This window comes from Hesperophylax consimilis, chromosome 14, assembly GCF_061612785.1.
Source record: "Hesperophylax consimilis isolate HC1 chromosome 14, BYU_Hcon_1.0, whole genome shotgun sequence".
In the NCBI taxonomy this organism is placed as follows: Eukaryota; Metazoa; Arthropoda; class Insecta; order Trichoptera; family Limnephilidae; genus Hesperophylax; species Hesperophylax consimilis.
Genome location: NC_142849.1, coordinates 14,819,531 through 14,891,619, shown reverse-complemented (window position 1 = coordinate 14,891,619; position 72,089 = coordinate 14,819,531). Strand labels below are relative to the sequence as shown.

The window sequence follows — 72,089 nt, the reverse complement described above, 5'->3', positions numbered from 1 at the left end:
TAGACCGGCCAACTAAAACAACGCCAAAAATATCACCAAATGATGTTGCCTACGAACTATTCAGTAGTTCAAAAACGACAATAAGGTGTAACATTAGCCACTAGGTCAAAAAATCTCTAAAGGCGCCGCGTCTAAAATGGCCTGTAAACCTAACACAGTGGTGGCGGTCACAGCTGATGATGTAGACATCGCCCTCACTTCAACAAAAGCTAAGAAAGCAGCTGGATGTAATGGTGTTCTCCCAAACTTTCTGAAACATGCTGGTCCACGAACAAAACTATTGCTCTAATTCTGGACAGGCAGCGTGGTCCCACAAGAACAAGTTGGCTTCAGACCAGGCCGTTACTACTGCAACCAGGTGTTGGCACTGACAACACAAATTGAATTTGGTTTCCAGAAAAGGTTAAGACTTCGACAGCGCTCATTAATCTATCTACGACCATAACACGGTGTGACATAAAGGCCTCCTTATTAAACTCTACGACACGATAGAGGATGGCAACACAGTATGACTTATTGAGCAACTGCTAACTGGTCGCACTTTCAGGGTTTTTCTAAAGGAAAAAAATCAAAAAAAACCTCTCGATATTGGCCGCTTTGCCCAAGGCTCTGCACTTGTCCCTCTTTTTAAAATTTACATCCGACACCTTCCTCACACTTAAGGCAGAAAATTTGCCTACGCAGATGCCATTGCCGTCACAGACCAAACCAAAACACTTAGGACGGGTTGTTTCGGAGAACTTGAACAATTCTTCAAATTTCACAGTTAATTTTCAAGTTCTGTGAAAGATATTTTTAAGTTCTGTTTTTATTTCAGTTCTGTTAAGCAACTAGCCTATAATGATATAATAACAGAATTTGAATAGGACTTTCACAGAACCCGTAAATGAACGTTGAAATTTGATGAATTGTTCATATTCTCCGAAACAACCCGTCCTTAATGTAGCAGAAGAGACCCTTAATTCTGATCTAAAGGCTATTCCAGAATATTTTCTCAATTGGCGACTAAAGTCAAATGGATAGAAAACAGTCGCCACAGTTTTCTATATTAGCAATTACATACAGGCGTATATCAAACTCTGTATTCAGTTTGATGGAAAAAAATCATTTACCATGACTCCCACCCCCGGTCTCTGGGAGTTACTTTGGACAAGAGCGTTAACTACCGGCAACACATGCAAACAGTAAGTAAAAACATTTAACCTAGACAGTGTCTCGGATAAACATTACAAATTTTTATTTATAAATAGGTCCCAATGGTCGAGTGGTTTAAAATGCCTGTCCCCCCGATAAGACAAGAGATCCTGGATTCAATTCCTAGTTGTGACCGTTATCTTTTTATTTTTCTATGTCTTGTTCTGTTTTATGTTTCGTTAAGATTTATTAGTATTATATTTGTCTTCAATGATATATTACATTGATGAGTATAACCTTAAAAATAAGTTCAAAAGAAAAAGTTTTTCAAGAAAAAAAATATATAACGTATACAATCTTATTAATCTCTAATCTCTAAGTAGTTACCTAATGACGTCTAACGCAATAAAGAAATGCTTTAATTGGTTTTTAAAGTTTTGTGTAAACGAGCATAAATCGTTTTTGTTTTATGATAGTTTGGGGTATCGAAACGCGTCCGAGTGAGAAAAAGAGATTGCGGAAAAATTTCAGGGTTCTTGAAAAAAGTTGACGTATTTTTGCAATATTGAGCTAATTTTCTCCGCCCAGCTGCTAAGCTTCAAAAGTTAAGCTCAGCCAGGCGTTAGATGAGTTGAAGAAAATAGTGTTAAGGGGTGGAAGAAGGGGTAGAATTTGTGACGAAAACATCGATGTATTAATCTGACATCGACTCACACGCTAGTTGCAGGTAATATCTCATTTTTCTGATTATTGAAGGTCGAACGATAATTCTGGCAAAGTGACTAATGCCTGAATTACACCTGCCGAGTGTTCGGCTGACGTGATCAATACAGTCAATACTTGGCCTGGTATCAGGCGAGTGATTCAGGCGAGACATAGGATAGAAGCAAGGCCCAAGTCCTCCTCCACCTGCATACTCAACTCGGCGCTTCACTCGCTCTCCATTCGGCCAGTCTGATCAGCCGAGTCAGTCAGTGAAAGAAAAATAAAAATTTATTAAATTTTATTGAGTGTGTGACGTTTGCTGTTGTTGCTCTCTTTATTTTTTATCGTTTTCCTCGTTGAATATAGTTTTGATGGATGCAACATTTTTGCCTGTTTGCCATAAGTTATAAGTTAATGTAATTACACTTCTGGCGGTAAGGGTAGTTCTACTTTTTACCTCGGCCCTATTTGATTTGATAATTTCTTGTAATTAAATTAATTCCCAATGAACTGACCCTCCCACCGTCTCTTTTACATGTGAACACCTCTACTCTCCAACAAGTTCGATTTAAATCGCTGACTATCGATATAAATGTTACGGATGTTCGATTAGGCGTAAAAATAATATATACTTCTTTAATTGCAAGATTAATGAAAGTATAATAGTATACATAATGAAAGTATAATTGTGTATATAATGAAAGTGTAAAAGTGTACATAGTTAAAGTATAATAGTGCACATAATTAAGGTATTATAGTGTACATAATGGAAGTATAATAGCATAGGTACATAATGAAAGTATAATAGAAGCATTGCTGTATATTTGAGGATGGTAAATACGTTGTGATCTATATACTCTTGCTTTGGGGAAAGGTGGAAACAGTTTGAGGAAACCTTAATTACTCAATTGACAGAAAACAGCAAAACTTGAAAGATATAAGAACTCATCACTTGACAATAAACATGAATATGGAACAGTATGTAGTATACAGTATAGTATAATATAATTGAATATATAAAAGATAAACTTGAAATTAAAATGGAGTTCTAGAAATTAAACTTGATAACAATAAATAAATCGAAGTCAAAATTATAATATCGTTGTTTTGCCCACACCGTGGCACCCCTACCCATCCAGAAAGCGGGGGTGACTTTGTTCTAGACGGGTGCGGGTGTGGGTTTGATATAAGGAAGCGGCAATATAATCAGTAGCTAGTGGGGTCAGGAAAAGGCATCGCTTCACCATAAATCCGGCAGCACTACGTGTAGTACGACTGTGTATGGTGTATATACTGTATAGTGTATGGGGTGTGTGGGATATGGGAGGGGGGGTTTAACAGGAATTCTGCCGGATAAAGTTGCAGCGAGGTGAGACATTGCGCACGGGAGATTGCTACAAGTTTCATTGTCCTTAAATCCTGTTTAGAGGGGTGTGCTTTCAAGGGTAGATTCAAATCAAATTAAAACATTAAATTATTCTGATCAGTGCGTCTGTGTATTAAAAATTATCGATGTACATATAAAATATGACTTTGCACTGAGTAGGTAAATTTTAGTTCAAATTGAATTATTATTCTTAATATCTAATGTGCTAAAATACACTGATAATAACAGTTATATATTTTTTAATTTTCATCGTTTTTTGTTATGTATAATATCGAGGTTCCTGACTGGCATAATTTTACCATTGTTTGCTTCCGAATATAAGAGGAAATTGGAACATGAACATAATACTAGGTTCACAAAAAATGAAGGAATGGTTGTACCAAAATATAACAATAAATACGGAATAGAGCGTGCCCAAAATATACATGTTACCAAGCAATTTAAAATTCAGATATATGCTGAAAACATGGCTACTAAGCAGAGATACTTCTTATTAGTAATACTATTGATTATGGCAGTGGTTAATGATAAATATTATTTATAAGTTGTATTGTAATTAGTAATGATATTATGTATATATATTATATTGTAATTGAATTGAATTTAATCCTGTTGACAAACTGCTTAATTGCAGTTTAATGGCATTGTACTTTGAAGAACAAATAAAAAAATAAAACTGTTTTTAAAATACATTATAACCTTTGTGGTCGAGGGGTAAGGATCCCGACAAGCAAATCGGAGGTCGCGGGATCAAATGCCAAATAAAATTTATTCGTGTAATTTCACAATTTAATCATTTAAAATAATATAACGTATATTGGCGACACCTTCCAAAGTGGAAGATACTTTCAGTATCGCTCTGGTGTAAGACCACCATTCAGATTTGAAACATTGCTTTAAATGGCTTTAGCCGTTATTGGTGACCAGATCTGAATACCCAGGTTCTCCTATACCTTCCTCGCCCCCACCTTCTACTCCACTACCTTTAAACGTTAACTAGTCTATAAAAGAATTCGCTTTAAAATATTTAATTTTTTTTTTTTTTTTTTAAAGAAAGACAAACATTCCCGGGTTACGAATAACCCAACAATGTTTGAAAATCTCCTACTACCACTTGGGGACTTAGCCAGCCGAGGAATCGAACACGCGACGCTCGGGTGAGACCCAAGCGCTATGCCCACTCAACCACTGACCGGTCAATTGTTATACTATTTTACATATTTTTCAACTATTTTATTGGTTGGTGTATTGTTTTTTCCTGCTTCTTGGGTCTACGCAATATTTCAAACAGCCTCGCAACGTCCATCGCACATCTGTCCTAATTAAGAACAAACCAATTGTTGTGTTAAGCTAGTTTACTTTGTCAAATTTTCATTCGTATTGGCTTAGTGAGAAAAAATAAGAAGCAAATAACTTACATAAATCTTGGTAGGAAGTTCAAAGAATTGTATCTAACCTTGCAGACACACTCTAAACAACACAGATACGAATAAATACTTCTTTCAGAACAACAGTGCCACTTTGAAAAACACTGTCTGGCGTGCTTCTATTCCTTGTACGACTTCCTATTATATTCTCCCCGAGCAGACGATACCATCAGCTTTCATAAAGTGAGCCCAATGGCATTAATTTACATCCTTCAGAGACAAGAGGGAGTGTTCCTGCAAACAGGTTAAATAATAACACCTTTGCTTCTCTTTGTTACAAGCCCCAAAGAGATGGGTAACTGATAACTTTTTATGTGTCCTCAGGGTTGGTTATGTTGGCGGAGATTGTCCGCGAAATGGCGGGTACTGTAAATAAGTGGTTGGGGAAATAAGCGAAGAATAGTTTTGTAAGAATAATATTTTTTAAATTGTCAGGAAAAAGTGTTCTCCGACACAAAACAACACAGTTATCAATAATTAAGTTACCACATGTTTTTTATTCTTAAATATATTAGTATTACAAAGGTATAGTATATTGTCCTCTACGCTAGGAGTTCATCTGTATTGTGGAAGACTTTTTCAATTGTAAAGTTATATAATAGTAAACAATAGAGTGGAGATTAGTTACACAGAGAAACAATAAAAATTGATTTTTTAACAAAATAAAATACAAATGTGAAATATAACATAATTAAATATTAAAAGGATTGTAGCCAGTTCCATATGAGTTTTTTTGTATTCTGTAAGATTAGATTTTTTATATTGTGTTGGAAATGAATTGTATAGTTTTATAGCCTGGAATCTGTAGTGTTTTTGTCCAAAGGATGTGTTGGTTTTTGGTATTAGTAGTTGGTGTGGATGTCTGGTTCTAGTATTGCGAGAAATTTGCGAAGTTTTAAATGTGTTTAGGTTCTTGAAAAGGAAAGTTAGTGTTTATTTTGAATATAATTTTTAAATCTTCAACACTGGGAATTTTTTGAAATGGTTGAAGTGGGTGTTAGTATTGGTACTTTACGTATTACCTTTATTAAGGTTTTCTGAGCTTATGTTTCGATAACAGCGAGAGAAGACTAGAAAGATATTCTGGAACTACGAGAGAGGTGTTAGCCCTATCTGGGGTAAGTTTCAATGATTTTTGTATGTCAATAAACAAGTGAAGAATTATTATCACTTATAGCGAGGTCTTGACTTGGCACTTCTATGTTTTTATGTTACCATCCTTTACGCTTATAATTTTTCTTTTATTATTTCAAAATTCCTGTTACTAATTTTGTAAATTGGACGAGACTCGTGAAAAATCACGGGTTAGTCTGAATTCTTGACACATCAGATCCAATTTTGAAAAAGACAATGACAATAACTTTTGTTAAAATATTATATTTTCGGTAAGTACTTTATCACTTATCTGAATTCTTCACACAATCAGTTCCAATTTTGAAATTGACATTTACATTCAAAGCAAATACGAGTTCATTGAACCAGGGTTACAATCACAGACACCTAACTGAAATTACCAAAATGGGTTACATGATTTTTTTTAAATTAGCATTCCACCAATATTATTAAAATGTCTTCTAAATTCGTACAAATAATATAAATTTTCACATCTCCTAAAACACTTATTTATGGATTAAAATGATATTAATCATCGTGATGCTCACTCCTCTTCTAGAATCATCCTTTTTTGGACGCGAGACCTACTGTTCACATAACTACAAGTCCCTATACAAATCTTCCTGCAATTTATTCAACTGATGTGGATCCAGTTTAAATTAATTATTTCAACTGATATCAACTGACAACCCTATCCAAACCTTTTGGTCAAAATAATAATTTTTCACAGTTTGAGCCCCATTCATATAAGGGTGAAATATTAAGCGCTGAAACTTTTGGCGTGGCGAATGACGCTTGGTCATTCATACCAATTGCAAGGTGTTTTGTTTGGAAGCTTGGTGACGGTTGACGCCTGCGTGCTTTAATAAATTGTCAATGGAATGTTGGGTTTTTTAAATGAAAAATCTATTAATACGATAATACCATATATTACATTATAATTAAAATTTGTATTTGTTTTCTTTTAGAGTAATCACACGTTTTTCATAGTTGAATGCTGAGAGTTGTTGAAACTGAATCTGGCTACATAAAAAACACAGGTTAATTAAAAACACAGTTTCTTCTTTTAGGGTTTCAAGGAACACACCATGTTTTTAGTTACCATGGCAGAGTACTTACTCTATTTTTAGAGCAGCCCCCTTGGCAAAATTCTCTCTGTAAAAGATGTATTAACTGCAGATGTTAATTAATTATTATTTGTGTTACTAACCATAAAATAATTTCACCATTTTTAATATAAATTGTTTTAATTAATTACTGTAAATCTTTAACATGTTTCCCAATAAACATATGAAGACATTTATTAACAATTTAAAGGGCAAACTCTGGTGTAAGGTTTCTTAGATTATCCGAAAGGGGACGATTTAAAAGACCTCGTATGTGAATGAGGCTTGCCAGCAGACGCAATGTGTCGAGTTGTCGTTGCGTGTGTCACGCGAATTCTTCATCTCTCTATCTCACAGGCACATCAAGTCAAGCTGCTAATCTTATCGGAGAGTTATTTATTAGAAGTCCAGCATTAGCGGAAACGCCTTTTTTGTTTTAATTTTGACATTTACGACAGCAAGCAGAATCTAGTGGAATTTCCGTGGAATTAAAAACAAGCAGATAAGAGATACTTGGATATCAACACCATCTGTGAACGAAACTAGTTTCTACTGAACCAAAATTTTCCTACATGAATGCCTGAACCGACAACCATGATGGCCGCTCTAAATGTAATGGACGCCCGAACAGACAACCATGATGGCCGCTCTGAATGTAATGGACGCCCGAACAGACAACCATGATGGCCGCTCTGAATGTAATGGACGCCCGAACAGACAACCATGATGGCCGCTCTGAATGTAATGGACGCCCGAACAGACAACCATGATGGCCGCTCTGAATGTAATGGACGCCCGAACAGACAACCATGATGGCCGCTCTGAATGTAATGGACGCCCGAACAGACAACCATGATGGCCGCTCTGAATGTAATGGACGCCCGAACAGACAACCATGATGGCCGCTCTGAATGTAATGGACGCCGGAACAGACAACCATGATGGCCGCTCTGAATGTAATGGACGCCCGTGATAAACATTTAGATAATCGTACATTCATGAAAATTTCACCACATGGGCATGATTTCATGGACAAAATTTCACCATGCACATGATCTACCAGATGCTACAAGGTTTGTGCAGACGCATCATTATGGATTCGTGTAAAATTATTAGAGTGAAATACTCATACAAACTGAAAAAAAATTTCGAATAAAAATAAATGCCGCTGACGGGAATCGAACCCGCAGCCTTCTGATTGCCAGTCAGCTGCGTTAACGACTACACTACGGCGGCATATTTTAAACCCGCCAAATAATACAATATGTAACAATTATTGCTTATTACATTTTTTAATTATTGCTTATCCTTTGTGCTATAAATGTGTAATTTGTGCTTAACATTGTAAATATTAGTTCATCAATAAATAAATAATAATACTCGCATATGACTAAACTTCAAGCCCGTATGATAAAAGCAGACAAGATAAACTTTGCAGACTGTCAAGGGAGGAACTAACGAACGAAACGAATAAACTTTTTTTAAATTCATAGATTGTCATTATCCACAAAATCTTCACTATCAACCCCACCGACTGCAAAGTTAGCCGTGTTAAGCTGTAATCAAAACTATTCCAAATCGAAATGTAATTCATCAATGTACTTACTGTAATCTTACTGTAATCTTACTGTAATACTTACTGAAATTACTTAAATTTCGTTTACTTTGCTACCGGTTTCGACACAACCGTCTCATTAACTGCTAATTGTTTAAGGCTGGCCGCATACATACGTTTTCCGTATTCGATTTACGAATTCGTTTTCCGTATTCGGAATTCCGTGAGACTAGCGCAAACGTTCGTTTTTCTTCATTCGGAATGTATAAACGTCAGAACCAGTGTTGCCAACAAGGGCGATATATCGCCATTTAGGCTACTCAGAGCGAGAATCGGCGTCGAAAAAATCTAAAAGGCGACTGGTCGCCAATTAAGCTACTTCAAAAACATCAATTTTAAACATGTCCCGAAATTCTCTAGCCACCCCCCCCCCCATGAAATTTATTTTTCTGGGGACAAATTTTATATTTTCTTGAAATTCTCTAGCCACCCTCCCCATGAATTTTTTTTATTTTCTGGGGACAAATTTTATTTTTTGAAATTCTCTAGCCACCCCCCCCACGAAATTTTTTTATTTTCACGTAAAAACATCAATTTTAAACATCTCCCACCTAACAGCAAATTTGGCTACTTTACGCTACCTTATGTATGAGAAACGGCGATATTAGGTCAAGATCCGTTGGCAACACTGAATTACGAATGGAAATTTCCGTACGTTTGCGTCGGCACAAACAAACTGTATGCAATAGCTGCGTTCCACATGACGTCATTAGGTTTTTTCCATTCGTTTTCTCCGAACGCGCCGGCTGGCATTCGGAACGTGCGTAAGGAATTTGTTCCGTTCGGAACTAAAACGAACGTGTGCGGCAGTTAATGTATTTTCTACTGATTCCGTGCATTCGGATGTCCGAATACGGAAAACGAATTCGGAAATCGAATACGAAAAACGTATGTATGCGGCCAGCCTTAAGATTGCTAGTTAATGACACGGTTGTGTAGAAACCGGTAGCAAAGTAAACGAAATTCGAGTAATAAATGTACATTGGAAAATAAAACTCAATAAAATACAAACGTCTAGAAATTTTTACATAGTTAATGCCCAAGAAATACAAGATATTCATCAAAATATTTGTCAAGTAGGTAATAGTAATAGTAGATACTTGAATACTTGAAATGCGGTCGGAAGCTTCCCATCGCGTTTGTAGAATTACGTTACGCACGCTACGATAAATTTTTACTGCCACAAATACACAGATAGATAATATTATCGAACTTTGCCACCGCTGTTTTCCATCTAGTTGGAAATATCCTTGTAATTCGGTGCTCTTTCAACTTTCCGTTGGTAAGACGCCAGCTTTGGGGAAATTGTTAAACGCCTCACGTACTTTATATATTCCGTAAGAAGTGAAAGAAAAATCCGATTTTCTAGTAAAAATTGAAGCTTTGTAAAAATGTGCAAATTTTTTCAAAGTCTTATAATCTTCATCGAACAACGAATTGATTTCTTTTTCTGTGTTTCGTTTTCTGGATATTTTTTTAAAGGAATGGATCTAGAGTGATTTTGATAGTGAGCAAGGAAAGCAAATCAAGAAGTTGAATAAAAGTCAACCGTCGTAATGATTTTTTTCTTTTTTTAACATCGGTTGATGTTATTTTTGTTTTGTTTTGTTGACTTTTGGGAGGTTTGAGTGCCGTGATTATGGGTTATTAAGTTCGACATATTGCATAAATATGGTATATCGTCACTCATATTATAACAACGCGTATCGCAAAAAATACTAAATTACTTTTTTGCGCCATGGTTGAACCGACAAAAGAAAAATGAGTGAGGTTAAAAATTCTAACGTAAAAAAAAGATACAACGTAAAGTAACAATAAATAAATAAATGTTTTGACCAATCACAGCTCCTTTGGTACAAATTTTGGTAACAATGCGTATCACAGAATTAAAAATTAAAAGTATAAAAAAAATAAAAGAAAGCTGAAAAAAGGTAATTTCGAATTTTTTGAGACACGCGGTGTTATAATATGAGATACCATATAAGGTATGAATTATAAATTATAAAATTGATTGATACAACTTTATGTGAGCCATGTTTATATCTTAAAAGAAAAGTACTTTCCCTACTTCGATTCCTTCTGTCTCATGTGCATATCTCCCCATGATAGGAATGTCATAGTCTCACTCAAGACAGTTGGACCTCTTGTTTATTATTAACAAATTTGTAATATTATTTTTAAATCAGTACCTGCGTAGCCTAAACGAATGTTTTTCAAGTACAAAATAAATTCTAATGTGAAACGTCTTTTGGCAAGGCGGGACGGCGCTCTTGCACGGAAACGGGACGGCGCTCTTGCATGGAAATGGGACGGAGCTCTTGCATGGAAACGGGACGGCGCTCTTGCATGGAAATGGGACGGAGCTCTTGCATGGAAACGGGACGGCGCTCTTGCACTGAAACGGGACGGCGCGGCGCTCTTGTAAGGACTGATGCTTCATTCGGACAGCCTCGTGACTCTTTTTTTTCACTTCCTTTTAAAAAAAATATTGCGTTTGCCAGGCGTCTTTATTTTAAAAATATTTTGTATAAAATCTGTGCTTTCTCCTTTGTTTGTAGGTAGATAATCTAAGAAACTAAAAAAAAACACAAATAAATATGATGTAACCACGGAATAGATTCTGGAAAGCGTGAATCTTTAATGTTGTAATATAAAATGGCATAATATTATTTCCTCTTCAAAAATCACGCTCAAGCCAAAGGAACTCGAACTACACGAACCCTTTTCCTGGAGTCTAATTTATTTTTATACCCCGTAAAATCGAATATTCTGGAAATATTTTCATACGTGTTGGGTGTGGGTTCTTCATCGTATCTACATATCGAGGGTGAAGAAATGTTACCTCACATGTGACAAAGTTAAAGGTTCCCCGGGGAATGATAATACTCGCATGTTACTTTGTGAAATCGTGGGATGTATTACATACAAGAGATTATTACAAAAATTATTTCATAAAAGAGAAAAAAACCTTTTTTATGAGATGAATAACGCACAAGATTCCTAACTGCTTCTAACCATCTGCAGCCAGTGAGACTATGTCATCTCCAATCGGGTTATGGCTATGTTATGGGGATGAAAGTGTTAGGGAGGGGGATGAAGATGGGGAAGAGGAAAGTGAAAAAGTGCCTGGCTATTTGGATCTGGTCACCAAACACGGCTAAAACTATATCAAGCAACGTTTTATTCTAAAAGGTAAATTACTGAAAGAATTACCTACTACATATTATCTTTAATTAATAAATTCAATAAAACACAAAAAATTAAATAATATTGACCACAGAGGTGGTCAAAATGTTAGACAAAATGATCTTATTTATAAAAAAAATACGTAAACACGGTTCACGCAATATATATGGAATTGGTAGGTATGCATTTTTAAAGACTTGGTGGATAGGAAATCTCAAATCTTCTGCAATTGTCCAACCTTGGTCCAACCTCTCCAAGGAACCCATCCCAAAATGTCACCGTGACCGGTTTAATTATTGCAAGATGTCAATATAGTGACATTATGCTCATTTGGATCTCTTCAGAGCTCAGTGTAAAATAATACCTCCAAGAGGGAGGATTGACGTGCAACATAATCACAACCACGGAATAAAAATTCTGAATTATATTTTAATAAATCATATTTCGAGTGCATCCAGAATTTGGCAGACTGTTGCCCCAACTGCAACGGGTGAGTTCCTATCATCCTATACTCCAATCTGGGCTTGTTTTATGTTCCAGAAGCCGTTTAAACATTGAGGAATACTGTCTATCAAGTTTAGCAGATGCATTAAAAGTTAATTGTCCCATATCACATTGCAATGAACATAGTTCTGGGTCTGAGTCCCAATGCTTTTAATACATCATGTATAAATCAAATAAAGTATATAATTTGAGATTTTCACGGTCAAATATCGAGATTTCTTTCTGGGTTATGTCGTGATGCGCTTCCTCCTACTGTCCATCATCAGGGCAGATCATGATCGACAGTGCCCTGCATCTGTCCTAATGATAGAAACTGTAACGCTGTTCAAAATATTGGTAAAAATTATTCACGATAATCGGTTGAGTCAGGTTAAATTGGGTTGGGTAAAGTTAAGTTAGATCAGGTTAGGTTGACTTGGGTTATGTTAGATTACAAGTTTGTGTGAACCATAGAATAAAGAATAAAACAAGAATTGACTTGTGGGCGTGTTTCGTGATCCAAATATTTTCCTAATCGAGACATAAATCCAATACAAAACTGTGTTTACCAAATTCAAATGGGATGAAGATCTACGATGTCAGGTTAGTGTAAGTGAGACAGAGCGCTAGTTTATTGGACTAAAAATAACATTTGTTTCCATTCAAATTTGTATGGAGGATACATCTACTTTTCTTCTTTACTCTACGGTGTGAACCTAAGCTACCCTTTTTTTATTAGTTAAAATCTTGTTAAATTATTAGTTTTCCTGTTAAAAACGGGACTATAGTCTTTTAACAAAAGCATCAATTAAAAGCGAGGACTTTATTACGACGGCGGAACACGTACTTCTACAAATACTGTTATTGATATACTGATACTGTCGCATTCTTTCAAGATATCTATTAGGAAAAGAACACGTGTTCTCGATATATTCTGACTGACCAATATTTTATCAGGAAATTGACATTTAACAGGACAATTTTTTATCCGCGTACAAGGCGAGGGGTCGAAAGTCCTGCTGGAGAGGTAAAAAGATCTCCCTTAATCAGTCTCTCTAAATACAACCTGCTACACAGTAGGTGGCCAGACAAAACTCACTTCATGAACCCGGGCACCCCTGCTAAGTAACCAAACGTAGCAAATCACTTGGGGTGACCAAGCAAAGGCAGAAGTGTTGGTTTTCCAACGTATGGTTCCCGGGGCGGTGGTACCCATACCCGCCTCCCAAATTGAGACCGAACGCAGGATTCAAAGAAAAAAAATCATAAATATTTCAAGACTGTAAGACTTTTAACTCACCGTGTACTCTCAGTAAATCCGGCCTCAGCGGTTAGGTGTTTCGGGAGCAATTTGTATGCAATGGCGCGAGCTGCAGCCGGAGACAGATGCACAGCATTTTTATGACTAAGAGTGGCAAAAGGAGAAACTGGGAATCTGAAAGGTCGCGGGTGCAAATCCGTGCAGCCTCGGAGGTCAAAAGATCATGAATTCGTAATGACGTACCATTCAATTGAAAATGCTTTTGGTGGTGTTAACCTTCAGGGCAAGTTAGGTTTTGGGTATATAGCTTTTATGTATACGTGCCTAATACATTCCGATATATTGTTAGTTTTAGGTTCCTATGTCAAACCTGAATACATTATCTAAAACAAATAAACCTACCATACCATGGTAATATATAAACTGATATACATTAATTAATTAATTAACTAATTTGATCTTGTAGTAATTAACAGCAGACCCCGATCCCGAAAAAGTGTTTTTCTAATTTTCTCTTATTTAATAAAACAAAACCAATTTTTTTTGAGTGGGCACTTAAATAAGCCTAAATACCTACCTACTTAATTATAAACCACATATTTTACCTAAAAATATAATTTCAAATAAAGAATTATACAATTTGTCCAAAGCAGAATAATAATAAAAAATACCGTAATAATTATTTGTAAATGCAAATATGAAATTCCAATCAAACACGACTTCATATTTGAAAAATCTTTACTGATCCATTAAAACGGCCACCGTATAACGTACAAACAAATTTACAGACAGACAAAATGCAAAACAGTTTAGATAATACAGGACTTCGCTTCGCTCAGTCAAAAATAAATTAAATACAAATAAATATGTTTTCATCAAAAAAGTTTTCAGCTGTTCTTTGGAAATTATTTCTTAGGACGGGTTGTTTCACAGAATTTGAACAATTCATCAAATTTCAAAGTTAATATTCAAGTTCTGTGAACGTTACATTCAAAATATGTTATTATATAATTATTGGTCAGTTGTTTGACAAAACTTGAATAGAACCTACACAGAACATAAAAATGAACTTCTAATTCTGTGGAACAACCCGTTCTTAGTGTTAATAAACCTACCTACATATCTAGCATTTATAACTAAGTGCATAATAGGTATCTATATATACTATATATTATTTCCTTATTACTGTACCTGTACATCATTAGTTGAAGATGGGGTATTTTTACAATCTATGAATACCGATAAAAATGTGTGGATGATTAAAAGATTTTTTTCTGATCATGAATATCGTATCAAAAATAATTTAAATATTTTCATTTATAATTATTGATTTCAAAAAGGATCTAAAACTACACATTCCAAAACGGTTTCCTCTGGCTACAACGTCATTGTGACATAGAAAACGTCAATGTCTGGAAAGACGGCTGTCACCAACGTCGCATGGGGTGACGTCAACCCCGCCGGAATTCACGAATAAAAACGAATATGTCGTTTTGACAGCAAATCGAAAAGGGTATATTTTATAGAAAATTTATTCTTTGACATAAAAAAAAAATATATATATATATTAATATATACATATTTTAATTATTTAATAAATGTTTACATGAAAATTTTTTTCATTTTTTTTAACTACCATACTAGGCTAATGCCCGTGTTGTGGTAGTTATAATGTTGAAAATACCTTCACTATCCTATTTTTTCGAAAACAAATAAAAACAGTTAAAATGTCATACATTTTTTTTTGTTTTTTGCATATATATTATGTAGTTTAGGGTCTATTTCATAATAAAATGCAAATTTAATATTATAAGTACATATAGCGCGGTGCGCCCTAAAGTTTAAACCCCCACACACCCAATTTCTTCTGATTTATAACAAGTTTCTACTTAACTTTTTAAGTTATTAAGTTCCAAAAAAAAAAATATTTTTGAAGATAATATATGCTGAAACGTTATTGTATGAAATTCCCTCGATATAAATAAATCACAAAGTAAGTTCTGAATATTTTTAAAAATACATTTTGTTCTTTTATTTAATATGTTATAGGCGTGAACAAAATTAACAGTGTATGTTCAATAGAAACTAAAGTATTCGTCGAGATATTTTTGCTCTATTTCAAACGATTCGATTTTTATTAAATATTTTCACCATTTTTGCTTAATAATTATCGTTTTTTACTATTAGTGCGCTCCCTCTAACATTCGTATTTTCATATCTCCCTTTCAAACCATCTTTCAACGCTTACTACGGGGCCTTAAGTATAGGTTTACGGAATTCAGTAGTTCGTTTGTGTGAAAGCATTATGTAACAACACATTAGAAAAACATATTCTAGATTTAGTATTTAGTAAACTATCATTGGTTTTCAGGTGGCAGGTTACACACCACTGTCCGGGGATGAAGATCATAAACAGGTGATTCCACGAGATTGTACAAGTAAAAATGCTAGCGGCATTTTTCGAAATTTCAATGTTTTGAGGTAGATTTCCGGTACAAAAGTTGAATTGTTTGCACGGAGAACATAATATTATTCTATTCTAAAATATTTTTGTATGGGATTTAAAAAAATATGTTAAGGCGAAGCCATACGTAGTAATGCAAAATCATGTGTTTTTGGTTTGAAAATTTGGTCGCCTAGAAATTTTTCAGATGCTTTAATTAAATACTGCGAGTAGAATACATCTTGACCTTTGAAAAACTGCTTTAAAGTTCAAAATCTCCTACTTACGAACCCATTTTCGGTTATAATTTTATTGTATAATGTGGCAAATTAAGTTATTTATAAAATGATCGGAAAAAAAAATATTTATGCCTGAACATCACACAAAATAAAAGAAAAGGCACTTTTTGGCCATGTTTTTTTCTTGCATAAATCAAAACAGGCGGATGGTGTTAAGCGGGAATTTAAATCTAATCGCCATCTACGTAAGGGTTGTAATTGATAGCGGCTCAATTTAAAATATTAAACGACGTAGTGCATCGCCTTGACATTCTTTTGTACTTTTACTATTATGTAAAATCACCTCCCAAAATTTGTGCTTTCTATGGGGTCACCCTGTATATAAATATTTCCAAGAAAAACAAAAAAAAAAAATATATTATTTTGAAATTAATAAAAGGTGTAACACGAATTAATTAGTAATTGACGACGTGAGTCATTCAGCATTCATCGGTACTTACCTACTATACTTACTGTAAAGGTATACAGTAAAGGAATCCAGTAGTTATCCGTAAAATAATACTTCAACGGTGAAAAACATCCCCAGACAGTTTATTGCAGTTTCGAGTGCACTGCGGCGGAGGTTTATCAAAAATATTAACCCCTTTTATGGGCTGTAGAGACAATAGCTATTTCGTTTCTACAATAAACATACTTTACTACGGGATACCGCAATGAAATTCGTTCAAGTTATAAATTGCACTGTATTACAAAAAAAAATTAATGAAGGTGCCTAGCCTACGTATTTTAAACGAAATTAAAAGAAAACTATTACCAAATGACTCTCTCTTATAAGCATTGGAAGTATTTGAAAGTAACACTATTTGTATGCTCTTTATCAGAACTGATTTATATTATATCAAAATATAAATAAAATGTATAAAATCCACAGACGTAGGAATTAATAGACGAGAAGATAATGGCGAGGGGTAAAATCAACTGTTGAAGAACGAAGGGCGTAAGGCTGACTGTGATTCGTCAATAAATCAATCTGACAGTAAATAGGCATCTCGCATTATAATATCACCATTTACTTCTTAAAAGTAAAATCTGCTTTTGAATGAATAGACATTTTTACATGGGAGCGCAAATTACTCGCCACGTTATGAACAAATTTGCGAAGTCCAAATTCGGCAAAAAAATTCGGTTCTATTTTCAGAGTCGAATATTTCGATTAAGTATTTAGTTAAGACACTTTTATAAATGTTCATAATTTACTTCCCAGCAACCAACCAGCTTTGTGTTTCGCGTCCAGACGTTTCTCGATATGATAGTATATGTTTCTAAAACTGATCTATATTATACGATGTGAATATGCTTAAAATAAAGTAAAATAATGCTTATATATGGAATGTAATACGACAATTGGGTTTATTCTCTTTTTCACATCTATTTTTACAAGTTTTCATAGTACAAGTCAACATTTTGCCGTGTTATTTCGTAAAATGAACCGATGATGCCTCGACCATAGTTCGCACAAGAATGATGACGTCACGTTTTCAAATTTCACTTGAAGCCATACGCGAGCACAGCCGGTTCCAATGGAACCGGTATGGGGAGTGGGGATAATACGCTTTTAATCACTTAGGGCAGGTCTACTAATATTCATATGTCTATGATAAAATCATATTTTGAGTTGATTTTCTTGTGTAACTTTTTGATTTGAGCTTTCTTTTTCGAGTAAAACGAGTCCGAAGTTTGAATTTTGAAAAAAATCGGTCGATACGGGGTTAATATCAGCTGTTTAATGTCTTTTAACATGCGGTAACCCGGCTCTCAAAATTGTTTTTTTAACCCTTTAATTGCTAAATATTGTATTGCTTAGATATAAAATAAATCTTTTCTATGTATTGTACAGTTTTCCGCTTGTACTACGCATTTACGGACACCGTGCATATGGTGCAAACATTAAATTCAATTAATAACTTCAAATATTAACATTTCATCAATCACACTTCTTAATTTTTCGTGATTTTGGATTATTCCCGAATTATCTAATCAGAGATTCTGACATTAAAATAAAACATTTGCAGTTGTAGTGGGTAACGTTTGGATTTTGAATTTGATTAACACGCAATTAATCATATTTGCAATTCATCAGAGTAAACAATTCGCGCATTGAACATGATATAATTTAAATTTGGACTGCTTTTGCCTAATTAACAAGCTGCTTGCATGTCCGCAGCAATTAACATGACAACATAAACAAAAAGCTGGAAAATGTTTATTTAATTAACATATTTATTTTGTTATCAATTACCTTTACAATAGATTAATCCAATTCGTTTACGGTAAAACTAAATTGTTTGTTGTAAACTATAAAATTAGTGCAAAATTCAATAACACAAATAGTAAATAAGGGTTCCAAAGTTACGAACTTTTCAATTTTAGGTCAACGATTATTACCGTGGAACAGTTCATCACTAATTTATTTATAATAAATAAAACCTAATGGTTTTAAAAATATCATCACTGTAGAACTGTAGATCATCTCCATATTCGGGCGGTAAAGGTTTTTTTTCCAGATAAAAGTGCCCCGGCAAGGTAAGGGTCCTGGGTTCGAGTCCTAGATGTGACCGTATCTACTTAGGAATCGCTAATATTGTCTTCAGTTATCAAATATTACAATTTGAGGGTTTACTCTCTAAGTTATTACAAAAAATTAATATTCATCGTAGACTTGCAGAAAAGTCAAGATGTCACACATTAAAATCAAAATAAGATATGTTTATCTAAAGACGCTGTCTAGATTGCATTTAATTCGGGTCGAATCTTGCGATCATACATAAAGATAGTTGCCAATAAAAATGTGCGGTGAGAAAAATGAAGACAATGTTGGTAGTTCTTATGCGAAGTATGATACAGTTAAATATGACTGAAGAAGATAGGGTCTCATTAGCTGAATTGGTAAAGCGTGCCCCGGCAAGGCAAGTGTCCTGGGTTCGAGTCCTAGATGTGACCTGATCTTTTCTGATTTTTCTGTTTCAGACTTTCGTGTAGGAATCGCTAATATTGCCTTCAATAATTAAATATTACAATTTAAGGTTTTACTCTCTAAGTTATTCCAGAAAATTAAAAATAAAATTACGTTTTCACTTATTTAACTAGAAATAACTAAAATAAATACATTTTAATTATTTTACACATAACTACATAACATAACAATAATATTCACTTTCAGTGTTTTGCTGATTGAACATAAAAATAAACAATTTTTTTTAAATGTACCTACACTTTTTTTTCATTTTTAATGTTGTCTGGAAGGCAATTATACATGTTGCCTCCTCGTAACCAATGGATTGCTTACCATAGTGAGTATTTATGGTGTTTAAATTTATGTTATCGTGTTTCCGTGTAAAGTGTGTGTACTTGTGACGTTTTAATGAATTCTGTGTTTGTACGTATGAGTTTATTATTTATTTTGTACATAAGGAGACATCCATTATATTTATATCGTTTTCTTAATGTTAACAGTTTTGTTTCAATATCTATATTTTTTGTGGATGTTCTGGGTTTGAAGTGAAATAGCTTTTTTATTACTTTGTTTTGTGTTACCTGTAATTCATTTATGTACGTTTCATATGCGTTTCTCAAATTTTAATCACTGTAGAACTTTTTAATTTTATTTGGTAACAGATATTACAACCGGCTAAATACGCTAATTAAAGGGGTGATTTTTTCTTATCTTGAATATGCTGTTAAAAGTGTTTATCAAGATATTTCTCCTGTATTAGGATTTACAGGTTGTTATGTTCAATTTTTAAGGATACACGAGGAGGAATGATTTTACGAGTTGAACTTAAAATCAAGTATCCTGTTTTTTTTTACATTCATAGCTAGGATATTTAATTGGAACCAACTGTTAATTTTTTCTACGTCTCTTTGTGCATTTTCTAGTAAGATGTCTAAATCTTTACTCCAGTAGAAAATTGTAGTATCATCTGCATATAAAAAAATCACCCTTTAAATCTAATTAGGAGATATCATTTTCAGTTCGAAGGTTCGGTCTTGCTAGAGATAAATAAATTAATGAATATGTGCTGATTCACATTTAAGGATGTACTTTGTAATTCATAACCTGCTCTTTCATAAATGGCGCAAATTCAATTATTTTATGAAAACACACTTTTTGCAAGTTATGCTATAATAGTAAGATCAATTATTAGTTAGCGCCCATAATAGTACGTACGTAATAAAAAATAGTTAAGATAAGTAAAACAAAACCTCGATTATAAATAGGTACTGACGACGAAATGATTTTTTCTATTATCCAAATTTCTACAAATAATCTCATTAGATTCCAAATCTTACAAATTGGAAAAAAATTTAGAAGAATCTTATAAAATTTTTTTTAAAAAAACGGAAACATTGAATTTTTGACTGTTTGAAGGAATCCAACTTGGTTCCTAGAGAAATAAAAAATATACATAGATTAAGCGAATTTAAAGAAAATGATGTTTATAACGAGAATTATAAGTGTAAATTTAAATGTAAAAGCTTATATTGGACCACATGAGTGGATCTATTTTAAGTGTAATAAATAAATAAAAGCAAGATTTGAGTGGTAGTGCTATAAGATGAAATATTGGATTGCCCGAATGCCCACCAAATTATTCCCAAATAAGTGGTTCGATAAGTCGATAACTGCTTCCCATTGTCTGGTCTTATTTCTTCTCTTTTCCATTCACCCGGACAAATTCTCCGCATCCGCTAGCCGTCAGCATCCTCGTAAATCTTGTATGCTCCGAAGGGCTTATTGTTGTGAATGTTGTTGGCGGCCAGGTAGCTGTAGAGGTTCCTGTACTGGGTTGTCAGTATGTTCCCGGCGGGCAGGTACCGGCCGTAATGCGACAACAGCAACGCGACGTACGGGTCCGGCGGCAAGTGATCCAACGAATTGTAACCAGGGTTAAAACTACTTAACCCCTTGAAGTCTATTGACGTGTGACGGATCGGTAGCCCTTTCGCAACTCTGTTATTTCTGATGGTTGATTCTGCCTCTGCTTTATCTACTTCTTCTACTTCATAGTCTCGTTTTGTTTTCGTCGTTTTTTTATCTTCGTGTTCGATTTGGATTGGTAGCTCTTTCGCAACTCCGTTATTTTTGATCCTCCATTCTGCCTCTGCTCTGTTGTCTTGTATTACTTCGTAGTCTCGTTTCGTTGTCTTTTTATCTTCATGTTCGATTTGGATTTCTTCGAAGTGCCGATTGGGTGTCCTTTTTACGATGTCAAATTCAATTCCATTCTCTTTGGGTTTTGAATTTAAGTCGGCGGCATTTATCCTTTCTGAATCAAACTTTGCGTCGAGTAACGCGTTCTCCAGCTTTGTTAAAGTATTTTCAACGCTTTTGGATATATCACGATCATTCAAACTATTGGAATTGTTATTCGACGATGCTCTCAACTCTCTTTTATAAGGTTCGTTTCTTTCAGTAGTTGTGAGAACATTTCTATATCTCAAAGTGTCTGCCAGTATCTGTGAGCTTAATTTCGCTTTTCCTGGATTATAAATGTTTGGTTTACTAGCAATGTTGGATACGTTAGATTGTCCCGAGCCCGCAATTGAGCCGCGTGGACCCTGGAATATGACCCCTGCCTCAGTAACAGCTTCCGGCGTGCCCTGTGCGGCATATCCATCCTCCGCGCTGTAATGGAAAGTTCCGTTACCATGCCCATTTGAATTCAAATTTAGAATTGGGGGACTGATGTATCCTGTATCTGCGAGGGGAGGAACTAGGCGGCCAATCAGTGCGAAGGACGGGGGACCGGAAATAGATGGATTGGATTGTATTGGCCGCGGAAGTGGATAAATCTCTCCTGTCGTCTGATGACTCCCTGAAATCATAATTAAAGGATTGAGCTATAGTATTCAGAACACACATAAACTAAGGGATAACCAGATAACCATTATGAAATCTAAAAGCGATTCCCGTAATTGAATTATAATAGAACAAGCTCCCTTCGAAGCCATAAATAATAAGTTATTTGTATCAATATAAAACCCATTCGAAATTCAATAAAAAATCGATTTATCGGCCGATTCAAAAACGGAATGGTATTCTGTATCGCCTATAAATCAATTTGAGTGATGGTCCACTTAAGGCGCTCGTCTTGTACTTGTTTATGGCAGCCGATCATCTGACAATATCGGCCAGCTTGCAACATTATCTGATCATATCATGAATAATGCATGAATCAATTATTTGCCCAAGCCGGGGGCGCTTTATGGAAGCTAAGGATTGCGAAAATCTCACATCACGCCTACGTAATGTGGCCTTTATAATATATCCGCTTACACCCACTGTATCACTTGGCTCTCAAAGCTTAACTGATTTAGATTCCATACAACCCCCGAAAGGTTTTTTCCTCAAATATGAAATTTATTCCCACTTTTCTTTTTTTCCTTGAATTATTAAATCCCATCTTTCTTCTTTCCCTTTCCATGCGCTTTTCAATGAATTTTCAAATCCATTCGCAAGACCGCGCACGTTATTAATTATGGATTTCACTAAGAAAGCGACCAATAATATTGCCAACACTAAAAATATATACAGTATTTCTTATCCTACAAGTATGCGTAATATTATTAAACCAAAACTGCATCAATTTGAGTTCAAATAAAACAAACGTCATATTCACCTGTTTCCTTGTTGACAGCTTCTGTTGTTATATAATGTTCAATTAGTTGTCTCGAAGATAATTCGCGTGTCTGTGTGCTAGCATTACCAACGGCGGTTTCCAATATTCTGCTTAAATTCCCTTCAAACTCCTTCAAAACGTTTGCTAAATTTGCCTCTAGCTTCTTTTGTAGTTTTGTATGACCTTCAAAACTCTGTTTATTATCAAGTTCAGACACTGACGTGGCAGATTTTACAGGTGAAGATGTTTGGAATTGATTAACTTTGCTTTGTGGTCTTTCAGATACAACTCTAATTTTAGAAATATTTTCTGATTTCTGCGGATTAAGAGAAGTATAAAAGCTTCTTACAACTACACTCTTTTCGTTCGAAGGATTCTCACTTTGAATGAAGGGAAGTACCAATGTCTTTGATTCGAGTCGTGGAATAACTCTGTGTATATTTTGACTCGCTGGATATTTATTGGTATTCTGATTTTGACTTCCAACAAATACAATTCTGTCCTGAGCATAGTCCGATCTCAAATCTATTTTATCAAATATTCGTGGGTCGTTAATAGGTGTCCAATCATTTTGACCAATCAATGGATAATTAGGATTTTGCAAACCGTGTTTATGGTAGAACTTTTGATGAATTTTGTTTGAATTGGTATCTCGCTGAACTTGTGAAGGTATGTAGGAGATTTGATTGAAAATCGATGGTTCTCTGATTGGTGGCAGTAAAATTGAACCCAAAAAGTTGGGCTGAGCAATAACACTACTCCAAATGTAAGTAAGCTGAAAAAATAATAACATTGTAAATCTACAATAATTCTTTTAATTAATTTTAATTATACTTATCCCCACTGAACAATTATAATTCTAGATGTTTGAGAAATTAATTTGAAGCATTTTTATACTATAGTTACGCACACACGGGATAATCTGATTTAAAAAGGGATCAATTAAAATAATTTTCTGTTAATATATATTATCATGGGTAAGTACTTTTTCGCTCGTCTGAATTCTTCAGATAATCAATTCAAATTTTTAAAATGAAACTATAAAATTAAAATCAAATTTGAGTTCATTGAACAGACAACTAAAATTAGTATTTTTTATGACGTGATTGCATAGTTATAGCGTAATATTACTTATTTATCTAACAAATTTCTTTCCATCGTTGACCGATTTCGGCAGAAACCTTCCTTCATTATCGATGGGAGGGTTCGTCCGAAACCGGTCAGCGTCCTTCAGTGTCTAAATTGATAGAACACCTTTATAAAAAATACTTGAGAGACGAAAATAATTTTTGCGCACTCCTTTCTCAACCGTTTCTCGAAAAATAAACTTTTAAAACGATTTGAAAGCCTTACCACAATAATTTGAAAAGCTATCAAAACTTCCATCTTGGAAACTGACACTCGAAATTCTTTTAAAATACAATTACTTTTTTTATTTCGTAAACCTTTATGGCGCGGGTATGGAAAAACGTGCTAAATTGAAAAGCGATTACCTCGGGCCAAGTCTCGGAAGAAACTGATCAGAAAACGACTACACAAAAGTGAGGAAAATTTCAATTTCACTTTTAACTTTCTTCTATGCATTAGTCGCTTATTTCCATATCCTAAAGTCTGTACATCTGTTCACATAGGTACCCAGCAGTCGTTGATCAGTGGCGTGCTAGTCTTATTTTAATTCTTGGGGTTATAACAGAAAACTTTCTCACTCAAAGGGTATTTTAAAGGGTATATGATCGAAAAAATTATGAAAAAAAAATTGAACACTGACACTGAAACTGAACAGGTATTTTTTGTGTGAACGAATAAATTTTCCATAACAATTGAAAATGTTCGATTTTCGATTTGCCGCCAAAACGACATGTTCGTTTTTATTCGTGATAAGGTCACGCCGCCTGGGCGTCTGTCTAACCAGCATTGGCGTTTTCTATGTAATAGTGACGTTATAGCCAGTTGGAACCGTTTCGGAATGTGCGGTTTTAGTCACTTAGTTTTTCAAATCAATAATTATGAACGAAAATATTAAAATTACATATATTTAGTACGATAATGATAATCGGAAAAATAAACTTTGAGGATGGGTTGTTTTGCAGAATTTGAATGAATACCCAACTTTCAAAGTTAGTATTCAAGCTCTATGAAAGTCCTATTCAAATTCTGTTACTATCCAAGTACTGTGAAATAGCCGTGTTTAAACTAAAACGGAACTTGAATAGAACTTTCACAGAATTTTAACAATGAAATTTAATGAATAGTTAATCGTAAATCGTAAATCTTCATTGTTGACTTCACCCAATTCTAATTTACATAATGGATACCATGTCATGGATTACTTGGATAAATTGAAGCAAATGTTAAATGTTTGGTTTGACCGAAAACAAATATGGTGTGCATGGATTATAATGTGGAAAGTTTCAGAACGAATTATTGAGGAGATTGTTCTATTATCGCATCGATCTCTGTGAATTGATACATCAACGATTCGTATTCAGTAAACAGGAAGGAAATACCCATGCATAGTAGTAGAAATTGGCAAGGGAGGCCAAGCATTTCCTCGAGTCTGAGGAAACGACTCAAATTCTTGTCTTTACTCCTTTCACATATTTTGAGCCTACGCATTGACAAAATCCATTCCCCTTCCCTAACCCGCATCTCAACTTCAACCAATTGGATAGCGACGTAAAGGTTGGGGATCTCTTTCGCTTTCGAGGTGTCACATTATAAACCTATTTTTAAAAAATGCTTATTATGATTGAGCATGGGAAAAATATTAATTAAGTTTTTTTTTAAATTATCATTAAAATAAAAGCTAATAATAAATGAGCTTTCGTCATGACAGATCATTAATTGAAAATCAAACAACCTTTTAATTGGAATGAAAATTTCTGTCAGATGTTATTCATTTTGAAGGAGAAACATCAAACATCCACGATATTTTTAAAGTGTATTCATTGAGAATGACATCATAAAGGAATTCTTAGTGTAATTAACTAAATAAAAACATAATAGGTTCATGAATTATTATACTCTGAAAATCTATATTATTGATTAATAATTTGCGCGGCTTGCAAGTACTGGTACTGTGCTTTCAAGATTATTTTTTTTAATTGTTGAGTTATATTATTTTTGCGTAAATTATATAAATTCAAAAATATTCGTAGATATCATTCGACAGAATCATCGCACTAAAAATTTTTCTTATCTTAAAAACTAAAAAAAAATCTGAAACAGTTCGAAAATGTTATTATTTTGTTTCCTCGACAATGGCTACATTAACGTGCGAGCGATTGATTGTATATATATATACATTTACCGTAGTATTTAATTGGTACCATTCCTCAAAATATTAATATGAAAACATATGAACAGCTTACTGCTGTTTCGATTACTGATTTGTTTACTGATTTCGCCGCCGATCCCATATTAAGAAGCTCTATAAATTTGGCACATTATGTGTGCCTCTTTTGTTACAAACAGCTCCCTAATAAATACCAGTACATAGATCACCTAAGAGTATTGTTGCATACTACCCGACACGCTAAAATAAAGGAACGACAATACTCCATACACTACATTTGGCGCAGCCGGTAAGATTGTTGGCATAATACGCCAAGAATCGCTCGAGCGTATTAAATAATCTTAAAATATTTGTGTGGAGTTTAAGGTTATGTTGTTTTTTGTGCTTCGTGAACACAATACAAGGAGAACGACAACGAGATACGTTATATTAATTAGTTAAATCCAAGGACCAAGTCATATATTATTAAAATTTCGAAAGGCTCCGCACGCCCCTGGAGCTCTTGGTTAAAGCAATTTGCAGCAAGACGGAGCGAGGATCGAGCGACAAGAGTACACGGGTAAGCACTCCGGATTTGCATAATATGCATTATCCATTGTGTTTGTCAACCAATACTGGCAGGTCTAACAAACAGACACCATTCAAGAGAGAGTCATTTTTTATCGTTATAGTTTGACTGTTTGATTTTATGTTGTGACCACTGATGAAATAAACCGAAAGAGGTGTGTTATACTGTTGTAACCGAACAGTTAGCATGACTGGCCAGTGGCGTGTCTGACTTAGGTCAATTTTCCCTTAAATGTGCTGAATTGATTGAAGTTTTTCGAACATCCATTTTTTTTCTTGAACAGTTATCAAGTTCAATGGCCTACCTGCACGGTATTCGAACACGTGTTAATATATTCGAAATTTACTAAAACTTAAGCAGGAAACCTGTTAATTCATTCGTCAAAGGCCTGCAATCCCGTTTTAAACCGGATTACCAATAATTTGGAGAGATTTTTATATTCTAAGAACGGTTTGTTTCACAAAATTTTAACAATTAATAAAATTTCAAAGTCTATTTTCAAGTTCTGTGAAGGTTCTATTCATGTTTTGTTATTACCTATATCTTCATTGGCCAGTTATTTCACAAAACTGAAATGATTGCAGAACTTGAATAGAACCTTCACAGAACTTGAAAATCGATCTTGAAATTTGATGAATTGTTCAAATTCTGTGAAACAAACCGTCCTTAATAAATTAGCAAATACTAATTTTTGGGGCCTGGTATTCCAAAAAACTTGTTTATCAAATTGGTATTATGGATCACACTTCTACGCATTATGTATTCAGTGGTTATGGCCCCGCCTCTTTCTGTTTGCGTTGTTCTATCTTTCATGCAAGATAGGTTATTATTGTAACTAACTAACCATCACATCACGCCATTTCTCCGCAGGGGTCGGCAAAGAGGAAGGACCGCCAAACAACTCGGTTTTGGCACACACTACTTGTTTCATTCACATTCATACATCCCCTTCTATTATGCTGATTCTTGAAATGCCCGACTTAAGAATTTGGTTTGTTTGATCGTGCCATGTCTTCCTCGGGCGTCCCCGTCTTATAACATTCACATTCGAGTCATATATTATTCACCTTACACTCTTGATTCGTTCATCCGCTTTACGTGCACCAATCATCTAAGCGTTTCTTTTTAATCCTGCTCATTACCTTCACGCCAGTCTTGCATTATTTTGTGGCAAGGTTTATGCCACACAAACGTCTCAGTGTAAAAGGCGTCAAAAGTTTGACAAAGTCAAAATGCTCAAATCTAATAATATAAGTTTTTTGGAGTTCTCTATGTGATGTAGATTCACCAGTTTCCCGCTTGTACTACGAGTTTCCAGACACCGTGTATTTAAAGCGGTATAAATAAATTATAAATAGCAGAACGAAAATAAGCAGTATATTTGTAAGAATGCACCATGTGAATATTTATAAACGGGCAGTTTAAAAAATGACAAGTTTTTGTTGAAACCAAACTCCTTCTCAATAATTACACGCGACCACAGACATAGGAATTAATAGACGAGAAGATAATGGCGAGGGGTAAAATCAACTGTTGAAGAACGAAGGGAGTAAGGCTGACTGTGATTCGTCAATAAATCAATCTGACAGTAAATAGGCATCTCGCATTATAATATCACCATTTACTTCTTAAAAGTAAAATCTGCTTTTGAATGAATAGACATTTTTACATGGGAGCGCAAATTACTCGCCACGTTATGAACAAATTTGCGAAGTCCAAATTCGGCAAAAAAAATCGGTTCTATTTTCAGAGTCGAATATTTCGTTTAAGTATTTAGTTAAGACACTTTTATAAATGTTCATAATTTACTTCCCAGCAACCAACCAGCTTTGTGTTTCGCGTCCAGACGTTTCTCGATGTGATAGTATATGTTTCTAAAACTGATCTATATTATACGATGTGAATATGCTTAAAATAAAGTAAAATAATGCTTATATATGGAATGAAATACGACAATTGGGTTTATTCTCTTTTTCAAATCTATTTTTACAAGTTTTCATAGTACAAGTCAACATTTTGCCGTGTTATTTCGTAAAATGAACCGATGATGCCTCGACCATAGTTCGCACAAGAATGATGACGTCACGTTTTCAAATTTCACTTGAGGCCATACGCGAGCACAGCCGGCTCCAATGGAACCGGTATGGGGAGTGGGGATAATACGCTTTTAATCACTTAGGGCAGGTCTACTAATATTCATATGTCTATGCACGCGAGGGTAAAATTCCACTTTCAACGGTTGATAGTGTGACATCTATTCTTTTGTCAGACTCCCACAGTTAGTAGATTCCTTATTTGATCCAGGGTCCGAACCCAAGCCAAAAGTTTCCTCAAATCACCAACAGAGGATAGAGGTGACTTTGTGTATTTCGTGTCAAATATGCTGCATTTCATTTTTGCACAGAAGGTAAAGAAAAACAAAATAGAGGGCGCCAAGGATAATATTGTAAATACAAATTTTGTATCGGTGATTCAATCCAATATTGAATAAAGTTATGGAAGTCCAGAATTCTAACATTTGAAGGTAAGTACCTACTAAAATAATTTGTTCCAAAATCGAATTTTCCACTCACTGGCCTGTAGCGAAAAAAATTCTTTCCATATTTTTAAATTCCCAAACTTTCTTGACCGACCGTATTGACTAATAATAATACAAATTACAAATAAACAAATAAAATAATAATAAATAACCGTCCCAGGCAACCTGATAAAATTTGTGTTTGTTTTGTTTTAAACTTATCTAATTTCCTGGGTACCCGTGTTCATTAATGTTACAACAATTAGTCGTACGATCGCTGGATGCTTTCAACTCGGACAATAAAGGAAGAACTTTCCCTCTTAAAATAGTAAAGTCTTTGTTTCTTCTAAGAATATCTCTGCTTTGACAAATAAATTAAAGGAGAAAGTTTTAAATGGTGTTTCAGGTACCTTCGACAACAATGACTCCATTTACGATATTTCAAAAGACGTTTTACTCAGTTTATCTTTATTACTTGTACCAAATGCTGTAGAATAGTTATACTTACAACTTCCGACATTTCCCACACATTTTAATGGCAGCATAAATAAACCACTCACTAGATCGATATCTTCGGGCTTTTGTACTAAACAAATCTCTAGAGTATTTATTATTATTAATTTATCATATTTAAATAATTGTTTTTAATATATTATCATGTATTTTATAAATAAATTTACGCGTTATACCAAGGCCAGGACGCTCTATCAATTCAGCCCGAATTTTTTGCAGAATGTGTTATACACTCCTGGATGGCAGCATGCTACCCAACCCTAGCGCCTCCTCCTCGACACGAGTTGTGAGGATTGGTTTGCTTTCATACATTTGCATGATTGTTCCATTCTATACTAGCACCTCTAGCGGCCAGAGTTGTCAGCCAATAGCCAATACAAGTTTATAACTTGCCAACATTTTGCTGAAGTTTGACGTATTATTAATAATTGGTGGTTATTGGATTGTCCCACAGACATAGGAATTAATAGACGAGAAGATAATGGCGAGGGGTAAAATCAACTGTTGAAGAACGAAGGGAGTAAGGCTGACTGTAATTCGTCAATAAATCAATCTGACAGTAAATAGGCATCTCGCATTATAATATCACCATTTACTTCTTAAAAGTAAAATCTGCTTTTGAATGAATAGACATTTTTACAGGGGAGCGCAAATTACTCGCCACGTTATGAACAAATTTACGAAGTCCAAATTCGGCAAAAAATTCGGTTCTATTTTCAGAGTCGAATATTTCGTTTAAGTATTTAGTTAAGACACTTTTATAAATGTTCATAATTTACTTCCCAGCAACCAACCAGCTTTGTGTTTCGCGTCCAGACGTTTCTCGATGTGATAGTATATGTTTCTAAAACTGATCTATATTATACGATGTGAATATGCTTAAAATAAAGTAAAATAATGCTTATGTATGGAATGTAATACGACAGTTGGGTTTATTCTCTTTTTCAAATCTATTTTTACAAGTTTTCATAGTACAAGTCAACATTTTGCCGTGTTATTTCGTAAAATGAACCGATGATGCCTCGACCATAGTTCGCACAAGAATGATGACGTCACGTTTTCAAATTTCACTTGAGGCCATACGCGAGCACAGCCGGCTCCAATGGAACCGGTATGGGGAGTGGGGATAATACGCTTTTAATCACTTAGGGCAGGTCTACTAATATTCATATGTCTATGGATTGTCCACACTATGTGACACTATCCTACGCTTCTACCGATCAATAGTATCATCATACGTAGGTACCTACTTACCGGAGTTTTTTTAGTTTATGTGAATACCGTGCAAGCGTCTGTCTGAAACCAGAAGTCAATGGGACTATGGAATCCCCAATTGGGGCAGGTACATAAATATGTTGTAAAGCTCAAGGAAGTGGAGAATGGAAGGTAATGCTGAAGGTTGGGAAGTTCCTAACCATTAAAATCTGGTCAGACTGGTCAACAAAAACGACTCATTTCAAGCAACGTCTCGATTCTGAATTGTGATCTTTCATCAGTCGAGGGCACCCACCACTTTCCCGAACCGAAGGACCAGGTGGGTCAAGAATTTACTTTTGTTTAAACGAAGCTACTTTTAAACTATTCTAAAAGTCCTCGACTGTCCATACACGGTACAACGTACATTTATACATACCAAAAACGTTTAAGTGTTCTCAACCAAAGCAGTTTGTTTTGGTTCTTGTTCTTGAAGCTAGTAGAGAGACAACATTTATAAATAAGAACATATAATGGAAAAAGAAAGGAAAAGCAAATTTAAACACGTGCCCATGGCAGCGAACAAACAAGCCAACAAACAGCCTTAGTTCTTGCGCAACACAAGCAGTCCCGACGAGAGACAGCGAGCAGTGGGATGGTAAAGTGGTCCTACGTACCCTTCACACCGTCCCCGGCAACACCAGGTGACGTGACCCCTATTATGACGGTGGGATAGTGGAGGAAAGACTTCTTAGAAACACTGGGGATTAAGTAACTCACTCCAGCCGACAGGACCACAAGAAAATTGGAGATCAGGGTCGAAGGAAACCTTGCCTTTTACTGCTACCGCTACGTCAGGGGTGGCGCAGTGAACAGTGCAGGAAACTGAGCGACATAAACATTTTCGCTTAATTATTATCGCTCTCCCTCTAACATTCGTATTTACACATCTCCCTTTCAAACCATCTTTGAACGCTTACTACGAAGCCTTAACAATTTTTTTAAGCCATCAAAATTTACCTTGTTCAATACCAGAATTGGAATCGAAATTTCAAACCAACCTAGTATTAATACTTTTCAAACCCTAAAGTATTCCTCTTACGACTAAGAGAACCCTTCATCAGGAGACCAACAGCCTTGTGGGGAGCGAAGGCCAGCTTGTTAATTTCTCCCCATTTCAGAACACATCTCAGACATTATTCAGAAATTCTTTTGACTTCAGTCCGGTTGCCCTCCGAGACTGAAAAATGAAAAAATCATCCGCGTAAGCTGCCAAGGTGCAACCTTCAGGTAAGGGAAACCTGAGAAGGTCATCAAAGGGTACGTTGCAAAGTGTGGGTCTAAGGACCGAACATTGAGGGCATCCCATATTGACAGCTCTGCTTACCTCGGTGCTCCATGCGAGACCGATACTGTACGCTCCGAAAAATAAATTGCCAGTATTTGAAATAAGCCACTAGGGCACTCACGACTTTTAGGTTTGCACAGTATCATCGGCCACCAAGCGTTGTCAAAAGTAGACTTTTTTGGAACTAAGCCAAACTGTCTATCCAGTCTAGCCAATATTACAGGGAGGCGATAGCGCCAGGTTGCGCCTGAGAGTGGTTTATTTATGTTGGGCCTGTAGGCTCCGATCACACCTTGGCTTGTCATTACATATTGCTTGCTTTAGGAATGATTTTGAGCGCGCCTCTCTGCCATTTTGGGGGAAAAAATCTCATCCGCAAACAACTTCCCATTAGTGTGAACAATTCCTTACGTGCATATTTATATATCTGTTTGATGATGGCACCGTTAAGTTTATCGAAACCCGGAGCCTTTGTGGGACCAAGACTCTTGATTATCAAGTATTATTCAAAAATACTGAATCCTCTACAATACCGCGTGTTCGTCACAATAGGCCCATTCACAATGATGTCAAAAATATCATAAAAACCACATTCGGACAAAGAAATTTATTTATTTTACGACAAAACTCAACAACCTCATTCTCCCAGAAATAAAGCGAATAGAAAATTTGAATGATTACAAATCATGAGTAAAAATCTGGTTGAAAGAGATTAATGAAAAACTCTGAAGAAAACATTAGAACGACATAGAAAACTAATATAACAGAAATGAATAACTTTTTTTATTATTTTTTTTATTTTTTATTCTAGATAAAAAGAAAATTACATTTTCACTTATTTAACTAGAAATAACATATATTATATATTACACACCGATATTATTCACTTTCATTATTTTGTTGATTGAGCATAAAACTGAACAATTTTTTTTTTAAAGTACCTATACTTTTTCATTTTTAATTTCGTCTGGGAGGCAATTATATATGTTGCTTCCCTCGTAACCAATAGATTGCTTGCCATAATGAGTATATATGGTGTTTAAATGTATTTTATCGTGTTGCCGTGTAAAGTGTGTGTGTGTACTTGGGACGTTTTAATGAGTTCTGTATCTGTATGTATGAGTTTATTATTTATTTTGTAAATAAGGAGACATGTATTATATTCATATAATTTTTTTAATTTTAATAGTTTTATTTCAATATATAATTTTTTGTTGATGTTCTAGGTTTGAAGTGAAATAGTTTAGTTTAGTTCGCTTCAGCACAGGTCACCCTAGTGAAGAGCATTCAAGACTTGGGAGTTTCCGTTATGAGACAGGCGAAGAAGACGTTTCTTACAAACATTCAGCGCTTTCCAATGAAGTCGACTTGTGGAATCTATGTACCTTTGCCTAGGTTATATTCAAATACCCTATATTGTATTTATTGTTATCAAGTTTAATTTGTAGAACTCCATTTACATTTTTGGTTTTTCTTTTATATATTCAATAGTATTTTTATTAAATTTCCAAAAAAAAGATTATCAAACAAGTTCTGCTGTGTAATTATTACTACGCGTGACAGCTGTTTCGCCCTCTGAAAGTTTGATAATGCCTTCCAAAAAAATCTATAATGTTTTGTTATAGTAGACATGTTTTTGCGGAAAACTCGACCCTCGATAACGGAGGTGCTGTTGCGCCGTTGGTTCCTCACTGCGGCTTCTATATGAAAAAGCTGAGGATCCGGCATCGGGATGTACTCCACGTTATACGGGGGCTCGATGTTAACAAAGCTAGTGGACCTGATAGAATACCTGCCCTGGTATTGCAGAGGTGCTGAAATAGTTCCAGTTTTGACAAAGCTCTTCAAAATGTCCCTGAAGTGTGGCACTGTGCCCTCTGGTTGGAAAAAAGCGGTCATTCACCCTATTCCCAAGAAAGGTGACCGCTCCAACCCGGCCAACTACCACCCCATAGCGATCACATCAGTTCTGTCCAAAGTGATAGAACGTGTGATCAATGACAAACTGCTCACATACCTTGAGAAGAACAAAATTATCAACGACCGTCAATACGGATTCCGGCGGAACCGCTCGTGCGGTGATCTTCTCGCGTATGTGTCGCATGTTTGGGGGCGGTGCCTGGAACGTCACGGTGAGACCCAAACGGTCGCACTAGACATATCCAAGGCCTTTGACCGGGTCTGGCACCGAGGACTTGTCAACAAATTGCCTTCTTACGGACTTCCCGTATCCCTGTGTACGTGAATTGCTGACTTTTTAAGGAATAGGTCGATTCAGGCAGTTGCTGACGGTTTCACCTCTTCCTCACACTCTATAAATGCTGGCGTCCCACAGGGATCGGTTCTGTCTCCGACTTTGTTTTTGTTGCACATCAATGACCTTTTGACATGTGCACCGATTCATTGTTACGCGGATGACAGTACAGTTCATGATAGCTTTTTGTTTGATTTGCCCCCAAAGGGCACACAAACTCCAACGGCTCGGAGGGCTTTGAAGCAGAGAATGGACGGTTATCTCGAGAGTATTTCCTCCTGGGGTAAAAATAATCTCGTCGAATTCAATGTTTCAAAGACCCAATCCTGTCTGATTACGTCTAAAAGGGATCTAAATGATAATCTAGTCTCCTTCAACGGAAGCAATCTTCCGAACAGGCCTTCCATTGATATGCTTGGTGTAACTATAAGTGACCAGCTCAGGTACGGGGGCTCCATCGAAGCCAGAGTAAAGCTTGCCTCTCAGAAGCTGGGCGTACTGTACAGGGCCCGCAGATACTTTAATAGTACACAACTGCTGACCCTGTACAAATCGCAAGTGCGCCCTACTGTCGAATTTGGCAGCCATCTCTGGTCCGCAGCCCCTAAATACCTGAAAAAACCCTTGACTCTGTGCAGAAATGGGCGGTCCGTTTGATAGATTCCCCAATCTTAACAAACGGACTGCAATATTTAGAGCACAGGCGTCAGGTAGGTATGTTGTCCTTGTTCTATCGGTATTACAATGGAAGATGCTCTGAGGAACTAGCGTCATTGATCCCTTCGGCACCGGTGCGTAGTACATGCCAAACGCACGCCCAAAATTTGTACACGGTTGACATTTGTCACATGAGAACGGGTCGTTTCTACGATTCGTTCTTAAGTTCAACAGCTCGGCTGTGGAACGAACTGCCGGCCTTTGTGTTTCCTCCCTCCTACAACATGGGACTCTTCAAGATCCATGTTCACTCCCTCCTCTCCACAAAAAGACCCTCCACACAGCATCCCCAAAGATGACATAGGCCCTGAGGGAAATTATTTTCTTCAGGGCCTCCTGTGTGGAGTTAATATAAAAAATAAAAATAAAATGTTTATTGCTGTATCATCCTACGGTCAATGTTAGGTCTAGGTGTAATAAAGAAAGTAAAATGTCATCACAAAGTCGAAAATACTTTCCTATGTTGGTTGATATGGATAATTTTATTACCATCCACTTGGTAAGATATTTTTTTTAATTCTATGATGATTTGGCTGCTTCATTATTTATTATTTATTGTATGCAGAGATGTGCTTTATTTCAAATAAATCCATTTCAAATGGAAATGCAAAATGCAAAATGGGTATTTTCCATTTTGCATTTTAAATGCTTTTCTAAAAACCATTTTGCATTTTGCATTTTAAATGCTTTTCTCAATGCATTTTCCATTTTAAATGCTTTTTTGCAACATTCTTCCTACTATCTCCACTCATCTTTTTTTCATAAGACCCAAATATCAGTCGGACCTCAACCTCGCTATGAGAGATAATTTACATTTGTCAAGTTGCTCTCTGGTAGGAGCCCTGGCAATTGAGTGATACCATTACAAAAAATACTGATTCAAATACTGAACATGGGGCCATGACGCTGTAATATTAAATGTTAGATAGCAGTTTCTATGTTTTTACGCTGGCAACATTAGTCCCGCGCAAATTTTTTGTGGTTTCATAATCTGTAGTCATGGTGTTTTTGGATTTACCATCATGTAATATGTTTGTTATACATTGATGTTCCTTATTAAATGACAAAAAAATTCTATAATTATTTTAATTGTTTGACCTGAGAAACCATTTTGCATTTTCAATGCATTTTGAAAATAGGTATTTTGCATTTTGCATTTGAAATGCTTTTCTAAAACCCATTTTGCATTTTGCATTTTCAAATGGAAAAGTTTTGACCCATTTCCATTTTGCATTTCAAATGGTTTTGGGTACCCATTTTGCACATCTCTGATTGTATGTATATATTTGCGGCACCATATAACATAAACATTATTTTTTAAATAGAGGTTTATTCCAAGGTTAGTAGAAAATATATACTACATGCATTGACATTGATTCATCTAAGACTAAATACATATTAAGTACCTATTTATTTTCTAAGCACCTTGGGTTTATTCGGTTTATTTAAAATTTTGTATATCGCGCTACGGTATCCGTATCGGCAAATGGGTTTAGGCATAAATAAACCACCCAGGTTTGTACTTAGGTACCATATAATTATTACGTCCAACTTCAGTGAAATAGTGGCATTACCAACACCCCATGCCGCTAGGAGGCGCTAGTGTAGCATGCTGTCGTCAGAATGTAAGGAAAATGTCAGAAGCAGTCAGAAGTTGGAGGTATTATTAATATTATAGGGTATTTGGTGTCGGTAATGCAGGAATCAGTTAGAGATGGTCGTTATCTTCTGTGCTGTCACTGCGGTTCACTTTACCAAAGACCAATGTGAACCGGTTCTAAATCTAATTACTTCTGGTACCCGATGGCGGGAAGGTCGATCGGTACAGTAACAAATATATTATATGTTTTAACGAACCTTGGGTACTCTTTTAATTCTTCTAAGGTACAGTCTGATATTTTTTTAATAGTGGACAAAAATGTATGGCACTGTGATCATCTGCAAACGGTGATCAGAAATTAATTGTACTTTCAGAACTACATACTACTCTAAAACAATTTTGTGTTAATTTCTTTACTATTAACGCTTAGCAAGGAAGGTAATTTCATGGAAACGTAATTTTTCTATCATCAAAATAGTCATTTATTAGATATTAAATCAAAATAAAACAAAATCTAATCCATAAAAAAAATTGTTTATTTTAATAAAAACATTAAAAATAGAGTTTTGTTAAATAAACTGTCAAATACGAATTAGAATAATATGAAGAGCAAATTAAGTATCTTGGTGTTGCTGTTTCAGGTAAAATTTATATCTATAAGTATCTAATATCTCATAAGCCGAACTTGAAGCAACTAAAATACCGACTCATGGGGGCGGTGTAATAGTATTTTTTAGTAATGGTATCACCAGGCTTACCTCGTCAGGGCTCTTACGAGAATGGTTTATTTATGGTCTTACCAGCAAAATAAATAGTAACTGATTTATTTATGGTAACTGATACACCGAATACCGACCCGCAGGCACAGACTAAAATCCTCGCATTTTTATAATTAAACAAATGGTACCGGTGTCAAAAATAAACGGTTCCTCAGATAAAATAATACGGGTGATCCAGTGACAATAAAGTCACCGGGACAAAGTAACCGCAAAACGAATATCGGACATCTCTACTCGGACGCTTGCAAATTGGTGATTGGTTTATTTATGGTCAAACGAAAACACAATCAATGGCCCCGGCTGTCAAACTTCAAAACTTTTGTAAAATAATATCAGTTTCAAAACGAAATATATTCAGGATTAAGGGTTCTAAATTATATGATATATTATCATAGAAAAGACAAATATTACTTGAAGTGCTTCCATCCTGAGTGTTAACCATGGACAGTGAGTTTCGTTTCATTTCATTATTTTGTTTTCTCCATTTAACCCAAGTTTTCAATTTGTCACCGTTTTTTTTCATATCTTAACCATCCTATAAAGTATGTTGGACCTTACTTGGGTATTCGGTGTATTCACATTCAGTTCGAACCTATTTCTAACGAAGGTACTTATTTTGCGAGTCAACATTCGTTACTGATATAAATCTTTTTTGAAAGAAAGTTAAAGATACCTGGGTTACGAATAACCTGAAAATATTTGAAAAACACCCACCATTTTTAAAGCGGGAAATGTTGTTTGTGTTATGAGGAAGGACTTAGCTAGCAGGAATCGAATGCACAATGCCTTACAGACGCATTACAAAGTTACCTCAACCACTAACGAATTATAATACTTGGCTAATTTTTATAACGCCATTTTTGTGAAGTAACACAAAGAGCATGTGCAATACTATAGGAATTCAATGGCACATATTTATGAATATAATTTGGAAATAATCTTTTGTTGTTTTTCAGTTGACGAGCAAGTTTTGCAAATGACCGCTCCGCAAGAGACTGAGCCAGTTAGTAATGTTGAGGCTCCAGAAATAGAACCTTTACCGCAAGAATCTGTAGAACCCGCAGAAACGGTAGATCCTTCTGAATCTCTAGATCCCGCTGAAACTGTAGATCCCTCTGAATCTCTGGATCCCGCAGAACCGGTAGAATCTGCAGATCCCGCAGAACCTGTTGAACCTCAGGAGACGGAAGGGACTGGTGAAGTCCAGGAGCCTCCAGCAGAAGTGTTTGAAGGAAACAGCATTCAGGAAACGGAAGGAATACCGCCAGCTCCAACTCCCGCCGCCAGCAAACCGGAAGAATTCTCCGTTGAGAAGGTCCTCGATCGCAGAATCAGAAATAGTCGTGTTGAATATTTGCTCAAGTGGAAAGGATACTCTGAGTGAGTTTTTAACCTTACCCTTACTGTGCTAAAAAAATACATGCGTTCCTTAGCTGTATAGTCAATACACATCTCAAAATAAGCGATTTAATATCGGAAAAATATGAATTTTCATAGCTAATCGATTATGTTTATTATATTTTCAATCAAAAGTGATAATAATTGTAATTTAATTGCCGAAATCATGAAAAAACCATCGGCAGATGCTAAAGAAAGGTGCTAGGGGTCCACATCTAACGACGGTTCGCGGCCAACTGGCTAGCGGCTGGCGGCTGGCACAAACACAGCTGTGCAGTCGTAGGTATCGATGGTCTAAATCAAAAACTACAACTGCAGAAGTGTGGATGTCTCATGTTCCCGCATAGCGAATTAAAGCGGGACATCAATAGCGTGTCATTTCCTCGCGTATTAGTATCACACGGTTGATTGTATTGGTGTATTTGTTCCCGATTTTTAACAAAAAACTCTGATTTTTAATTGAATTTGAAAACTATGTAATATATTATTTTTTAATTCAGTGCATAAATGTATAACGGAGAAATACCTAAAATCTGAACCCAGAATTTATTATATTTATAGAGTTATTAAAGTTATTAGAAGCAATGTGTAGTAAATACACACCACAGATAAGGAAAGGTTAAGGACTTATATAATATATTATACAATATACGCATTCTGATAATTCTTGAACATTGCTATGAGTTATAACTAGACATTGGATATTATGCACTATCACTAACAATGCCAAAATATGCACTATCAATGCTAAAATATATCCCTATTTGCCAGCGTAAACGGGTTTGTCAAAAGTATTCCCATTTTTGATAACAAAATATTCCAGTTCCTAAAAATACGGTTTTAATAAAAGACAAGAATATCGACCATTTGACCAGCTCATATTTTGATGGATTTTATGGCTAAAATAAGCATTGATGATGATAAAATGATCTAATAATATAATGCTAATGCTTTGGCATGCCATAGTCCCGCTTACTCCAGCCGGTTGGGAGCAATTGGGACTCTTGAGCAGTATTACATTAAAAAATATACATCAATGTATATTCTGAGGTACATAGGTATGCACCTTAGAATAACATGCAAATGCAGTTCCTACTTTAGTTTTTTGTGCCACCGCTACATTTTCTCACACCAGATTAATATTGCTCAACCTTATACCGAACTCCTAACCTCAATCTTGCTGCTACCATACATTTTCTGCAAGATTACATAAAAAACGCATCAGGCGAAAAACTACTAAATAAGGCAAATAACTACTAGTAAAAAAGTCTGCTGGTAAATTGGCCTGGACAAAAGGTGTAATGATTAAATACCGTTTTTTTTCTAATTTGTGATTTTCTGTATTATCTTCCAGTGAAGACAATACTTGGGAGCCAGAAGATAACCTGGACTGTCCAGAATTAATTTCAGCCTATGAAGAGGCAAGAACCAAACGAGAAGCCCTGGAAAAGAAAGAGCGAAGAAAAAGGGCTCATATTCCATTGACTGATGCCGCTCCTGAGAAATTCAAGAAGAACAAATCCATCGAGGTAAGCCAAGAATAATTCACTAACCTCCCCTGAACCATGTGGAACACCAATACCTCCGTACTGCTTTGTTTCGTATTCTTACTCTGAAGTATTTTGTATTTAAAGGAAGATGTAAAGCCTCGAGGGTTTGATCGAGCATTGGAGCCAGAGAAAATTGTTGGAGCAAGCGATATTACCGGAGAGCTGATGTTCTTGATCAAATGGTGAGTTCTTTATAACCCTTACACTTAAAAATTTCTTAACCCTCGAATTACTGTTTTTTTTTTCTTTTTGGTAACCGGATAACTCAAGACGGTGGCAATTACACACACTTTTGAAAAGTGAAAAAATGGTTACATAGGTTACGTTAGGATAAGTTTATAGACTAGTTATTTTTTTTCATCACTAGGTGTTTTGATTTGTCACTGTCCTTAGTTGTCATGGAACTGTTTTTTTTGCAGATTATGTTGTTTGACTTTATGCCCTTGAAAGAACCAAACAGTATGTTATATTTTCATTTGTAACACTTTTCAACAGTTCCATGGCAACTCAGGACAGTGGCAATTCAACACAATTTTGAAAAGTGACATAAAAGGTTTATAAACCTGACTTATCGTAACCTACTTAACCTAGTTTTTATGACTTTTAAAGAGTCTGTTAAATTGCCACTATCCTGACTATTCAAGTTATCCTTTTCATTGCAGTATCCCATCATACAGCATGTTTTGACACAATGTATGTTTCTTAAAACTTCATGGATCACACATCATATTATAGACTTACAGGTATAACCGCTGATGTATTAGGTTAATAAATTATGTATTCACCATTTCCAGGTTTGACTGCGACGAACTTGACCTAGTCTCTTCCAAGATAGTGAACCAGCGTGTGCCCGAGTTTGTCATCGCCTACTACGAGGAGAAGCTGGGCTGGGGCCGCGTCAGGCCGGGGGCCCGGGTGCCCCGTGACCTGCCTGAGCTGCCGGAGGTGCCTGAGCCCGCGCCCGTTGCCAACCCTGTGATTAGGAATATCAAAAAGGACATTGGCGCAGCGGACGTTGAAGTTAGTATTTACAATTTAAAAGGTTTTAATAACTGTATGAATGGTTGAAATTGTACTGAACCCATGATTTTGAATTGACTTTTAGTCTTATTATCGATATCACGTCGCAGGAACCTAACCTCCAAAAGTTATGAGAGTTTTTTTTTTAAGTTAACTCCATTCATAATTTCCTGCAGGACCTATGCCATCTTTGGGGATGCTGTCTTGTGGGTCTTTTTAAGGAAAGGAAGGAGGGGAAATTATGGAAATGAAAATGTATAAGGCATAGGTACGAATCTAAGACTCAGTGTGTCCAGGATGAATCCATCCACTGCGGTGCAAGGGGATGGGTCAGAGAGCCTGGCTGAAGAGGTCAAAGGGTTTTCCTGAACCAGCCGTCCCAATCTGACCTGCCACGCAGTTGGGGTGGTTGGACGCATCCGTCGCCAAGTCCTGGACTGACCTTACCTCATAAACCTAGGCTAAGTCACCAAACGTTGCGAATCACTTGGTGACCTATGGCAGAAGTGTGGGTTATCCAGTAACTGGTTCTCGGAACGGCGGTACCCATGTCCGCCTCCCAAATCGATGTAGTTTGAGAGCTTAAGGCGAAATAGGTAGACTTGACCTGAAATTTGGCATTTTTGAGGCCACTTTTAGACGTATGGACACTTTTCTTGAAAAAAACACAAATTGATTTCGAAAGATCGTTATTTTATCTTGTAAAGTAAGATGTAAAATTTTGAAAAATAATATTATTTTCATATCATAATAAAGTGTTACCGTTGGACGATGCGCAGATTTGTTGCATTTTCAAAGGTGAAGTTGTATTATACAACAAATATTTCAAATCATATAATAATACAGTATAAACAATCAATAAATTATCTATCATATGTATGTATAAGAATTTTGTTTTTATTTCAAATAAAATTACTAATAAATAAATCCGAGCACGCGTTTTGTGACGAAAATCCCTCAATTGGACTATTTATTTATGGTCTTACAAATTGGTATAGTTCAGATTTTTTTAGAAAAATAATTTACCAAGACATTATTGAAACATTAGAAATAATTTATGACCAAAAAATATATTCTTAAAGTATATAATAGTAATTAATTTCGATTCGCGTTTGTTGTTTGTGATTACCCCGGCGCAAGCCGAAATTTTATCATTCCCCGCTGCGACAGTGCGGCGAGCAGACGTCTATTCCACGCCAGTCTACTTGATAACATTTTAAAGAAATTCCTCGCTTAAAAATGAGGAGGAAAATACCCTCGAAAAAAAGTTTTATTAGATAGCACAAATTACGAAATCAAAAACGTACGTGGGAGATATATTTTCAGAAAAAATAAAGGTTAGTGATATTTAATTATCCGTGTACATTGTACGTACTTAAATGGTACAGAGTCGTTCGAAAGAATCAGTCAGAATAAGCACATATTTTTTATAACATTTGGCGATAATTTTGTGTTGTTTAATTTCCAAGGAAAAGAATCAACTATGGACAGGAGTTTATGTCTGCCATCGTTTTTTCATGTATAAATGTTAAAACTTATGCCAAAGTACGTGAAACTGTTTGTGATTGGTAGTCAAAAAGTCACACGAACCAAATGAATTTCGATTCGTGATGTGCGATTCAAATAATTTTTTTGTTCATAATTTCTCTTTTATTGTCCAATTCACTATTACATTGGTATAATTCAACATATTTAATATTTTTTGTGTTACTTTTTGTCAGTTTCATAATGTCATATTGTGAATTGACCTTCTTGTTTTAGGAAAAAAAAACAAGGTTATTTTTGACATACTAACCTATAATTTTTCAATCGAAATTTACTCGTGAATTTAATTACATTTCGAAAATTAGACGAGTCAGGTCGCTCCGTTAATCATGAAAACAAATACATGAAAGCGATACAATTTTATGCAATCACATAACTACATATGCAGGTAGGTACCGTAGAATATAGTTGGAAATAAAACCTAGTTTTAATATATATATTACTTCAGTTGTAAGGAATTAACCCTCTTTTCAATGTCATACATATCAAATCAAGTAATACTTTAAAGATAAGTATTAGAAATAAAACTTACCGGTAATACCTTTCGGACAAACGAATAAATAAGTAAAACAAAAGATTTTTACTCACCTTTGGAAAACTCGTGTAAAATATTAAAAAAAAAAACAAATTAAACAAATATTTGAAATTTTTTTTAAATGTATATACATATACCTGCATATTTTATATCTACCATGTCAACAAACTGCATTTGTATTTATTTATGTTTACGCACTCCGACGTATAATTTACAAATATGTAACTACTTATTAGGAAGAAAGCTACAACCAAGAATTTAACAACAATAATTGTTATTTCATCGGAACCATGCTGTAGTTTTCACAGCCGCGCGAGTGGACGGCTTGCAGCGGAATGAATTCGGTATTTCTGTCTCGGTCTAAAAAAACGTCCGATCGCGAGACCATCTTTTAACGAAATTTGAATTCTCGTCCGCTGGTTAAATCACCTTAAAGTTAAGCACCGTTATCTGCAAAAAAATCATACCAATAATTTGTGGGTTTAAAATCAAACAAATTTATCAACATACCAATTATTATTATTGGTATGTTTTATTTTAGATTATGTTGTTTGATATTTTTTTTATTTTAAGCCCTCGAAATGAGTTTATCTTTAAAACTTCAATACATAATTTTCTGTTTGAATCCTTTTTTTTCATGTTTCGTACTTACTGTGTTAACATCTTTTGCAGGATAGCATTGAAGCCGAAGTAGCACAACTTGTCGGTCACATAGAAGAACCTGAGAAAGCGCCGGAACCTGATTTCACGCCAATTATTGCAAAAACAGAGTCCGTCGGAAATACCAGTTTGCCAATTGAAACCTCAATGGATACATCAATTGATACAACTGTGAATACATCAATAGACACAACTATGAATGCTACAATGGATGCTACAGCTACTGATATATCCATGATGGATCAATCCATTGCCGAAAGTATTTAAAAACCATATAAATGTAATGTGCCTAAGTAATCCCAGAAATAATCGCATGTGAGATTTTCGTTTAGTATCTTCTGTCTCCGCTTTCATACAAGATGTGACAGAAGGAAGAGGACCATCATCGATGACGTGCGTACGATAGACTGTTTGGGAAATGAACAACTGTAAGACCAGGTTCACACTTGTCAGCCAGGGCTTAATAAATTTCATAGCAGTTAATTTCAATTGTTCAAGTTCAATAAACTTTTATTTTCAAAAGTTGCAATTACTTATCATATACAGACAAGAGATAAAGTAGGTTAATTATTAATTTACTAAAATTATTTTATGAAATAATTCTTTATTCAAAATGCGTATTTATTTTGTTTAAAATTTTGACATTTGCTTAAATTAATTAATATAATGAAATTACGTTACTGAGACAGTGCCGGTGGTATCGTCGAACTAGGTCCAGTGGACATACTTTAGCGACCCGTTCATATACACAGTATTCTTTGAATGGTTATCCCTTTCATAAGCGGTGATACATTTTTAGTTCGATTAATATGAATATATATTATTAATAGAAATTATATTTTTACTCCCTTCTAGTACACCACTACACAAGCAGGGGTCTCTTTAAAATGATTTACCTGTACCTAAATAATAAATGTATTTGTTGAATCTGCCATTATTTGGATACAAAAACTAAAATAAAAAAGTATACAAATTTTTGTTATTTGTTTTTGGGGTGTTATGCCGTGTTGCGCTAACTCCTTCTTTAGCCAACGTTTCGGACAGCATTGCAGTGTCCATCATCAGGGCAGATTCGTTATTTGACATAACACCCCAAAAACAAATAACAAAAATACTTTTGGCCGTGAAAATCCTAAATCATATTTAAGTACATATACAAATTGTTTTATGTTTTTTATATGTTCGTTTTTGAATTTATCTATGTATTTTTGTCCCATAAAACTATATTTAAAAGAAATAATAATTAAACTCGACCGATTTTTGGCATACCATGGCAAGTTTGCAAAAACGTTTTGAGCAATCGTTTGTTATCTATTGTGCCAAATTTATAGAACCTAAAAATCATACGTACAATGTACAACCTCTCTCGGGGACTACTATACATACCATAGAATAAATAAGAACACAAGAAACGCGATGTGGGCGCGTGTTTCGTGATCCAAAAGTCTGCACAATCAATCCTAATTTCAAAATCAAAAATTCCTGTCGACATCATTAATCCTTCAAACCACGGAAGGACACCACAAACATAATTTTCCATTAGACCCTCTGAAGGACAGCTCTGACTGGGCTCTGAATTCTTTAAAAATTGTGGACTTTTTAAGTCAACATTTAAATATATATGTATTTAAAAATATCAATGTTCATTTGAACAGCTGAAAAATAATTTTGTCTCTAAAATGGTATTTGTTTTTACGACAACTTTAAAACTTCAAGAAATATTTAGCACTTTAAAAATACCTCTGAAGCATTCCGTATTTCCACAGTAATTTCACTATCTGAAATCGTGGTGAAAATATTTAAAAGCCTGGACGGTTAAGAAGTTTTCACTATTTCGATCCAACGAAATGGCAATATATGTATGATGTCAGGCAATGTAATAGAGATAAAGCACATGCTAAATGCGTTAGCACCACAAGGTTAATTTTATTTACAAGTATGCGTTGTGTTTCACTTGTAGAATGGCTTAATTAAATAAAACTTCAATTATATTGAAAAATTAGGATAAAAATAAAAATAGATTTGTAGAAAACATAATATTTACATACGTGTTTTATTTATTTTATATTTAACGAAATAGTTTGTAATCAATTACTTAATATATGTACATACAACATTATCTGTTCTACGTGATCTTTTGAGCTTTTTTTAATGGGCCTGTATTTATGAATTCTCGGTCTCTTTAAATCTGAAAAAAAAAGAATTAATAAATATATATTTAAATTATCAGTATGCTTGCTGATTTGCACAAGGGCTTAAAAATGTGGTTATTTAGATTTACACTGATTGAAAAGGATTCGGTCTGCAGAGCACTCAGGTCATAGGCCCATTGTATCTCCCATGTTATTAGGGCGGGATATGGAGCAGTCTACTCCGGGCGTCAAATTGCAAAGGCGCTGATAATAACACATCGTCCTTCAGATTACTTTTCATGAAAACGGCGCTACACAATACAAATCATCCAAATATAATTAATTTCAGTGATCACTCACTTCCTGCTACAGGCGACATATTCCCGGTAAGACAAGAAATCCTAGTTGCGATCGTTATCTTTATATTTTTCTGTGTCTTGTACTGTTTCATGTTTCGTTTTGATTTATTAGTATTACATATCTTCTTCAATGAGATATGTATTAATTTATTGTAGGTTCTGCAATGTGTTTACACTACTTGTATACCTCTATTTGTGTGGATTACGCTGCTATCTAGCGGTGAGGAACAATTTTTTTTTTTGAAAACTTCAAAATCCCAATACTTTTTTTGACTGTTTGAATTACAACAACCCTTTTTTGAAATTCAAAAGATTTGAATTGCGTGTCTGAAAATGTTAATAGATAAAAATAATACTCACTTGCACTTGGTGCATGTATAGAAGACTGTTTGTCCTTCATCTGCGGATCTCAGTTGTAAAGTCGCATAGGACATTCTTTCATTGCCGCATTTTGGACATCTTCTCTCCACCACGGGTCCCTCTTCCTCTTCTTCCGTTTCTCTCTTTACATTCTTCGATTTGGCCACTCTATCTTTATCTGTCGCATTGAAATGTATAGTGTATTTTACTTTCATATCTCCAAATACTGTAAAAGAAAGCTACGTTTTAATGACAACTTACTATTTGCATGACTAAATCTATCAGCAGATGCCTGTAACTCACGTGAATGCACGCAAGCACAGGGATAACGGTTGCCAACACTCGTGTGCATTTAAACATCCTATGTTAGGGACTGCCACATAAATAAACCATGACTGCCGTAACAATTTGGTCTTATAAAATCAAACAAAATCATGCACAATGTAATCAATAATAATATTTGTGTCACCTTCTGGACCATAGTTTTCTTTGCAATTATAGCAACTAATACCCCCCGTAGCTTTCAGTAAAGGTAATATTGAGCCACATTTGGGGCAAAATCCAGGAACAGCCTCAAATGTATTATGAAAATGTTCCATTTTTGTATTATGTTGTTCACTACGAACGTTACACAGAGCGTTTAAAAATAATGAATAAATTGGGCGACAATAAGTTGTCAGTAATTATACTACAACAACAATAGACACATTGGATACGTTCGTTATTCTATTATTCAGAAATTGACAGCTGAGCTGACAGTCAACACGCAAAGTTACCGCGTTTCTTTTTTATGGCTATTCAAGCTTTTCAAAACCATAGAGAAAGAAATAGAAGCGAATCGCAGTACCTAACGCTTTAAAAGATACTTTCGTGTTTTAAAATACCGGGATATCGCTCCTAAAGAAATTCGTATTATTTCAAATAAAAAATTTGCAGGTCTAATACCTATAAATATTGGTAGTAATGTCAGTGCAACCAGATACATTTGATTGAGTATTGACAAGTGTGAACCTTCTTTCATAAAAAGTGTCTTTCAATAAAAGTTGATTAACTACAATTGAAACGCACTCGGTATTCCGCTGCATTTTGAGTAATAATAACAAAAATACCACTTCGCACAAATCATTTCGAAAGTTCGTCCCGCTAATGTCCCGCTACTTCCCAGCCGACCGGAGGACACCTGCCCTTTTTGGTTATTAGGTAATGTTTTTTTGGTTTAGTTTTGTTATCATAAAAAAGAATGCATGCATGGTGATCAGTTATATCGGTTTTCCAAATAATTGACTTCACTTTGTTTAGATCTTTGCTATTTAAATTGGTCCAGATGGTCTAAACCAGGGGTGCTCAAACGGTCGATTGCGAGTGCTTTTTGAGTCGATCTCGAAAAAAATCCCATTTTTCATGTCTTCTTTTTTACTATTTATTTGTAGCTTTTAGAATTCAAAATATCGCAATCGACTAACTGACGAACATATGTCATCGTGCTTGCGATTAGCACTCGGTAATTACGTACCATCGTATGAAAAGTATGCTGAGGACATGCAGTGCCACGTTTCAACATCCAAAGTCATTATTTAGTTAAGTTTAGAAAATAGAACTCGTTTGTTTTTTTAAGAACCAATAAACTTGCAATTTTGAATAAATATAAGTTTTTTCATTGACTTTTTAGTGCAGACCTCCACCTACCTTGACTAAAAAAATGCATATTGCGAACTAATTTCTGTCGTTCCTCCAAATTCTATGTGGATTCGTGGCCATGCAATTATGCAACGTCCCTATATATACACTTATACCTGCGCCACGATACACCCTACCTACATAGACGACAATCCTGCATCACGCATACTTGCAGCCTCTCAGAGTCGATCGATATGAATCTAATAATATTGAGGTAGATCGCCAGCAGTTCAAGTTTGAGCACCCCTGGACTCTAAACAATCTAAGAATTAAGAACTGAACAGTCTGTGAAATGTAAGTCACACTCAATAGAGATTATTCATTTCTATTCCACGCAATTTGAACTGGGAGATTTGAAATATGGCGGCGAAAAGCAACCAACGAGAGCGCGTGTCATAAATAAACCACTGCGCGTGTATACATCTGTAGATAGATATCCACATCTGCATAAATAAGCCAACCACGTGATCTCTCGGCCGCCGCATGTTTCACCGGTGATGTGATGTCTTGGGAAATTTCCTTACATCTCGGGAGAAATAATTCCTTCATGGAATTGTTTCATATACAAGGTTATCAAATGGGTGGTCACAGTTTTCCGTACCGAAAATATAATGTTTATTGACACCATCCATTCAAAATGTCCAGTGGATTTTACTCATTTGTTCGAAAGAAAATATAACGTTTATTGGCCATCTTCATTTAATTTGTAGGCGACGAATAACCGCAAACATGAGATTGATAAGAATGTCAGTAAATGAAAGGGTTTTGGTAGCACAGCGGTTAGATTCAATGCTACCTGGATAAAGGAAAAGTTCTTAGTTGGGGTCTTGGTCGCAACCTGTACTATATACTTCAGGAAGCAACTTTATATAGCGCCGTTTTGTGAAAAACTCACCTCAAGGTTCATTTTGTAACACACACTTGTAAATACTCTCAGTACCACCCTGGTGAAAGATCACAATTGAGAATCGAAACTTCGCTGCAAATGGCTTTATATGAAACGATAAAAAAGTGAGAATTACAATAATGTATAATATATTTGTCTAATAAAATATGTGGTTTTTTCGTTAACGGTAAGTTTAGTTCAGTGTTTAGATGAAAAAACGTACCATTACAAAACATACGGTGCACCATTACAAAACGTATTGTGTACCATCACAAAACGTACGGTGCACCATTACGGAAAATCACACAATTTCTCAGACTTTCTGACAGCATCAAAAATTGTATTTAAATCAAAGAATTTCATGCAAATATTTCAAAATTTTCCTAGAATATTGAACTTGTGGTCAACATTTCAGAATTTCCCAAGATTTGTATGCTTTTTTACTTTTCCCTAAAAAAAGTTTTTTCCCCTAGGTCTAGGGGAATTTCCCCAGGCAACACTGGAATGACATCAACATTCAATAGTCATGAGTCATGATAGAGTGGTTTATTTATGGATTCATGATTCGTCACCGGTGTTGCCAACGAAGGCGATTTTTCGTCATTTAGGCTACTTAGAATGAGAATCGGCGACGTAAAAATCAGCTTTTCTCAGGCTACCTCAGATATTTTAAATTCAATGGAAAAATGTGAGGAATTTTTTGAAATGGAATTTCGTAGCCACCCCCCCTCCATGGATTTCAAAATTGTTGTGGGGAATCACATAATGTTTTTAGCTGTGCGGAATTTTTGTTGTTCTGTAACAACCCCCCCCCCATGGATTTGAAATATTTTTGGGGAGTACTCATTTTGAATCATTTTTGTGGGGAATTATGTTTTACAGAAATTCTCTAACAAACCCCCCCCCCATGGATTTTGAATAAATAATTGTAGCGTCGAGAAAAATCTACATTAAATAATTAATAATAAACCGCTCGACCTACTTAGTACCTACTCCCGAATTATGTACCTGCATCGCATCGTAAACAAAGTAACCTACGTACTTCAAGTACCTACCTGTCTATCGACGACAATAATACTGCAGTCTGTCTGGGATACTACGAGAACTCGCCAGAAGGTTCGAGTCTACGGCCTATGCATAATCGCCGCAATGTCGAAGGTTCCCGAAACACACAGTCCGAGCGAGTGGTCTCGATTTAATTGCAATTTACTACCTACTGTCGCCATCGGCCGCGTAGTATAAATAAGCCCGACGCAGCGAGTCAGTCAGTCAGTCATCATTCCGCCGTCAGTCTACAAGGATCAACGAGTGTTAACCCGCGCTACTAGCGCAAAGGACAATATTCCCGGCTTCGCCCGTACCATCATGGACTCTATCGGGACATCATCTTAGTGCCTTGTCCAGATCGCCGTTCCTGGCAAGCACTACTCGGATTACAAGCGCCCTGGTTCCAGTGTCTCTGACCAGCGCTTCTTCCACGCTACCATGACCACCACGAGGACACGCAGCATCCTCACTGGTCTACATCGTTCCCACTCAACCGCCTACAAGGTCCGCCGCACCTTCGGCCGTCTCGTCAGCACTGGAGTGCCTGAAGACCTACGTTCTTCGCCAGTGCCTGATCTTCATCGAGTCCCGGTCACCAGCGCCCGGCGTCGACTCACTGACCCGCGCTTGACCTGCCATCACAGCCAGCATCCGGTGTATTCTTCTGTCCAGCGTCAACTCTCGTTACGGCTACACTGACTCATCAATAAACACTGTGAACTTCACGACACACGCCTTTCATTTCGTGCCTCTCTCCTGATCACCAAATAATAAAAGGGGGAATCAAGCTCACGTAGAACATTTGTGGGGAATATGTGGGCAGAATTTATGCGAGTTCATTAGAATTGCTGCAACTGAAATTCGGCTACATTAGGCTACTAAATGTTTGAAAAACGGCGACATTAAGCCAAGATCCGTTGGCAACACTGTTCGTCACATGCGTCAACATCGACGCATGTCATCGTCACATCTTTCATTTTACATCGCCCGCGCCGAGAGTGGTATATTTATGCCCGCGCCACTCCCGTCACTGGTCTAAAAAGCACGCTACAACTCCAACTATACACGGGTTTCTTTATTATAAGTTTCGTCGTTGACCGGTTGATTTTGCGATTCGTGATTGAGAAGAACGTTTAATTTAAATCAAATCTGGACTAAAAGAAGGAGCACGCACAGAAACAAGAAACCCCCCTATAGGTAAGCATATCTGAGAGTTTCAATTCTTTAGGTTATTTAGGCTAATTTGGTCGCTTCTGGGAACAACTCATGTTGTCTCACAGAAATCGTTGTGTCTTTCGTAAGTTTTTTCGTAAATTTACGACTTCTAGCCAATGGGCGTATTGGATTTTCAAAATGCAATATGGCCATTGGCTAGAAGTCGTAAATTTACGAAAAAACTTACAAGTCTAATGCCGGCGCCAGACATGTGTTCAAATAAGTGAACACTTATTTGAAGACTTTGCTCACACATTTGGTCACTTATGTGTGTCTCTGCCAGATATGTGTTCAAAGATTTGATCACTTCTTTGAGCTCACAGTTTTCAAATAGACCTCACATAACATGGACGACGATTTGGTCGACACAGTTTGCTTATAACCATGAAGGTTTGTAAATATCTTGAACACTAGATCCAGTTTTGGTAGATTCTTTTACTATCTTCAAGCAATCTCTGTACTGGGTTATTAAAGTGTTTATTTTGCGCTTTAATTCCTCGATAGCGCAAGGTATTGAGAAATTCCGTTGAATACGGCTCCAGGCGTCATTAATGTTATTTCTGTTTTTATGCCCTTTTCGTTTTGGGTCCCATATGTCAGGCTCTCCTTGTAATAATTCAATGAATTCAAACACGCCATTACTGTTCGTCTCCATCGCTAGTTCGCTTGGTTATGGCTTGTTTGTGTACGCACGCGGCACGACAACTCTCCACGGCGACGCTCGCGCTACGGGGCTTCGCGCAGTGTGGCAGGCATGCAAACATTTTGACTTTGATCCCTTTGATGTGCGCCAAAAAAACCGACACGGAACGGCAAAGCGCACTTAAGTGCGCAAATAAGTGAACACAGTATCAAATGAATCAAGTGAACAACCCAGTGAGGCCAACGTTGCTGAATTGAAATGTGAAATACTGTAGAGTAATAAATCAATAAAAAAAAAATAAAAAATGCCCGTGCCACACATATGAACACTTATGTGAACACTTGTTTGAACACATGTCTGGCGCCGGCATAAAGCTAGCCTAACGGTGGTGGGGAAAAATATGATCTAAACGGGGTCAGAAAGAGAAAACACCACGCTTTATATTCGAATTTGGAATTTTACAACAGACACATTAATATGTGTACCTCTCTATGAAACCAAAGATTCTTACCGCGATTTGAGAAAAAGTATGAAACTTTGTTAAGGCGATGCCATACGTAGTAATGCAAAATCATGTGTTTTTGGTTTGAAAATTTGGTCGCCTAGAAATGTTACAGATGCTTTAATTAAATACTGCGAGTAGAATACATCTTGGCCTTTGAAATAATCGAGTATTTTTTAGATAAGTCTTTTTATAAGCCCAGAAAAAAATAATGTATAAGGTCTATGAAAACTACTTTAAAGTTCAAAATCTCCTACTTACGAACCCATTTTCGGTTATGATTTTATTGTATAATGTGGCAAATTTAGTTATTTATAAAATGATCGTAAAAAATATTAAATATTTATGCCTGAACATCACTGAAATAAAATAAAAGGCACTTTTTGGCCATGTTTTTTTCTTGCATAAATCAAAACAGGCGGATGGTGTTAAGCGGGAATTTAAACCTTATCGCCATTTATGTAAGGGCTGTTATTGATAGCGGCTCGATTTAAAATATTACACAACGTAGTGCATCGCCAGTGAGCTAAAAATATGAGCTGACAATAACGTTTATGAAACATTTGTTTATTAAAATAAGATTGTTTTAATATATATTTTTTGTTATCAGTAATTTTAGTTACAAAGAACGTAAAGTGAACCATTTTTAAAGTTTTTTATGTTTGCATCAAAAATTTTAATATATCAACAAATATATGTTCATTTCTAATAAAAAATATGATAGCGTATTTCAACAGCTTACAAAAACAGTTTTTAGTGTTCAAATGCGTTAAAAAATATTCCATTTATTTGGATTTGATTGCAAAGACCGTCTGACAGAATATGGGTGAGGCCTGATTGCTAGTAAGCAATGAAACCCCAGATAGTTAGTTACGAGCATAGACATATGAATATTAGTAGACCTGCCCTAAGTGATTAAAAGCGTATTATCCCCCACTCCCCATACCGGTTCCATTGGAGCCGGCTGTGCTCGCATATGGCCTCAAGTGAAATTTGAAAACGTGACGTCATCATTCTTGTGCGAACTATGGTCGAGGCATCATCGGTTCATTTTACGAAATAACACGGCAAAATGTTGACTTGTACTATGAAAACTTGTAAAAATAGATGTGAAAAAGAGAATAAACCCAATTGTCGTATTACATTCCATATATAAGCATTATTTTACTTTATTTTAAGCATATTCACATCGTATAATATAGATCAGTTTTAGAAACATATACTATCACATCGAGAAACGTCTGGACGCGAAACACAAAGCTGGTTGGTTGCTGGGAAGTAAATTATGAACATTTATCTTAACTAAATACTTAAACGAAATATTCGACTCTGAAAATAGAACCGAATTTTTTTGCCGAATTTGGACTTCGCAAATTTGTTCATAACGTGGCGAGTAATTTGCGCTCCCATGTAAAAATGTCTATTCATTCAAAAGCAGGTTTTACTTTTAAGAAGTAAATGGTGATATTATAATGCGAGATGCCTATTTACTGTCAGATTGATTTATTGACGAATCACAGTCAGCCTTACTCCCTTCGTTCTTCAACAGTTGATTTTACCCCTCGCCATTATCTTCTCGTCTATTAATTCCTATGTCTGTGGTTACGAGAATATAAATATGAGTAATATTGCCTATGGGCACAAGGCGCCCTCGTAAGCAGGAGGTTACTTAAAAGTACCTATATAATGTCTTTGTACGGAACGATGTTTGATGTTTGCTTTGTTCTGTTTGATATTTTAACATTATTCAGTCATTTGTACAATCCCGCGACATCTGTATCTGTAGGTGCCAGGAACCGAGTATTGTTTACAGATTACCAATTATTGTTGAATATTATATCAACGGATATAAATTTCTCATGACAAAAATTTAATATAATTTCAATACACTTAGTACATAGTTTACACGTCGGTCTAGACTTTAGGTTCATGATTGAAATTTTCACACACATACGCCTCAGGGATCTCACTTCTACAGCATTCAGTCTACTTTCATCCTATCATACTTCAGGGTTGGTATCAGTACTCCATTGTGATCCTTTGCGTCGTTCGACAAGAAATTATCACAACTGGAAAAAAGGCAATAATAATATCGAAATACAAAGAAAACAGTTGACTCAATTTAATTAACTTTATAATGAAGCTCTAACCACAGAGTTGGGCCAGACTGTGATTAATTCCTATTTATAGTTCTCGCGAACATACTCCGCTTCCGCTAGCCATAACAACAGACTTCGTATTACGTAATTTTATGTAATTCAATATTTGAGATACAGGGAAAATTATGTTATTATTAAAATTTTAAGAAACATTTCGTGAATTCCATTAATAACCTGACAAGTATTTGAATAACTCCTCCTTTTACCATCATTATAGTTGGTGCGTTTTGCTTGTGCAGTGATGGAGGACTTAGCCAGACAGAGAGTTGAACCTATCAATAACTTAATTCCTAGGCAGACTGAAATCTCTATCTCTATTACACTAAAACTAGCTGACGTGTACCCAGCGTTGCTCCACTTTTCTGTTCTTTCAATGAATATAATATCCATGTATTATATATATAAACTTTCCGGAAGAAATTCTCTAAATCATAGTGAAAACCCTATCAAACTCCGTTGCATAGTTTGTTTACAAGAACTCAGCGCACAAACAGATAGCCACTTTATTTTATACTATTTAGAGGTCAGATGGATTTTGCCTTCCAAGTAAAGATTGAAATCCGTGTACCTAATACTGATTTCCGGATTATTCACAGTGAAACATTGGTTCGGTTTTTTACTATAACATGACATGTTCACATTTAGCACTCCCAATTAATCATTTGTGTTCGACTTCATTTATTCGTCAATACTAAAAGTAAGTAACTACCAAATAGATAAAATGAAATATATATTTTTTATTTATGGCGATAAGATCTCCACCTCCTCGGGTCTTCCTACTGGTGGACGAGTTTCTTTCGAGGCGATACACGTTATAGCTAGGTATGCCTAACTCAGCAATATTTGTCAAGGTCCAGCCAGGTTTCTGTTAATATTATGATGCCACGATGAATAGTTGGTATAGATCAGAGGTTTCCAAATTGGTCTATATGGACCCCCAGGGGTCTAAATTTAGAAATTTTAAGAAATTACTTATTTGTATTTTTATATTTCGTAAAGTTGTTTATTGAGGTATATAAACAGAGATATACGTTCCTTTTCTCATCAGAATTAATATATTGAAGCAAAACATTGCACATCTTTTGGAAAAAAAAAATATTTGGCAAGTGGTCTACGGGGCAAAAAAGTTCGGGAACCTCTGGTATGGATAATCCGAAGTTCTGTAGTTTTGGTAATAACTCATTAGTTGTTTTTTAGATGAGTTGTTGCGTTAGTTTTTTGGTAGATTTTTCACAACTATTCTCGGAACCGAGTTTACATATTTTATAATTAGGTTCGATTCTCCATCCTTCGTGCGTGCATCATGTTCTGATCGTAGAACCATTAATTGTTTCCATTGAATAAGAGTTTGGTCTCGGTAGATTCGTATGAAGTCAGTTTGTTTTTGTTGTTGTACAGTATAAGCTTGGCCGTTTGGGAGTTCAATTTTTAATTTCATCAAATTTCAACATTCGTTTTCGGCTTCTATGAAAGTCCTATTAAAGTTCTGTTATTATATCATTATAGGCTAGTTACTTGACAGAACTGAAATAAAAACAGAACTTAAAAAAATCTTTCACAGAAGGAGCGTCCAACCCTGTTGTTACCCTCGTAAACCACATTCCCCTATCTGACATTTTTTTCATCATCAAAGATAGATCCTGCAATGTTTGGGCAGAGGATTGGCACATTGCTAGTCAATCCAAGGGAGCCTGCTATGCCTCAATACAAAGGACTATTCCATCAAAACCGTGGTTTCAGCAATTCCCTCATTTTTCCAAAAAATAAATTTCTTCACTCATTCGAATGAGGATCGGACATTGTTCCGTTCCTTCCCATCTTTTTAAAATTCACGTCGTTGACTCCCCAGATTGTACATTCTGTGGTCTAGAAGTGGGAACTTTAGATCACATATTTTTTGGTTGTCCCTCTCTAAACAAATATCCTCTCTTCTATCAAGCCTTATCTAAAATTGCCTCCCCTCCATTCAACATCTCATCTCTTCTAAGTCTGAACTCGACACCAATTTTCATTATAATTCTGAAATTTGCCTATTTAAATAAAATTAATATTTAAATTCACCTTTCATTTCTCAATAATTTTAAATGATGGCCAAGAACACCCTTGAAGGGTGAAAGCCAGAAATAATGGAAAAAAAAACCTGAAAATGAAATTTGATGAATTGTTCAAATTCTCCGAAACACCCCGTCCTTAATACAACTAAAAACAAAGAACTAATGAAAAAACTCCAATCAAATTTTTTAATGAATTTCACCTTATAACTTAAATACCTTTTATTATAAATGTCATTTTCATGGATAAAATAATTTTCAATGTTTGAATTTGTCAAAGCCTGCATAAACAATTGAAATCTGGCTAGCTATGCGTGACGTCATACATACATACATCGGTTTTGTCTGGACTTTCCCAAACTGGTTGGTATGAAATCAAAAAATCCCAGAATTCAAAGAATTCAAAAACACATGAAAACTTTTGAAATATTTGTTGTGACTGCATGGTGTGACATCGTGCAAAAGTGCCCACATTCTAAATAAACGCAGCGGACTGACCCGTGAGGGAGTGCCCTAAGTTCTGCCAGAACCCGCCGACCAATCACAGGGCGTTAAAGACTCTTATGATTAATATATATATAACCGATTAAGATTCTAACACTAAAAAGTCAATTTGTCAAAAAGTGGTCTGTGGCACGCTTGTATTAATTTTAGGTTCAGTCACGCTCAGTACCCGATTGAGAATTAAATGCATGTTCATAATATGTCCGAATGATGAGTATTCAAATGGCCATTGGCAGAAAAGAGGTTATCAATACCTGCTATAATAATACTATACTGTTGTCCATGTTGCAGATTCCGTCCGCAGTCTGTCCACCTCCTCAACATGCAGGCGGATACGGGCTTGGCTTACGGCTCACCCAACTGGCGGGGAACCCTCAAGCCCTCATCGGTCCATCCCGTTGAAGATAATAGAAGTAAAATGGCTTTGGAACCATATCCCGATGAGAAGGTGTTGGCGGCCTTCTCACAGCTGGCGTACACCGCTTGTAAGGGGGAGCTGGTCCTGCCTAAAGATTGGTACCTGCTCACCACGGCAAAGAACAGCTCCTGGAGAGATAAAATCTTCACCGGATACTTCGGCTGTGCGTTTTGGAACCCGTCGCAGCAACAGGTAGTCATAGCCCATCGAGGAACAAAACTGAGTGAGTTAGGGGCTATCTGGGTCGACGGGAAAGGCGTATTTTGTAACCGCTACACGAAACATATGTGTTCCGCAATCACGTTTGCTGACGACATTAAGCAAGAAATCCTGAAAACAAATAAAGAAAAGCACAGCCGCTTTACTTTGTCTTTTAGCAGTCATTCTCTGGGAGCGTGGCTGGCAGGGGTTACCACCTTGACCGTTAAATACCTGAAGAGGGAAGGTAAAGGCTTCCGTAAAATCAATAGCAACGAAGAAGGTCTCCATGCACATACGCTGGCTTTGGACAGTCCAGGGGTTGACGATATGTTAATAAAGATACAAAGAGATTTTGACGACCGCTACAAACCTTCCATGTTCACAGAGGAATTAGATATTACCAACATCTTATCCGATCCTAATATGGTAAACAGCACTGGTTTTCATGTGGGAGATGTACAACACATCCCAATGAAAGATTTTGATCTCTCCAGTGACTCGAAGAAGGCCACGTTGTTTTACAATGTGGACGCCCATGCTTTAGATCCCTTAATCAAAGCCATCGGTGACGGGAGGACGAGATTTGTAGTAGAGAATTGGCCACAAGGACTTGCTGAGAGAAGAACTTACCAAGAGTTGATGAAACTGAAAGAAACGAAGGACGGAACTGACCCATCTTCCAAAAATTACAGATACAATATTTGGTTTGGAAACACTTGTCATCTGGGAGTATTTTCTACGGAGGAGTTGAAATTTGTTAAAAATATGAGTTTTTTTCGAAGCAATGCGATTGAATTGTCGGAAATAAGAAATTTTCAGTTTCTCCTAAATCTCAACGAATTAGATTTCCCAGTTATTGAGATTAATGCTAGAAGAAAAACGATTACTTGTGATTCAAAGGAGGTATTGCTGAAAGTGATCAAACAAACTAAACAATTGTTTCTCTGGTTTCCTGCAGAGATAATGGAGGCTGTGGGGAAACAGAACAGTTGTGTAAAATCGGCCCCCTTGTATTTGACTGGCCAGGCCTACCTCCGCACATTGCCCAATATCCTGGACTGCGAAGACACCTTGGAGTTGAATACATTCTTAGAAAATTCCGAACAACGTGTTTTACAAATTATGACAAATGATTCCAAATTTGAAGCTGCCAGAATAAACAATATCTTGCTTAAGACCAAAATCACAGATTTTAATCAAATATATTTGAAAGATGACAACTGTCACACATCACTTAGTTGGGATAATCTGACTGATATAGCTAAGAAAATAGATATTAAAGCCTTAAACAAGAAGAGTATTACTATTAATAACCTACTCGTTCTTGAGTTCGCTTCTCCAACCGATAATTCACTCCCGAACGATCTATTCAAAAATCTTTTAACAAATTTAGTTGATTGCAGCCGTAAGAAGCTCGTCATCATTCTACCGCAAAATAATAATTATCAACTATTGAAGGATTTCACTTTGATCGTTGAAACTAAATCTTTTAAAAATTTTGAATTGAGTGACCTGGTTCCTACATCTAGAGAAGAAATTTTTACAAGAAATGCAATAGTATTAGGAGGAGAAACACTGAGCCTATTGACGTTACTGGGAGATGACTGTAAATCCAACGATAAACTGGTTCAAAAGAAAATCAATGATTTGATTTCACACATTTTGAAGAACCTCGTGACAGACCACCAGTATCTAACTAAAATCCCAAACAAGCTACCAAAGCTCTGTGAATTAGATACTCTCTATTTCAAAGTGAACAAGCTAGTGGACAAGGCAAAGATTACCGCACTACTGGAGAGGAGCGGGGCCGATGGACCACTGTTGGTGATCAGCGATCCAGAGCAGCTCAGCCAGGACTACTGGGGAGAGGGAGCGGTGGCTGCACGGGGGAGAATCTTCATCTCTGAGGAAGATGGACGGGACTTGTTTCTGGAAAAGTGTCGGGAGGAGTCAGCTAGAGTAATCTACTTGCTACGTTTATGCGAGAAAGGCCTCACCCTGAAGGAAGTTTACAATAGCGCCATCTACATGCCCAGGAAATTCCACACACGTTTCATCATTAAATCAATGGATGAATTTGTACGCTATAGCGGAGATAAGGATGTTTTTATATTCAACAATGTGGATGATAAATTATCACTTACTAGTTCTTTCAATTTATCAAGGGAAGACAAGGAAATATTTGTTAAAAAAAAACATTTTAAATTGAAAACTGAAGATATAATGAAAAGGGAGACATTCAACAAACATAATTTCAAAATGCAGAAGATCGGAGGCAGACCGTGTGAAGCTGAGGAACCATTTGTCTCGAGAGATCACTTTGAAATTCAAAATGTTTCTCAAGAATTGAATATGGGAATAAAAAATAAAAACGAATTATTCAACAAACATTATTTTGAAAAGCTGGAGATTAGCGGCAGCCCGTGTTTGGTCTGGCAATATTCCCACGGCTCTCTGGATGGCCTGCGCTCCTTCATCACCAGGGACTACAGCGACCCCATCGAGGAAGGTGTCTTCTGCAATACAAGAAAGAAGTTGACCATTATTGCTGATGATCCTGGTATGGGAAAGTCCACCAGCCTGATGCGCATGTCGGAGCTCATCCGAGGCTCTTGGGTACTGAGAATCGACCACAATCACCTGACCGCTATCGACAAATTACCTTCGAAACTTAGCCTGCAATCGGTTACAAAGTGTTTGATTTGTGCTTCGGGTTTACCTACTGATGATGATTTTCTGCGCAGAATTTTGCAGCATTGCCTCGAATCGGATCGTTCAAGGCAGATTTGTATTTTAGTGGATGCGTTTGATGAAATAACTAAAGAAAATACCAAAGTCAAAATGTTAGAGGTTCTGAAGTATTTAAAAAATACCACAAATTGTAAAACAGTAGTCACTACAAGGGTGCACCCGCAAGAATGGCTTGAAAATAAATTTTCAGAATTTTCTGCAGAATTAGAAAAAATTACAGAAACAGAACAGGATGATTATATGATGAATTCCTGGCTTCCTCACCTGGCCTTGGAACTCCCAGAGCACGGAGAGTCGGAAAAGGGGAGGCTGCGCCAGTTTGCCGGAGAGCTGAGGAAGGAGGTGGAGGAAGTGCTAGGGAAGGATGTGGCGAGCTTCTTGGGCATACCGCTGCAGATCCGTATGCTGGCCGAAGTGTTTCTCCAGCAGGCCATACAGTCTGTGGTGTCTCCTGAACCAACACAGAACTTATGCAAAATCAGCAATCTGTATGATTTGTATACACGATTTATCGATGTCAAGAAATCAATATACTTTGAGCAGAAGACTAATGTGAATAAAAATCTACCGTCTACCATTTACAATGATTTGGTTATGAACATAATGGAAAACCATAATTTCCTAGCTATTCGGTCTATAGACCCACAGTTTGCTGCAGAATATTTCCCAAACACAATAATATTTAACCAAAAATTGAAAGACATAAGTGGACTAGGGCTGATCCGGGCTAATATTGATGGAACCTTTCCTTTCATTCACCGCACTTTTGAAGAGTACTTTTGCGCAGATTTCTTCGTCCAGTGGCTCAGACAGAGAAGACAAACCAAAGAAAAAGACAAACTCGTTAAAGATGAATTGTGCGTTTTATTGCTCAGGCCAGAGTATTATTTAATCAGAAAGTTTATAGAGACCCAGCTTGCTATATTACCACCAATACCGAGCGATGCACTGGAAACAAATCCGATTTTGTACCAACACTGGTCCGAACATTGTCAGCTATTCTTTCATGATCGTGTCAAAAATCCATTACATGTAGCAGCTGAAGAACAGAATATGCACACATTTGCAGTCCTCCTGAGTGGCCCGAGCAGTAGGATATCTGAAGAAGCCTACATCCAATTTATAGCAGCCAGAGACAAGGCCGGGAGGACCGCACTGAACATAGCATTGGAGAATGAGAATCACGATATTCTAAAACAAATTAAGGAAAATTTGGAGAGTTGTTCGTATGAATTTCAACTTAAACTTATGCTTGCTACTTTCTTAGATATTGGAGGCGACGGAGATAAAAACTTATCTGGACAATATTGTTCAAGTATACAGCCGTTGACTAATGCAAGCAAGGCCTTTATGAGAACTGAACAGGTTAAAAAAGAAATCACTTCATTTATGGCAGCAGTGAGAGATAAAGACTACAGGACCGTGCAAAAGATCTTAAGTGGCATTGAAAGTAATACTGAGCGCACTCACTTATTAATTGCCATTGATAGACAGGGCGATACTGCCATCAATCTCGTAGCAAGTGAAGGAGATTATATTTTGTTAAAATTATTCGCTGAACAAGAAGTTTGTATGTCCTTTGATAAATCTGAAATGAATCCCTTGCACTGTGCAGCAAAGGCAGGAAACGTTGGTATTGTGAAATATTTACTAAATCCCTCGAAAAATACCTTCGATAGACTAAAAAAGACCGCAACGTTTGAACGATTAAAAAAAACAGCATCGATTTTTATTAAACGAATATTCAACAATGGTAATCATACTGATGAAGAGGCAGTCGCATTTCCACACGCTGGAATGTACCAAATGTTTTGTTCTATCAAATCTAAGGATGGTTCGACTGCCCTGATGTTAGCTGCGCATGGAGGGCACTATGAGATAGTATCCGTACTGTTAGAGAAAGGTGCAGACATCCACACAAGGGATAATGACGGCTGGACTGCATTAATACACGCTGCAAGTGAAGGACATGTAGAGGTTGTTGAACTGCTGCTGTTGAGTGAAGCTGATTTGAACTCTCAGGATGTAGATGGTAACTGTGCTCTTACCCTTGCTGCTAGTAATGGTCACCTTGTCACCGTACGCAAACTATTGGAGAACGGAGCAAACGTCCAAACAAGGAATAATAACAGCTGGACTGCATTGATGGCAGCTGCAAGTAAAGGATGTCTAGAGGTCGTTGAACTTCTGCTGTTGAATGGAGCTGATTTGAACTCCCGCACAGGACTTGGTAACTTTGCTTTTTTCCTTGCGGCTCAAAATGGTCACCTTGCCACCGTACGTAAGCTGTTGGAGAAAGGAGCAGACATACACACAAGAAATAATGCCGGCTGGACTGCATTAATAGCAGCTGCAAGTGAAGAACAACTAGACGTCATCGAACTCCTGCTGTTGAATGGAGCTGATTTGAATTCCCGCACGGGACTTGGTAACTTTGCTTTGTTCCTTGCGACTCAAAATGGTCACCTTACCACTGTACGCAAACTGTTGGAGAAAGGAGCAAACATCGACACAAGGAATAATGATGGCTGGACTGCAATAACTGCAGCTGCGAGTAAAGGACAACTAGAGTTCGTTAAACTCCTAATGTTGAATGGAGCAGACATCCACACAAGGGATAATAAAGGCAGGACTGCATTAATACACGCTGCAAATCAAGGACATCTTGAGGTCGTTGAACTCTTGCTGTTGAATGGAGCAGACATCCACACAGCGGATAATGCCGGCTGGACTGCATTAATAAACGCTGCAAGTGTAGGACACCTAGAGGTCGTTGAACTCCTGCTGGTCAATGGAGCTGATTTGAACTCCCGGACGGAACTTGGTAACTCTGCTTTTTTCCTTGCGGCTCAAAATGGTCACCATGCCACTGTACGCAAACTGTTGGAGAAAGGAGCAGACATCCACACATGCAATAATGATGGTTGGACTGCATTAATGTCAGCCGCAAGTAAAGGACACTTAGACGTCGTTGAACTCCTGCTGTCCAATGGAGTTCATTTGAACTCCCAGACGGGACTTGTTAACTCTGCTTTTCTCCTTGCGACTCAAAATGGTCACCTTGCCACTGTACGCAAACTGTTGGAGAAAGGAGCAGACATTAACACAAGGAATAATGATGGCTGGACTGCAATAACTGCAGCTGCAAGTAAAGGACAACTAGAGTTCGTTAAACTTTTAATGTTGAATGGAGCAGACATCCACACAAGGAGTAATGATGGCTGGACTGTATTAATGTCAGCTGCAAGTGAAGGACACCTAGAGGTCGTTGAATTCTTGCTGTTCACTGGAGCTGATTTGAACTCCCGGACAGGACTTGGTTACTCCGCTTTTCTCCTTGCGGCTAATAATGGTCACATTGCCATAGTAAGCACACTGCTGAAGAAAGGAGTAGACATCCACACAAGGGATAATAACAGTTGGACCGGTTTAATTCACGCTGCAAGTATGGGACAACTAGAGGTCGTTGAACTCCTGCTGTTGAAAGGAGCTGATTTGAACTCTCAGGATGTAAATGGTGACTCTGCTTGTCTCCTTGCGGCTCAAAATGGTCACTTTGCCACCGTACGCAAACTGTTGGAGAACGGTGCAGACATCAACAGAAGGAATAATGACGGCTGGACTGCATTAATGTCAGCTGCTAGTAAAGGACATCTGGAGGTTGTTGAACTCCTACTGTTGAAAAGGCCAGACATCCACATAAGGGATAATAATGACTGGACTGCATTAAACATTGCTGCAAGTCTTGGACATCTAGAAGTTGCAAAACTGCTACTGTCGAATGGAGCTGATTTAAACTCCCGGGATCTAGACGGTGATAGTCCTCTTCTCCAGGCGGCTGCTAATGGGCACGCTGAGATGGTGGTACTTCTGCTGCACCGCGGTGTTGATGTCAACTCACAGCGTTATGATGGCAGAACATCCTTGTCATGGGCTTCTCTAAAAGGACATATGAATGTTGTGGAGGTCCTTCTGCAGCACAATGCTGATGTCTCCTGTCAGGATAGGAATGGGAAGACGGCTCTCTCTTGGGCAGAAGAAAAGGGACACGGAGAAGTGGTTGCGTTTCTGCGCAGCCACCTGGAAGCTAACCCGATGGAGTGAGCCTTGTAGACCGTACCACCATATCGTGACAACAGTCTTCAAGGGCAGTGCTACCAGCCCTCCACTACAATTTAAACTGAAGGACTAAAATAAACAATAATAATGTTTTAAAATATGTTCTGCTCTGTAAAACCGTTATAAATGTTACAACCAACTATGTTAGATCAATATTAAAGTATTTATAAAGTTTAAAATATATCCTGGTGAAATAATAAAACATGTGAATATTAAATAAATAAAGTGAGCCGTCCTCTAATATTTTAACATATAAAACTCATTATCTTATTAATATGTAATGAAAATCTTGGATAAATCACTTGTAACAGAATGTCCCCATGAAACATGCACTAAAGTGTACATCAGTCTGTAGCAGTGACAAGTAGAATAGTGAAGCTATGGCTACCCTGGCCAGTCTATGCAATACGCAATCCAAGCAAGAGACAAGGCAGATGCAGCGCCTGCTGACTGAACACTGAACACATGCTCCAGGAACCTCCTGCTCAACTCACTTCAACAGGTAAACTTATCGTTCTTTAAACTTGCGCACCTAGTTCATTTTCTTAAATGATTTTTTTTGTTTAGCTTTTAGCTGAATATACTCCCCCATTTGGGGTACACTGTGAGGCCCTGAGAAAGAAAAATGCTTTCAGGGCCTATGTCATCTTGTCATGTCCAAAAAAAATTTCTCTCAGATATATATATGGCCAGAACCTCTCGGAATAAATCACAGAGCGCCCAGATTAGTTTTCTTTGAAGTTTCCTCGGAAGTTCAATGATGTGACTTTATAATAATACTGGCGCAGATCCGCGAAAAACCATCACTTGTCAGGATTAACCCTATTTGGTATTTCAAATGGAAAAATAACATCATTGTTGGAAACTGAGTGATGCTGTGAAAAGGGCTAATCTCTTTTAGTCACAATTGATTTCAAACACTTATTTATTTCTTCCTTGGGATTGCTAAATCATTATTTATTTACTAGTTGGGAGCAGCTCGGTGCGTTGTGCAGGTGTCGTGTGTACGAAGCCATTTGTTCAATTGACGATCTCTGTGGCGGAGTGGTACACTTCTTGGCTCCGAATCCACAGGTTGCTGGTTCCATGAGGTCTTTCACCAGGGCGATATTGAGAGTATATATCATCCTGAAACTTGCACAAAATGCATTATAAGTAGTAAACATAGAAACAATTCATTTATATAGTTTGACACTGAATTATTAACCATGTCCACATTCATAATTTGCGAAATATGATAATAATATTTTATTTTTATTTTTTACATTATGCCTAATAATATAAATCTGGAGGTAGCGGGTTCAAATCCCGGAATCCGCAAGTAAGTTTTATTTGATAGGTTGTGATATTTAAAAATTTATTACTCAAAAAATATACACGGTGTCCGGAAACTCGTAGTACAAACCCAAAAAACTAATCACGATACAAAATACTTTTAGCCGAAAACTTCTACCTTTGATTGTGGACATCATTTGAGTGGAGCAACACTTTAAAGGCAGCCACATTCTACCGCTGATCCTGGATATCATTTGAGTGAAGCAACACTTTAAAGGCAGCCACATTCTACCTCTAACCTTGTGGATCACTTGAGGGGATCAGCATTATTTCTAAGGCAGGTTTCATCGCTATAAATATTTTCTGAAGCATTTTGCGTTATGGCATTTTAATTTTGTTTTTTCACTTCTTTCTCATAGGCCCAGTTGTTGCCGTTAATTTCCGATTCTACGTCCATTTCAGCTTGTGAACAAATTATGATAAGCAGACGGGGACAACTATCATATTGTCAAGCTTGTCAACTTATTACATATTGATAGAAAGCTGAAACACAATTAGAATCAACGTTTAACGATCTTTCGAATTTCAAAACAACAAAATGGCATTGGATGGCCATTTGATGACAACGTTACTTTTGAATTTCTGCGAAACAAGTGAGCCTTACAAGTTCTGTAGATCTTTCAGTATCTTTTGCATTGCCGATCTCCGAGTTGTGGTGGTTTGGAGTCCCCACTTCCCTGCACTGCAGTCCCATAGCCATTCTGTTGAAGTAATTTAGCCTGCAAATATGATTTAAGATTTTCACGGCCAAAAGTATTTTTGTTATTTGTTTTTGGGGTGTTATGCCGTGTTGCGCTAACTCCTTCTTTAGCCAACGTTTCCGACAGCAATTGCAGTGTCCATCATCAGGGCAGATGTGTTATCTGAGGTTGTGGTGAAATGTGAGCTTATGTATGAGGATGTGATACCGTGTTGCCTTGTAGTCTTGTTTCTTGGTCGTGGTTCCGAAGACAGTCTTGATACTTTCAAGATACGTTAGAGGGTTGGAGCTGGCAACATCACATCCTCATACATAAGCTCACATTTGACCACAACCTCAGATAACGCATCTGCCCTGATGATGGACACTGCAATGCTGTCCGAAACGTTGGCTAAAGAAGGAGTTAGCGCAACACGGCATAGCACCCCAAAAACAAATAACAAAAATAATTTAGCCTGCGTTTGTCTAGTCCTGTTAGAACTTTTACTTTATCAGTGCAGACTGCGTTATTTTTTTTTCAGTTTCCTTCATTTACCTCTCTATAAACATCAACCTTTTGTTTACTTTCTCCTCTCCTGGAAGTAAATCAGTAAATATTGGGGTTGTCGATGATGTGTTTTGGAATAGTATCTTTTTACCGACAGGATGACGATTCTCATTTTTCATCGCCAATAGTAAATATAAATAGTAAAGCGAACAAGCAATAATTGAGTTGTCCTTTTTACCTACATTTTGTGACATAAATAAATATAAAACGATAGGGATCTTGTTATATAATTGTTTAATGGCCGTGCTACTGCATATTATAATAATGTTTCGGGATTGTTAATATAATGAGTATCATTACCGAGTAACGAGTATCGCTACTTTACAGATTATTTTTGTTTATTGTTTAACCGTGCACAAGATTACGGATGCGTATTATCTAGTTGCCAGCTGGGGTGTGAGAAAGAGATACGGTTCCATGATAACTCGACACAATGACAATTCAACACATCTTTAAAAGTCATTAAGAGTGATAAAAAAAACTAACATATTAAGCTAACCTATTTAACCTAGTTTTTGTTTCATCACTTTTCACGACTTTATATCACTTTTAAAGGTGTGCTGATGAGGTATCCGGTCACCAAAAGTTGACATAGGCTCCGAAGTAAATTATTTTCTCCAGGGCCTTTTTCCTCCAGTTGGGGGAAAGTATAGGACAGTGGCAATCCCAATGTCATTCATATTCAACCCCCAGTCGGTACTGGTAGCTGGTGCTGGCCGCTAGCAGCTTTTAAAATCAGAGTTACCTTCTTCTAGAAGGTTTGCCTTCCGAGGCCACCCTCACCTGGTATATCTACTTCCGGAGGTTGGCACAGGAGAGAGCTGACCGTTGACAAATGGAGAACATTTCCTCAGGAAGACTACTAGAAGTAGGGTTGCCAAATGATAATTTGATAAAGGAGGGTAGATGGGTCTAAAAAGGAGGATTTTCTGTAAAAAAGGAGGACATTCAGAAATTAAACGCATTTTTATATTATTTTACTTTATATTAATCATATTTAGCTGAGCTGCCAATTTTGGAAAGAAGTTCTTTGTTTTTTAACAAATAATTATAAAAATCTTCACATGTCATGTTTTTGAAGTTGTATTTAGTAAGAATTAAAGATTTAAATGACTGCACACTTAGTCTATTCCTCTATTTGCTCCACTGAGTTATGCGTTATGTGCGCTTATACAAAAATAAAACTCGCAGATCTTGAGCAGTTATGAGAAACATTCAATGTTGCAACACTTTTGAATTAGATTGTCCACTGCTCGTGCAACTTCAAATCATAATATGCTTCATCTTCATCTGATTTTGATTTAAGAAATGAAATCAAGTTACAAAATTGATCGTTTAGCTTAACATCGTCAATCTCTACACCTTTGATGTTCAAGAACTCAATGCATGAAACTAAATCATCATATTCTAGGTTTTCGTTCTTTTTCAGCAATGTCATCCACTCAAAACATTTGAAATCTTCCAAGGGTTTTACCCATTCCATCAAGTAATTTTCACAGGCTTTGTAAACACTTAAAAAAATCTCCCGCCACTGCCGCCCGATGTTTAGCAAAAAAGAGGACTTACAGTAGGTAATGGAGGACAAAAAATGTAAAAGGAGGACATGTCCTCCTTTTGGATACCATCTGGCAACCCTAACTAGAAGCCACCGTCGACTCAAATGTACTCCTGTTACTAACTTGTTGTCAGGTTTTATTACTTATTCCGAAAACAGGCGTATTTTTAATCCTTAGTGTATGACACACTTTTTTGCAGATAAATAATCAATGTTTGCAAGATACATACTTTGCCAAGACAACAAAATTTATTTTAGTATGCTAGAAGCATTTTTTAAGATTCAAAATATCATAAAAATCTAAGCAAGTGCGGTGAGTTTCTGGCGTCCATTCTCAAATCCGCTAGAGATTACTTGTTACAGACTTATATTTAATACTGTCACTGTAATTTGTTTTGTTACAGATGATCTTATCATAAAATATCACCCCAGCCACATAATATCTCCGCCGTGGACATCACTCCAGGAAACAACAACAAGGCAGTCACATTATTTCTATGGCACTGGACTATCGGAACATCACTGACATCAGGAAAAACACTATTCTGCTTCATTTAAATATCGGCTTAGTTACTTTTTATAAATTTTCATATTCTCATTTAAAAATATTCTTTCAGGATTCATTTCTTATATATACAAATACTGTTATTGATTTAATATGTTTTTATATAACCCCAATGAAGGTTGGTTTTATATATTGAAGATATATACAATAAAGTGGTATTGAAAACAAAGTTATTTTATTCTAATTATTATATGAAAGTACTTTCAGGTTTCATTTAAAATTGAGCTTATTTTGAACTCCTTGGGTTAATTTGTTCGCTTTTCGGAAATGATCATATATGGTATCGTAGAAATGGCTGTTGGGCTGTGTCTCCCTTACCGTCAAAGCCCAGCTACACTACTCGCGAAGTTGATCGAATACGATAGTGTGGGCACCAACTTCACTTCGCTTCGCTTCGCCCGACTTCCGATTGTTGTCGGTAAATGCGCCCGAGTCAAAGGACTCGAAGCGTTACTCGCGAAGTTGCACGAGTGTGTGGGCACGCACTTCGAACTTCGTCGAAGCGAGTAGTGTAGCTGACACTAAAAGGCTAGCCGCATACATACGTTTTCCGTATTCGATTTCCGAATTCGTTTTCCGTATTCGGAATTCCGTGAGACTAGCGCAAACGTTCGTTTTTCTTCATTCGGAATGTATAAACGTCAGTACCAGTGTTGCCAACAAGGCGATATATCGCCATTTAGGCTACTCAGAGCGAGAATCGGCGCCGAAAAAATCTAAAAGGCGACTGGTCGCCAATTGAGCTACTTCAAAAACATCAATTTTAAACATGTCCCGAAATTCTCTAGCCACCCCCCCCCCATGAAATTTATTTTTCTGGGGACAAATTTTATATTTTCTTGAAATTCTCTAGCCACCCTCCCCATGAATTTTTTTTATTTTCTGGGGACAAATTTTATTTTTTTTAAATTCTCTAGCCACCCCCCCCCCCCACGAAATTTTTATTTTCACGTAAAAACATCAATTTTAAAAATGTCCCACCTAACAGCAAATTCGGCTACCTTACGCTATCTTATGTATGAGAAACGGCGATATTAGGTCAAGATCCGTTGGCAACACTGAATTACGAACGGAAATTTCCGTACGTTTGCGTCGGCACAAACAAACTGTATGCAATAGCTGCGTTCCACATGACGTCATTAGGTTTTTTCCAAAGCCTTAAGGCTGGCCGCATACATACGTTTTTCGTATTCGTTTTCCGTATTCGGACTTCCGAATGCACGGAATCAGTAGAAAATACATTAACTGCCGCACACGTTCGTTTTAGTTCCGAACGGAACAAATTCCTTACGCACGTTCCGAATGCGAGCCGGCGCGTTCGGAGAAACCGAATGGAAAAAACCTAATGACGTCATGTGGAACGCAGCTATTGCATACAGTTTGTTTGTGCCGACGCAAACGTACGGAAATTTCCATTCGTAATTCAGTGTTGCCAACGGATCTTGACCTAATATCGCCGTTTCTCATACATAAGGTAGCGTAAAGTAGCCGAATTTGCTGTTAGGTGGGACATGTTTAAAATTGATGTTTTGACGTGGCTAGAGAATTTCAAAAAAATAAAATTTGTCCCCAGAAAATAAAAAAAAATCATGGGGGGGGTGGCTAGAGAATTTAAAGAAAATAAAAAAAAATTTCTCCAGAAAAATAAATTTCATGGGGGGGGGGAGGTGGCTAAAGAATTTCGGGACATGTTTAAAATTGATGTTTTTGAAGTAGCTTAATTGGCGATCAGTCGCCTTTTAGATTTTTTCGGCGCCGATTCTCGCTCTGAGTAGCCTAAATGGCGATATATCGCCCTTGTTGGCAACACTGGTACTGACGTTAATACATTCCGAATGAAGAAAAACGAACGTTTGCGCTAGTCTCACGGAATTCCGAATACGGAAAACGTATGTATGCGGCCAGCCTTATAGTTACAAATTTTAACTAAACAGTAGAGGTGAGGCGTATTCAGGGGCATTTAACTAAGCTTTGGCCTTGAAACTCATTTGAAACCGCCACGCCCACCTCAAAATTCTTATAGAAAACGAATAATATGGCTAAAAGCTCAGATCTCATTGGTGAGAACAGAAGGATTGGTTTGATCTCTC

At 36.5% G+C, this 72,089-nt stretch overlaps 3 protein-coding genes across 3 annotated transcripts; 2 read left to right on the top strand and 1 right to left on the bottom strand.

Moving 5' to 3' along the window:
- The first annotated feature begins 37,821 nt into the window (after positions 1–37,821).
- On the top strand, positions 37,822–45,248 carry LOC149417961 (uncharacterized). The gene is made up of 6 exons (XM_089639263.1): positions 37,822–38,012; positions 38,522–38,945; positions 40,318–40,492; positions 40,598–40,695; positions 41,308–41,533; positions 44,286–45,248. The coding sequence occupies exons 1-6, from the start codon at positions 38,006–38,008 to the stop codon at positions 44,538–44,540; spliced, it is 1,185 nt and encodes a 394-aa protein (XP_089495389.1). The 5' UTR covers positions 37,822–38,005; the 3' UTR covers positions 44,541–45,248.
- A 1,073-nt stretch (positions 45,249–46,321) lies between these two features.
- Positions 46,322–47,898, bottom strand: Polr1H (RNA polymerase I subunit RpI12). The gene is made up of 3 exons (XM_089639262.1): positions 47,594–47,898; positions 47,125–47,350; positions 46,322–46,461 (listed from the first exon to the last, which is right to left on the bottom strand). Exons 1-3 carry the CDS (start codon positions 47,721–47,723, stop codon positions 46,437–46,439), a joined length of 381 nt encoding a protein of 126 aa, XP_089495388.1. The 5' UTR covers positions 47,724–47,898; the 3' UTR covers positions 46,322–46,436.
- Positions 47,899–51,735: 3,837 nt separating this feature from the next.
- On the top strand, positions 51,736–70,168 carry LOC149417959 (uncharacterized). The gene is made up of 4 exons (XM_089639566.1): positions 51,736–51,931; positions 58,100–65,799; positions 66,737–66,909; positions 69,839–70,168. Exon 2 carries the CDS (start codon positions 58,131–58,133, stop codon positions 65,280–65,282), a length of 7,152 nt encoding a protein of 2,383 aa, XP_089495692.1. The 5' UTR covers positions 51,736–51,931; positions 58,100–58,130; the 3' UTR covers positions 65,283–65,799; positions 66,737–66,909; positions 69,839–70,168.
- Positions 70,169–72,089: the final 1,921 nt, after the last annotated feature.

Bases quoted from the DNA above. Each gene is read 5' to 3' on its own strand.
- Polr1H (XM_089639262.1), bottom strand. From the start codon at position 47,723: ATGGAACATTTTCATAATACATTTGAGGCTGTTCCTGGATTTTGCCCC. The intron at 47,351-47,593 runs GTGACACAAATA...TTTCTTTTACAG, and splicing joins AGAAAACTATGGTCCAGAAG to TATTTGGAGATATGAAAGTA. The intron at 46,462-47,124 runs GTGAGTATTATT...TTTTTTTTTCAG, and splicing joins TATACATGCACCAAGTGCAA to ATTTAAAGAGACCGAGAATT.
- LOC149417959 (XM_089639566.1), top strand. From the start codon at position 58,131: ATGCAGGCGGATACGGGCTTGGCTTACGGCTCACCCAACTGGCGGGGA.
- LOC149417961 (XM_089639263.1), top strand. The intron at 38,946-40,317 runs GTGAGTTTTTAA...ATTATCTTCCAG, and splicing joins AAGTGGAAAGGATACTCTGA to TGAAGACAATACTTGGGAGC. The intron at 41,534-44,285 runs GTTAGTATTTAC...CATCTTTTGCAG, and splicing joins TTGGCGCAGCGGACGTTGAA to GATAGCATTGAAGCCGAAGT.